At 41.2% G+C, this 66,671-nt stretch overlaps 2 protein-coding genes across 2 annotated transcripts; one reads left to right on the top strand and one right to left on the bottom strand.

The window, feature by feature from the left end:
- Positions 1–11,868: 11,868 nt before the first annotated feature.
- On the top strand, positions 11,869–14,567 carry ttc36 (tetratricopeptide repeat domain 36). Its single transcript, XM_058635024.1, has 3 exons — positions 11,869–12,058; positions 12,288–12,476; positions 14,241–14,567. The coding sequence occupies exons 1-3, from the start codon at positions 11,953–11,955 to the stop codon at positions 14,507–14,509; spliced, it is 564 nt and encodes a 187-aa protein (XP_058491007.1). The 5' UTR covers positions 11,869–11,952; the 3' UTR covers positions 14,510–14,567.
- Positions 14,568–14,652: 85 nt separating this feature from the next.
- On the bottom strand, positions 14,653–20,909 carry LOC131463232 (F-box only protein 40). Its single transcript, XM_058635023.1, has 4 exons — positions 19,726–20,909; positions 19,393–19,425; positions 17,439–19,283; positions 14,653–15,498 (listed from the first exon to the last, which is right to left on the bottom strand). The coding sequence occupies exons 2-4, from the start codon at positions 19,393–19,395 to the stop codon at positions 15,316–15,318; spliced, it is 2,031 nt and encodes a 676-aa protein (XP_058491006.1). The 5' UTR covers positions 19,396–19,425; positions 19,726–20,909; the 3' UTR covers positions 14,653–15,315.
- Between the last annotated feature and the right edge of the window lie 45,762 nt (positions 20,910–66,671).

Genomic DNA, 66,671 nt, shown 5'->3' with positions numbered 1-66,671 from the left:
AAAAGTTCTTTGTTAGCTCTGTTGTTAAAAGATAATATATCTGTAGTCGGATTCTGAGAATCTCAACTTTAATGAGTGCTTCATGTGTAAACAGTGTTTCCTGGAGGTACGTGAGAACCACAGAAGACTGTTTTTTTGTTTGTTTGTTTGTTTTTTAAATACAGCACAGACTGTCAAAGACATCCCATTACAAAATAGTGAATCCACTGATCTTCAGCTCTGTTTTTGAACTTGGCAGTGAACCACTCTCTCTTCTGCATACGATGGGTTGTGTTTTCTCTTTCTCTGGATCCCCAAACAGAATGCACATGACAACTGTGAAGCAGATGGCTATTTCTCCCAGAGATTCTCTGACCTTTAAAACTAGACTGGTGACTGGAGGGACTGTGTATTGAATTCAGAAGCAGATTGGAAAGTGGGTTCAAGAAAAAAAGCAAAAAAACAAAAAAGCCCAGGTGCTCACGAGAAAGACAATGAACTGCAAAACCACTGAGCCGCTCCTTCCTTCCATCATGTAGCACGGAAATACAGCAAGAATCACACCGTACTTGATGATAAATTTAAAACAAAACGTTGCCTCGCAGCAAAACACCACAACACTTTGATGGGGGACATTCGACGGAAGAGCTTCTGCTGATCTGGCAGCTTGCACAGCAGAACAAAGACGCCAAATGACTTGGTAAATGTTGGGAAAAGACGGTGGTAAAAGCCGAACAATTATGGTTAGGTAAATGGTTGATGATCTGGGGAAAATTTGTGGGCATGGTTGAAAGAAACCCCTGATGAGACAGGATATCCAAGCATCCACCGCAACCTTGTCTCTTAAGACCAATGAACTTCAAGGGATGAAGATGCCACACACAGCAAAGCCCGTCCCTCCATCCCATCACGCCTGTTTTCAATGTACTTTTGCAAAGTCGCTCTCCATAGGAAGTCACTCGAATCTCACAAATCTCTTACTTAGATAGAGGCCAGTTGGCAAAAGCAGTGTAATCTGACCACAACACTGGCTTCCTTGTTTACGTGCATAAATCAGTCCTGATATCCAAAGAATTAGTCCATACAATCAGGAGCTTTGTGTTAGCCTGAGCTATTTATGACGCTTTCACTCCTGTAAGGTTAATAATGTGGGACGTTGCACCACTCTGTTGATTAGCGCTGGACCGAGGTGAGCGCCTCCAACCTTCAATTGGAACTAAAGCCCATGACAAACAACTGTATTTACATGAGAGCTGTGAGTGGGCGACCGGCTCCAGAAAAGATCTGAGCCAGATGAGAACACTGCAGCCTCCAGATAGGAATGCAATGAGTCACCAAAGATAAAACAGTTAATTTTTCCTTAAATGTTGTTTCTATTAATAACCTCGCTGATCTATATTAACGGAAAATGCCTCGGAGCCGCCAGTTATACCACAACAAAACCCAGTAAGCCCCGAAAACAGTTGAAAATTAAATGGGGAAAAAAAATAAATCAAATGCAACTTTTTCCAGACAGTGATGAAATGAAGTCTTGATGTTGTTGTGTTGCTGTAGGCAAAAGAGAAGCATCATGTTTTATTCACTCTCCGAGCATGAACCTCCCTCACTGTCAGAATCCCTTGAAGTGACCTGCAGCAGGACGGAGACGCTCTGTCTTTGGGCTCCATCCTTTGGTCAACGCGCATAACTGCATCAACAAATCTGCTTGTTGTGGTTCAGTGTGTGTGTGTGTGTGTGTGTGTGTGTGGTATCCAGAAGCCTGGTGAACAGCAATGTAAATCACATTTCACAGTAGCTGCTTTTCCCTGATATTTTGTATTTCACGTTGTAATTTTTTTTTTTGGCATTTCCATATGAGATGGAGAATGAACAATATCTCCTTGAAATGAATAGTATCCTCATGCAAAACAAAATTCAGACTCTTATACAATCACATTTAGCCCTTCAGACAATCCAGTCGGACATATTCACCCGACTATTTTTGCACCCGCTGAACTGGCAGACAAGAAGTAATCTACAAACCATACAATATTGCGGCCGATTAGATCTTGCACATCACTCCAAGGGACTTTTCATTTTCCAAATGAGTTATTCCGCCTGCTCAAATGATGTAGCCGCATTACATCAAGTGTTAAATAAGCTTTGGACCAAGGCTATCCATTCTACTTTGTGGCTGCAGCGTAATGTCTACTCCACCATAAAAATCTTATTTTCCATCCACTGCAGGTAAACGATCTCCTGGGATATTCATGTGCTCATTTAACTTTTAAATAGATGACTTTAAAGACATGCAGATGGCTTCTCACAAAGACCAGATAGGCCCTCTCAAGTGCATCCTGGCATGAGAATAGTTGACTCTAAAAAATGCATGAGAAATGTGATGGTGGGTGGATTTGTGCTTTCCGGAGAGAGAGAGAAAAAAAAATGCATTTCATATTTGTTGCCTTTTCTACCTCTGGACGGTGTTTTATTGTAATACGTTAGAGACAAATCGTATTAATTATCCGTTAATGGCCGCTGATACCATCTGTCGGGTAGAAGACACGATTGAGCACAGTTGATTTCAAACTAAATCAGAAAATAAAATGAAAAGACTATTGAATGTTGCCGTTTAAAAACTGACACCACATGTTTATGTGTTGATTCTTGCACCATGCGGCACAAATTCTCCTCTTGCCACCACGGAGGCCCTCAGAACTCTCCAAAAACATCAACTGGTGCTCAGAGCACAGCGAAAGGAGTCTTACTCATGCTTTGCAGTAAACCCAGACAGAGCTGTCAGATGAGCTGAGGAGTAACTGGTACGCAGTGACAGTGTGGCAGCACGACAATAATACCTACATTATACCCGAATAGATTAGTTTCCCCACATAAGTCGAATGCAGTGCGTGGGAATAACAAAAAAAACAACAACCAACAACTGCAACTACAGAAATTCCAGCACAGTGATAAAACAACATACCAGAAATAAACATGAACCATCTTGCTGCCAAATTTTAAGAGGGTTTTATTATTTATTTTCTATTTTTTCCCACACACAATATGAGATTCCTCTTTGAGAACTCTGCTTCAAAGTTTATAATCCCCTGCAGGTTGCACACACTGGTGCATCGTCACGGGATCAATTTCACCAACTCAAAACTGAAGTGTAGCCAAAAAAAGTATAGCAACTGAGCTCACACACACACACACACACACATGTTCGACATTCATGACTTGAGGGGACATTGCATTGACTTACATTCATTTCTTGGAGACTTACTCTAACCTTAACCACAATTACTACTGGCCTAATCCTAATCCTAATCCTAACCCTAACCCTAACCCTAACCTAACCTTAAAACATATCTTCACCTTAAAATGTAGTAATTTACGTTATGGGGACTTGCTTTTTGTCCCCACAAGGAGGACAAGTCCCCATAATGTGACCGTGTAAACAGGTTTTGGTCCCCACAACATGAGTAAAACCTGGAACACACATACACACACACGCTCGCTCTCTCTTTCTGTCTTGTATCTGAAAGCCGGGGTGTTGACCAGAGTTAATATTCCGGCGGTGGCTTCAGATAAATCAATGTATGGGAACCACACACACACACACACTCACAGTTCACCGTTAAACTGCAATGAGTCAGAGGACGTCAGCCGAGGAGGTGGTCTTTAAGGGAATAGTTGAGGTGTTTTTGAAGTGTGGCACTGACGCATACAAACGCATAGGAACTGTGCTGCGAGCACTCTGTCACACCAGTGCAGAGAACCAGACTTAGACACGGAGGCTCACTCTCAGTAAAAACATGGCAAGGGAATAAAGAAATTGTGGATTTTATCCCCTTATCACCTAATCCTCAAAATGTCCATCTGGACTTTTGCTTAATTTAACCATAAAAGTGCCAGAAAATGTCCTGTGAGTAAGTGCTTTTGTCCATTTTTCCAGAATAACTTTCAATATCTGGCAGTTATTTACAATTGAAACAGTATAAAACATATTTAAAATAACATTTGTTTGAGTCTTTGTCTCAGTTTCCATTTTTTGGCCTGTTTTTGGACATTATATATAGATAGCAATTTACCAACCCTTTTCCCTTTCCTCTCTGGTGACAAAGACGCTGATTCTCGGGCTTCCTGAAACTGCACGAGTGAAATTACCGCAATAATAACAACCACATGCTTTGACGTGCAACTTCTCAGCTTTCAGAAACCGTTGGAATTTATCCGATAGCACCAAACACCGTGTGAGTACGGTAATGTAAATGTGTGATACACTCTGTGTTTTTCCGGCTGGAAAGTGAAGCTAGTACAAGAGCAAAAATTGTGGTTTAGCTCATGGACACTGCAGGAGCTGCCTTATTTGGTAAATTTGTGTCACAAATCTGAATGAAGGATTTGATGCATATTTGAACTTACGGATGGAAGCGATGGTGGATCATTAACTCTAGCACGCTGAAAGTTGCCAAACCGCTTATTTTCTCCATATGAACTTCATTGAGGGGAGTAGACGGGTTTAAGAAGTGAAACAGTACAGATCAGTGTGTGAACTGGGGGGGAAAATAAATCCCAGTCCTCCCATGAGTCTGTCGCTATTATTAAATAATTAAAACACTCAATTATGAAAATCTTTCCAGATATTAGTGACGTTCACAACACTTATTCAAATACATAAGTCTGTATTAAAATAACTTAAAACAGGACTTTGTTTCACATTTTGCCATCTTGTATATTTAGATTATCGTTAACATTTCCAACACCGATTTAAATGTCAGGCACACAGATTATTTTATTTGGTATCCTGTTATTATGCTGTTCCTCCAGGACAAGAAATCAGTGAATAATAACTGTGAACATTTTTAAAATACTTCCGGCTTCGCCAAAGCAGATCATCTTAGACTTTAGACTTTCAGATTAACATTGTTGCACTGCTCATCACAACTAAATTTGGTTTCTCAGGCTAAAACATAGCAGCAGGTGTTTTTTTTAAAAGACAAAATAAAATGGTACAACAGATAAGATCGACCTGAGAGATATTGTTCTTGTTTTACAACAAATACAAAAACACTGGACACTAGAAATAAACATTTCTGGAAACGTCTCCGTCCTTTAGCTTAACATAGAATTGTACTATAAGTTCGGGTCTTAAAAACTCAGATTGCACCTTTAAAATAGTGCATGTCTACAGTATTGCAGTGAGACCACCCTCATCCTCGCCTCCTGTACACACCCATAACGCTCACATTCACACAATCCCTCAAAACCCACAATCAAATTTTACTCACCATCTGCAAAACATTCCCAGCAGGCCTGAAATGAACATTAGCCTGGGGAAAACTCCTAAGATAGATCCTCACCTCACTAGTTTTAGTTTTGCCTCAGTTTCAGTGCGTTGTTGTTGTCGTTGTTGTTGTTTTTTATTAGCCTGTAAGAGGTGGCAGAGCCCTTCTAACAAAGCAGCTTGTTTCACTTTAAATCCCCCATGTAAACCATAAATCATCCACGGTTCACTGTCCGTGACAGTGCCAGCCCGGTCCACCACATTATTATTTGGGAAAACACTACACTTTACATGTCCAGATGACCCAAAAATCCCACAAAAAATCGGTATCAGGTTTGATTCTTTTTTATCTCTCCTCGGTGCCTCAGTTGATGCAATCATTGCATTAATCATGGTTGTTATAGGTGGAAGAGTGAGAGAGGATTTTGTTTGTGTGCGAGCCGAAGCCGATTCAAGCTGTTGTCATGTTCTTGAAAAAAACCGAGCGGCTCCTGAGACAGACACCATCTTGGCTCTGCTTGTTTTATGTCTTTTGTGTTGTCTGGTTGTTAACACGTATAACGTCATTCATTTTCAGGCTGCGGAAAATATTTCCCGGTGTCTATTTTTTGACTGAAATTAGGTGAAGCTTGTTTGACTGAACTCCTGTGAAGTTTGGAATCAAACGTGTGCCTTATATAAGAATTGCATTTGTGCCAACGCTCATGCAGCGCAAGCCCGGAGGGGGAAGCATTGTGGCGACAGCTTAAAAAAAAATATTATGTCACGTCTATTATGTCATATTAATCATATTGTTGTTGCATGGTCGTGCGACCTGATCCAGGTGTTCAAATCTGAATCTACGGAGCTCTTAAAAACGTTGTATAAATACCCACCTGCAGCACGGCATCTCACCATAACTATAAATTGTAACATAAATTCATGACAGCGAGCCAATAAATTTCGGATGAGCCGATCATAAAGAGTAAAGGCCACAGCTCTAAAAACGGCTTTGTCCATCTTTTGGGAAACCTGATGGATGGTTGCAAACGGCGGCGCTAACTGTCGAGGGTAGAGAGCTCGGATGTTTGTTCCCATTCATTTTCTTTTAGGGGTAACAAGAACTTCCCCCAGAGCGTGGTGAGATAACAGGCTGCGGCACAGCGGACTCATCAGTGAACCGTCATCTGGCAGGGATGGAAATTTGCTGCCTGATAGCCGCTCACACCGGGGATCAGTCGTGTTATTACAAATAAACGCTATCATGTTGATTTTCCTTTGGAATTAAAATGACATTCATATGTAGCCTAACAACAATGCGAGCTATAGGAAACTGCGATGAGATTGGTGTTGATTTATCTCACCACATGGGAGACATTTGTGGCGCCTGACGGCCTTGCCACATTCAGCCTTGCTTAACCGTCAGCCCGACCGAGCTTTTCCACATTCTTCCACGTGGGCTGCCATAAAAGTTGTTTACAACTTTGCAAAATTGTCAATAAATATGACATAAAGTACAAACTCGTGAGCTGTTGCAGCGCGAAGCCCGCGTTCTGTACTGTACATGTGCTGCTTTCCAATCGAGCGGTTTCTGCGATCCACCAATGAAAGTGAAAAAAGGAAAAAACATAATTAACTGAGACTTATGACAGACAGGGCGTTTAAAAACTAACCCTGGCAGGAAGTCGAACACCATGGAAACAGTCTCTGTGCATTCAGTGTGTGAAGGACGTTTTCCCGATGACGCTGGTTTATGGTAATGAGTGAGTGGAGCATCTCCTGAAGGGCATCGGCTTTGAGGGTTCGATGGAAGATGATGAGGCAATAACAGCTTTGAAATGCAATTTGTTTTGAATGCAAATGCACACGAGTGGACCTTTTATGAAAATGGACCTCATTGTGTGGAGGCCTCCGTCTTAGACACATCAGCAAGTGTTTGTTTTGTGATTTTAAAGCTGACATCCTTTCTGGTATTGAGATGTCACTAATTGTCACACGCTGGACCTTTACACTTTAAACCACTGGACTCCTCCGTCGCCTGTTTGCCTTTCCTTTATTTTCCTCGGGCTGAGTCATGGTGGATGTTACAAATGTGCCATAAACAACCAGCATGGACGACAGCGCAATCATTTTATATCACCGCTTGCACGTCGCACTTGAAAGGGCTGCAGACTCAGCGACTAGACTGTCAAAATAAAGCGTTTCAGAATGAATTAGCGCTCCCACCCAGGTGTCATGATTCTATCACTGCTAGTTGGAGCTGATAAAAAGTCTCTGTGTATCACAGAGTCCTCTGGCCTTAGGAGTGAATGCCGATTGTATCTATTCCCACCGCATGATGTTATATAAGGTTTTCAACCATCATTCTGCAACGGCCTCCTAATGTCTATGGCAACGGCAGATGTATGGAATTGAAATAGCTTGTGTGTTAAATGAAGATAAAACGCGTATACTGTTTATTTCCTTAACCCCTGGCACCTCTGCAGTCTCAGGGCAGATTAATCTGTCTTAATCCAGCTCAGAAGTCCCCTGCACTGCATGGGCGTAGTTCTTTGTCATCAGAACAGGTCAGGTATCGACACACGGACGTCTGTTTACCTCCACAGGGCGCCGGGATTATAGGGCACGAGCTTTGATGTCAGATTCACAGACAGTGGTTGATGAATTTTGATGATCTAAATCCATGTTATGAAGCAAAGGGACAGCCCGAGATAGAGGAAGAAAAGTCAAGCACTTCTATTGCAAAGTGTGTTCCTTTATATTTGTACTGAAGAGACTTGTTGGAGTTAGAAAATGATCTCTGGTGCGTTCATGAAGGTCCGCGAGGAGCTCAGACGTTAACAAACGTCCGTCCCGCTTTCTAAACAGCTCAGACTAATACCGCTGTCTCGTTCAGTTAATACAACAATGCTGCTGCAGTCAGATTTAATCTGTCTTTTGTCTTTATAATTGCTCAGAGGAAATACACAGGGTGTCTTCATTGCTTTATGTTGTTATTAGCTTTTACAGCAGCACCGCCACGGAAGGTCAGTGTTTTTTGATTATCTCTTTATTTCCCTTTTGGCCCGAGCAGACTCCATCCTCTCAGCCGCTTGCTTTTTGAAAGTCTATAAACACGGCCAGTGTGTTTCTCCCCATTGACATAATCAGGTTGAGTGGTGCTGATGCAGTGACATTTTCAGTAATAGGAGACTGATAATCCTCACACAATTGCTTCTCCACTTTTGCACTATAGCGGAGGCCTTGGGGGACACACACACTGTGCCGATGCCAGAAAATCTGTGGCTTTTTCGAGTGACCATGAACATGAGAGCCGGGCCCTCACTCTTTAACTCTTATTACCCTGTGGAAAATGGGAGTTCTGCAAGGATCAAACCGTCTGTTCTGACTTTGGTGAAGGGGGAGGGGGGGGAGTGTCGAGTCTGGCGGAAATAAAAGCAGCAAGAGCTCTCTCAAGTGGCAAAAGAGAAAACTTCTCTTCTCCCAGCAAATCAAGAAGCATTTCCTTCCCTTAATCCTCTTGGATATTTATCATTCAGGCAAATAAATGACTTCAAGGGTTTACAAAAAAAAAAAAAGCAATTAAAAACCTAAAGACAGTATACTTTTCCAGATCAGATTTTTTCCTCTGGCAGTTAAATTAGATGTCAGAATGGCCACAGAAGACAGCGCCGGAGCAGTGCAGCAGTAGATGGTAAAATTAGGTACTTAAAACCTGCAGCATCCGCAGCATTAGTCAAGCAGGTGTCGTTAAGGCTTAGAATTTTCCTCCTAAATGAGTCTCTTAAGTGTGGGTTTCGCAAATACTCACTCTGTGTAACAAATAAAGCATTTTTTTTCCTTTTTTTTTTTTAAATGGATTGAGGAAAGTGTGAAGTTATTCAGCATTTTTTTTTTTTAAATATAGTTTCGCTGTTTTAAAATGGATGAAGGGAAGTGTGAAGTTATTCAGCATTTTTACAGTATCTGACTGCATGTACGTCAGTCATGTAGCAACACATAGGCAAGTGCTGAGATTATTAATTAACAATTGTAATAACTAATGAATCATTTTGCCTCGCTTCACAAATGCCACAATGAGGGGTTTGGTCGCTTAGATACATATATTGCTTCAAGCTGTGGGACGTAACACAAATTATGTTCCCATTGATGGGAAACTAGATGATAAAGCTAGTGCACACCAGTGGGATGAGCCACTTTTAAAACATCCAAACGCTGATAGTCAGGCATCTACAATACTTGCAATGGATAGATGTCCTTAGTTTGTCTATGTACACCCTATTGGGCCCTATGATATACGGAGGCCCTTTTATCTTAGGGCCCAAACAATTGCCTGCTTTGTCCACCTTCTTCCAACGCCCCGGCTCTATAAAAAATGATCTAATGTTGAAAAAAAATCTAACTGGTAGATAATTAAAACATCTAAAGCTGCTTTTTCAGATTGAGTGATCATGTCTTTACCTCTCCGGTTTTTAGCCTGACATTTCCATCTCATTAGTTGTTTTATTTGAAGTTGGGGGATTATGAATTCCTTGTAATCAGTCCGCTTCATTGTGAAACTCCCAGTTTCACTGTATACCTAAGTATGCGAGACAGCTTTCATCATGAAAACATCTTTTACTTCAGACACAGGGAGTTTGCCGTGAGAAAAAGGGCTCCACTTCAAACGCCTTCCCTTTGCCTTACATCCTGTTCCAAATGAATATTTTAGCTCCCTCGCGAAGATAAATGCATTATCAGCATATAGGTGTTACATTAACACCATAATGTTCACTTAGTCATAAGGTACTACTTTAAAACATGTCATTCTCACTCACTTTCTGTCCTACTCATAATGAACAGCAATATCCCCCCAAAAATGGAATTAAAAACCGACCACAAATCCTACATTAATAACAACCCGGGGACAGCAACCTTTTCAACTTCACATGGACCTTGTCCTTTTAAAAAAAAAGTCCCATGAGTCTGCGCCACCACCATGAGCTCTCTGTTGTTCCAGATCACTGCTGTCAATAATTGGTAACAATTGAAAAAGGCTGTGAGCTGGAACATTTTCATTTCTGTGCCTCACTTACACACATTCGCTGGTGTGTCCATGTCCACCCGTACTGTCCTGATCGACCCCACTCTGTAGTCAAGTCACCTGCCCTTATTTGTCGTGATGCTATCTGTTGTTACCCACCTCTAATTGTTGGATGCAAGGAGGAGACACTTCTTTTTTTTCCCCCTTTCCGATTTACAACTTTGCAGGAAAACCAGGCACCGTATTCTAGCCGTAAATCATAATCTGATGTCTAATTCACGCACAAACAAAAGCAGGACTGGATTAATGCCAGATGGGAAACTAGGATGTGCACTTACAAGGAAAACACATGTTTGAGGTGGCATTTCATGAAATTGTAATGCAGAGAACACAATCACTGCAACATATACCACCGTATAAGATGAGAGCGTTTAGCCCAGATGGTTTCATTTAAACAATTTCTCAGGCCCAAAGAGATAAAGCCATCCAACATTTCACTTAAAGCAAAAGAGAAGGATCAGAGGAATAATTTACCATCTCTTTATGCAACGCTGTCTTCTAAGAACTGTCTCTACGACTAAGTTTTTTTTTTTTATTCTCAAATGTATAAAGTTTTATTTTACTCTTAAAAGCCTGAACTTTAATTCTCCCTGTACATGAAAGACACACTCATTTTGGACTGCAAGTGCAAAATGGCGGCAGAACAATGACCATTTAAGAATGTGTGGCGTCATTAAGGATTCCTAAGCATCGAGGTCTTACGATTATAAGCCCTCCTTGTCGAGCTGTCAACGCGCATCACTCTGTAATTCAGCAGATGCAGCTGAAGGCTATTTCAAATGATTCATTATGAAATGTCAATTGTCTACACCCCGTGCCGAGAATAAATCTTTGCATTTAACATCGGTGAAGACACACGTTTCCATGAATTTAAGAAAAACTGAGCAAATATGCAAGATGTACTGATAACACAGTGTAGTGACAGCAGTTTTAATGGAACCGGTGACAGTTAATCGCTTTCAGGCAGGTACAGGTGCACGTGTCAACAGGGACATAAAACTAAATCACGGGAGATGACATAATGACTGGGGAAGGGGGGACAGGTGTGCAAGTGATGAGCTGCAAGCCAGGTAAAGTCTGAGGACACCTGGTGGAGAGACAGAGAGTAGCAGGTGACAGGGACAGAAAGCAAGATAAAAAAAAGGGAAGTACTATACACATAATCATTGCTATGTTATAACTCTATTTATAAATATCTTGTCACACTATGTGCATCTGCTAAACACAGTATCTTATTTATTCTTTTCTTATTTTAACCTGTATTTATTATGTACTTGAGTGACTGAAACGTCCAAATTCCCCCATAGGGATCAATGTTTTTTATTTTATTGAACAACTAAAGGTTTTTGGCATCTAGTGATAACTGAGCTGAGGTTCCCAGATAGAATAATCCCTGACAAAACGTCCACTCCGTGTCTTCTCACATTACAGTTGCAGCAGAGCAGAATGTTTCGCTGCATTTCTGAGTTAACCAGAAACACATGGGCTCAAAGTCCAACGCTGCTTACGCCCCCCTCTTTGATTGGCTGCTGGACATGGCAGATTTTGGGGAGAAGAGGAATTCTCCACCCAGCTGTAATGCTGCTGTTTTGGATTTTTCCTCCTGCGTTTCCCTCCCGTCGCTTTCATTGCAGACGCTTTTGAGATGGCCTCAGAACATGACAGAGCTGTGCTCCGGGCAATATTCAGTCCCACCTCTCCCTTTGGAGATGTCCCTGGCCTAAACCAAGAGGAGGAATTAATTGATGATGGTGAGCATGAGCCTCTTACTTGATGTGTCTCCATGTATCATCTCGCAGCTTTGTATTTTTATCATTTCATAGCATATTGGGCTCATTTGAACCCATTCCATTCCTGGACTAAAAAGAAACGACATTTTAATCCAGGCTGAGTCCTGTGTGACATGTCTGTGTTTTCTTTGCCATGGTAGCTGTCAGTTGAGTTTGAGCAGTTTTCAACCTGTTTATCTCCCCCTGCCAGAGAGTGGCTTTGACGCAGAGTTGCTGAAGCAAGTGAAAGACTTGGAGTTGCAGGGAGTCTCTGCCGCCGAGGCTGGGGATTTGCAAGCCGCACTTCAACTGTTCAGCCAGGCAATCCAGATCCTGCCCCAGCGAGCCTCAGCCTATAACAACCGGGCACAGGCCCTGCGGCTGCTGGGGGACACAGCAGGTAAACATGCCTTAGATTCAAGCACAGCTCTTCTCATAGACAATACAGTGTTTGCTGTATAGCAGTGATTTGTCTGTCTGATGCATTTTTGTAAACGGCGTCACTCTAGCTTCAGTTTGACTCAAGACTGGCAGGGTTTCAAGCAACATTTTTTTGTCATCATTAACCAATGATTCCAACTTCAATCAAGTGACTTGTGTTTGACGAATCACAGGTCAGTTGAGAGGGACAGGGCACCTCCTATTGGTTGCTCCATTGATACTACACTACCTACGCTGCAAAACAACTTAAAGCCTGGGGAAATGGATCAAAAAGAGAATCAGATTGCGTCCTGTCAACTGCCGTGTATTTTAGGACTGCATGTGGTGGGAGGGGCTTAGGACAGACTGGCTCCTTCCCAAAAATGTTAGTATTGAATGGCCAGCGGATGAGAATCAACTGTTGCTATACACAGTTTGTTTTTTGTGACCCGATTTCTTCTATGTACGTACAAAAGTGTGGCTGCTGTGGTTGCTATACCTGCCATAAAATACAAGAAGATGACAAAAGACAGCTTAAAAAATGTTTATTTTACTTGAATAACTATACTAAAATGAAAGATAACATGAAAATGTGTGTTTATTTTTATAATAACAACCCCCAAAATGAAACTAATACATACATTTAGTAAGAATAACAACTGTACTGAACTCTGGTGTGTCCTCACATCCACATTCAACTATTTCTCGAACAATCCCGAGCGCTCTGTCAGTCGCGCCGTGATTTCAGTAACGCCGCGTCTCCTCATTCACGTGATCTGTTGCTAAATGTAGAGCTTCTAACTTTAGGTGGTATTTTTTGGAATTTGTCAGTAACCTGGCGCCAGACATTGTTCATCACGTTAACGCTGACACACAAATGACCTGAATGAACTGCCCACAGGTCCAAAACAACAAGGGGGGGAGGGGCGGGGAAGGTGGGCGGAACTGTGTTCATGTGATGACAGAAGAGGTGGTGAGATGAGGTCAAAGATCTGAGAAAAATTATCCGCCACTGTGTATTTAACGGCATTATTTTGCAATACATGCTCACGTCCTGAGTGATCTGTCCCTGAAGACACTTTTGGACTTTGCTTTTCAGTGCATTCAGTGTTTTTACCTCCTGTCGTCACATCACCTGCCCTGATTAGTTCCACCTGTGTCTTGTTAAATGAATCACGTCACCTGTGTATTTAGTCTCCCTCCTGCCACGTGTTCAGTGCCAGCTTGTTTCTTGTTTGTTTGTCTTTGCCACAGTCCTCTTCATTTATAATGTTCCTGTAGTTACTTTTAAATACACATTTTCCTTTTCACTACCACAACAGTCGTCTTCCAGTGTACCAACCAAGCCAGGAATCTTGATTTGTGGACTCAGATCTTAATTCTAACAGCTCATATTAATGTAGTGACTGAAGTCAGAGGGAATTTTTGCAAGGAGGGACTTGGAAACACTTGCAAACTGAGTCTATAGATCTCTCTGTTGCTGGAGTAAAAAAACTGCAGCTGTAGTGTTTAGGGCCAAAATGCATATACTGCCAATGCTCTAACATTTTTAAATCAGTGCTGGAGACTTTCCTTATTGATGTTATGGGTTAGATGTGAACATTCCAATAAAATGTTCCTCTTCTGCACCTTGACAGTGAGAGTTGCAGTACATTCATTTAACCCCCTACAGGACCACACTATCATTTAAAATCCTCTCTCTCCAGACATGCATGTGCCTCATAGATTTCTTTTCTCCTCCCAGGAGCGCTGCAGGACCTGGGCCAAGCTATCTCTCTGAGCGGCGGCACTGGGAAAACTGCCTGTCAGGCGCTGGTGCAGAGGGGCCTTTTACATAGATTGGCCCGTCAGGATGATGCAGCCAGAGCAGACTTTGAGAAAGCGGCTGCGCTTGGAAGCGAATTTGCTCGACAACAAGCTGTAATTCTTAACCCTTACGCGGCCCTGTGCAACAAAATGTTGTCACAGGTGATCAACCAGCTGCGCAACCCAGAAATGTCTGAGATGCAGTGATTTATCACGTGTATATCATTTTGTAAAGAATCATAGGTTAATAAAATATTTTTTTTTATTATTGTTTATCCTCCAATGCCCTTTCTATCCCACGGAGCAAATAAATCACACAGGCCAACTGAGAGTCATATTATACACAATATAATGTCAATGACACGCACTCACATCACAGAGTCTAAATCAGAAACAGAGCTGTTACAGTCTCACGCCGCTGTATTAAATCACCCACGACATGTGGGACATGTGACATGCTCAGCATCCAAATATCAGGCTTGTTTTATGGCGTGACGCCATTCCATACCGGTGAGTGAGACACTATAGCTTTTGTCCAGCAGATGGCAGTCTAACCACACTGGAAAACAGTCAACATGAACAACATCTGTTGTTCTTGAGTGATCTCTCACACAAGACTGAAATAAAGTGGAAATAACAACACATGACACACACACACAGCTCTAATTTTAAACTCCTTAAGGGAAAATCTAAATAGAATTGTCTTAATAAACTCCACATCAACACATCATTCTTGAAACATTCTTTCTCATTGCAGGGGGGAAAATAATTTGTGAAGATCTTACGGAGCAGTCGAGGACGTGAACATCACATAATATTATAATTGCATTTCATGCCACAATAAAAATCTGCACACATGCGTCATGTGCCTGCAGGGGCTTCAGTGCAAACACAGCTCTAAACTCTCATCTGTTTCCATCAGCAGCTGGATAACTGTATGTGGAGGCTTTACATCAACTTTCATACAGTATCACATCAGAGTGGTTGGTTTCTCGCCCACTGAGCTGTGTGCATTATCTCTTCTGCCTCACTGCTCCGTGTTTGTCTCTGACCTCTCCCAGGCAGGGTAACACCACCGGCTCAGTGCGCTCCTCCCTCTGGTAGAAGGAGCAGCATTTCAGGTGTTCTGACATGGAGGGAGTGTTGCCGAGGCTCCATCTGTCCACAGAGGAGAACAAAGAGCTGAACTCCCAAACCTGCAAAAAAAAAACATGAGACAAGAGTTGGAGTAGGTGTAGGAGGCTGCTGTCAGGGCATCAGTCAGTTGTGCTGCAGCTGTACGGCCATGAGGATGGATGTATTTTTAATATCCGTGGAATCTAGATCACGGAGTATTTTTATCACATGTCAGGGCATGTTGTTATTTCTAGTTTCATCCATTATAGATTTATTCAAATGATGCCCCCTCATCGGAGGGGGGCAGCAAATACCCAGCTGTCACCCACACAGCCTTTATCAATGCTGTGCTCCCATGAATGATCACACATCTGACTTGTTACTGCAGCGCTGTGTTTACTGGCAGCAAAAGCCTCAGGCCATTCTTCATTCCTGATATCGTCAGCATGCTCTGTGTCCTGTAATCACTGCACGACCGAAATAGCAAATGTAAGAATACACAACAACACATATTTATATATAGTGTATAGTGTTGTTGTTTTCCACCCCATGTTGTATTGTTTATTTGCGTGTCTGTGGAATATCTAAGATTAAAAAAAAAAAGTAACTTAAAGAATAAACAAAGACAATTATTGGAACTTAGTAAATTCCATTACATTTTATCCAGTTCTCAATTTGAACTCTTTTTACATTTAAAAACTAAAACCTCTTCAGTCTCTTCTTGTTACATTCTGAATCTGCAGTTGTGCACACGTGACATTTCATGTAGAGATGTGCTGCTACACCAGAATCATGAATTATAAATGGCCACGCAGCTTAAGTCGACAGTGCAGATCCCTTGAATTTTTTAACCTTAAACAAGTCTTGTAATCCCTGCAGACATGATTAAAGTCGCCTCCGAACGTTCAGGCAGCTGCTGCAGCTGCAGCGTCCATCTGCAACTGTGCAGGGGCTCAGACCGCAAGACCAGCAGGCGTCGCCGTGGCCTAATGGTCTGATCTGCAGGGTCTAAAGGTCTGACTTAGTGGTGTAATGAAGACAAAGCATATCTGCTTTAATTCCAGCTGCCGTGGGTGACCCCCCCCCACACCCATCCTCCATTTTTCTTCATCCTCTTTAAAGTCAGCTATAGATAATCCTGCCATCAATACCTCAGAGTATGACCAAGTTTTGTTTTTAATGTTGTTAGTTTTCTTCCCTGTTTTTAGGTTATTCAACTTCAATAGAAATGTCCCTTATCAATCCTTTAGCAAAACCCATTGCTCCCCAGGCGCAGATACTGTAAGTGCTGCCCCCAGCTTGTGTGTGTTCACTTCTAGTGTCTAATAATAAGGATGGGGTTAAATGCAGATAATTAGTGTGTGTGCAAAAATAACGTCTTATCTCTGTGTCACATCATGTTTGTTTGTTTTTTTAAATGAAAGTGAAGGGAAAACTCCAGCAGGAATCCAATCACTGTTGTCGACACGTCCGTGTTTCAGTCTGTAATATGTTTGGAGAGAAGTGCTGAGAGGAGGAGGCTGCAGAGTGTTTTCAGTGCGGCAGCTGCTGTCATGCTCCATGAATGACTGAAATGTTCCACTGACAGTGAACAGAAAGCTGCCAAATACTAAACAGAAACCAGTGTGGGAGCCTGGCCTGTTTTAACGCCGCCTTCACTGACATCAAAAATGAGATGGAATCATTCAATATAATTAAGTCCACAAGGAGGTTACACTTGTGGCTGTGTTTGTCTTCTTTATATGTATTCTTTCTATATGTAATATAGGACAAATGGATATTAAACTTAGATGGGAATGTAGGTTATGGCTAAAGTAAGAAATGATTAGATTTTGGTCGTGATATGAACTTGTTTTAAAAAACCTCAATCGATTCAAGATTGTGTTGTGAGAAACTGAGCAACTTTGACAGATGTTTGCAGATGAGTACTTTCCCTAGTAATTATATTACCAGGAATAGTTATAAAAAATATAAGTGGTTTGTGCAAAATAAAACCCTCAAGGATCTCAAGGATACTTGCTTTCTTTCGACATTTCCAGGAGCTTCCCCCGTGGGAGTACGTCTTCTTCTTCCACTTGAGAGACACCATCCCTCTCTCTTGCAACAGAGTGGCACACAGATCCCTCATCAGATGGGAGACCTGTGACAGCTGAGATAATGTGAAACTGTCCAGGTAAGCGGCAATATGCTGGAGAATCTCCACGGGCAGCGCGCCCAGTGGATCCAGATTACATGCACCTTTTCTCCGGGGGCTCGAGGCTTTCCCGCCTTCGCAGGTGGACGAGGGCACTTGTGGCTGGAGGACAAAGGTGCTGACATGTGGGCAGAACTTAATTGCCGCTGGGTGCCTCGCAGGCTGCAGCCTTGTCTGGGTGAAAGTACAGCCGAGGTATGCTAAGGGGCAGCGTTGTTGCAGCCAGCCGCTAAGCGAGGCCTGTATGTCAGAGTGCACATTCTTGAAATGAGAGCGGTACTCGTCGCGGCGAAAGAAGTGGCCACACATGTAGCTGAAGGCAGAGCTTGTCCTGTTGTGTCTTCTCGTGACAGATTCTGCTTCGATGTGCATGTAAAGACACGGGGGTTTGTCGGCAATGACGTCGGCGAGGGACGCGTCTGAGTCAAAGGGAGCCGAGCTAAAGTCGTACGTTTGTGTTCCTACGTCTACATAAATAGCGTCTACGCTCGTGCTCTCTGAGATTAAATGTCCTTTGAGTTCCTTCTCCAGGGAGCACAGGAGTGTGGCACTAACCTCGTCGCTCTTTGGGAGCACGGGAACTAATAAGTCCAAGTCTCCAGTGTCCACGCTCTTGTGTTCGGACTTGCCTTTGTTTGCTGGGTCTTTCAGGGAAATGCGCTTGGCTCTGTAGCTGGTCGGAACGTTGAACGTGCGGACGGTTCGAACCTCGATGGGCTCCAAACTCCCATAAACAAAATCCTTCTCTTTTGGGGTGCAGGCTGCAAGTTGGCCGAAGTTAATCAACATGGCTCCATGGTGCACCAGATACATGTTGTATTCTGCAATGTTTACTTCTCTGCCTAACCTCTCCAGAACCCCGTCTTGCCATGGCGCGAGGCCAGTTGCACCATCCGTGCTTGAAGCAGCAACAGAGCTCTCGTGATTCAGTTGTGAGTTTCTTCTCGCTTCCTGACAGTTTGCTGTTTCCTGATCCTCCCTCTTCTTTCCCCTTCCATCCTTCGTATTCATGTTCTTGACACTCTCCTTGCATCCTCCCATCTCTTTTGTAAATATTTTCTCCCAGGAAGCGTAGTCCTGAACGCTCATTGCAGAGGCCCTCTCCTCTTGGATGACTTCATTTTCTTCTGTCTCTGTGCTGCTCCTATCGGAAGAACAGGCTGTTTCCTCTGCAGCACGGTTAACCTCGGAAACCTTTTCCTGGAGGACGGGCTCCTGCTTCATCAGCTCGGGGAAAATATTCTTCATTTTTATGGATCGAAACAGCACATCTTGGTCCCTCAGAGCCGCAGCAACGTCAAGGTGCGGCGCAGTCTGACAGGTTTCGGAGACATTTCTGTAAAAGGTCAGATCCTTTTCAGAAACAGGCCAGCGGTTCCACTCCTGGGAGCAGCAGACTACACTGGCAGGACAGACCTCTAGGTGCTTCGCCCGTCTGTGGCGCAGCATCAAGAGTGGGCATCCGTAGATGACATTGAGGCAGGGGACTGTCTCATTAGGACAGAGAAGCTGATGCTCGTCTTGCTTGCACAGATGGAAGGTGAAGCCGCAGTTCTTGGGACATTTGACAACCAAGCATGAAACTGAACTCTGCATCGGGGCTCTACAGTGAGCATTGTAGCACTTGTCACAATGCTCGTGACGCCCCACTGGCATCTTTCTGTTCTTCACCTTCACAGATGAAAACCATAAAGCAAAGCAAAGCAGATGTTTTGTTACAAAATACAATTTCCGTTCAAGTTAAATGCAGATTCCAAAGAATGTAAATAAATGCACTCACCATTGTCGTTCACCGAGAGGAAAATGTGATCATCTGAAAAGTTTCATGTAACAAATAGTTAGAACAAAACAGTAAAGAATATTGTCATATGCTTTTTATTATTATTATTATTATAGTATTATTATTATTATTATTATTATTATTAGTAATAGTAATAATAATATATATAATAGTAATATTATTAATAATATTAATGATGATAATAATAATAATAATAATTAAATACACTCTACAAAGTCTTAAAAAGAAAATTAATTAAATGTTAGCCAAAAAGCTTGTTTAGTTTGATGAAATAAAGTCAACAACAGGGACAATAACAGTACAATTTCTCACCCTTTGTTCCTCTGTGCCTGTCACCTTGCATTTGCTGGCACCTCTGAATAACCTCTGCACTGTGTCTGGACATTATAAATAGCCACAGCAGCGGGGGCAGACAGGCCAGTGGGACGGGGGCACTATTGTCACACACACACACAGCCATTAAGAGCCAAGGTCAAGTTACAGCGTCACTTCACTGTGAGAGGGTGCTGATAATAGCAGGTGATTTAGGGTCTCAACAGTTTAACAGCAGCAACAGTGCGGCGTGACACGTCATCGTCTTCTTCACGTTCAACCACACTGTCTCCCTTGATGATCCCTTGACGTTTCTTTGAAATGTATATATATAATGAACAAATTCATTAGACCACGTGTCATAAAAACATTTAGAAATCTTTCAAAAACTTGTCTGAAACTTAAAATTTTCTTCTCAATTACTCAACATTTAACCACTAAAACCATTATTGCTGTTCATGAATGCAAATAAATAACGTATTCAATCAAGAAATAATAATGTGCTTGACTAAAGGTAAATTTCAATATTCATGGATAACAATAACAATTGTGTTCAAGCATTACAAATATAGCTTGTACATGTACTCGTTCATTAACCATTACAGAAACAACAAAAATGATTTTTATGATTATCAATGCTGTTACTTGCGGGCAGCTGTGACATAAACTTTACATTGGTGGTAGTCGAACACATTTGTTAAGCACTATATATGTATATAATGCAATATAACTTCAAGATGGTATCGCTTTAATTTCTTTTCATTGGTGACATTTATAAGCTTTATTATGACTGATCATTTACATGGTACAGTATTTTGGTTACACAGTGATAAAAGCCTTATCTGTTATTATCAGTGTCCTCCACTGGATGTCAGTCACACACTTTAGAAAAACTCAACCTTTTTCCAGCTCGAGCAGTTTGTGCCAAGAGAAATTTTAAAACATGGTTTATCCTTTTTTTCCCCCGCCCTGTCTTTGATATAGATTTTGGGTCAATTCAAAGTCACCGGATGTATGTGCGGTTGATTATGAACCAAAAAACGGAGACATTGCAGGACTCAGACGTATTTCTCTTAAGTTATAATCAGTTAAAAATAGAAACTGTTGTGAGGCAAATTTTGTGCATTCGAGGTGTTTGGTCACTGTCGCTGTGGCAAGACATTGTTTGGAACACGTTACTTTTCCCTCAGGAAAAAAAAAAAAGTGAAATAATCCATCCAGCCATCCATTTTCAACCGATTTATCCTCACGGTGGGTTCTGATTTACCTAATCCCCATATTGTTTTTGGACTTTGGGAGGAAGCCAGAGAACCTGGAGAAAGCCAGAGAACCTGGAGAAAAGCCACACACACACACACACACACACATAAGGAAACAACTCAAAACAACAGCATTTGACTTCCCTCCACTGTTTGATCTAATCTGACTAACTTTACAACTTCCCTGTAGCACAAACACCGTGTTTTTCATCTTATTGCCTCAAAACATCACAATTCCCTACACATTTGGCATCCAAACAAATAAACTTGTTGATCACAGCTATCATTGACTTTGACTGGTTTATTCAACTAAAAATGTGAAATGAACGAGTAAGGAAATTTAATGTTCATCTTTATTATGGAAAACATTCCCATGCATGCAGACACGGCATAACTATGAGCACATCCACTAAACTGAATGTAAGTTTGTGTTAAAAATATAAGAGCAGTAGCAACACATCTGTCAGATTAGACCTTTTCATTAGTGTCCCATGATTCCCTGCTACTCAGCAGCAAATTTTTGATTGCACACCAAAAATTGTCAAAATTGTGTCAGCTTTGAACGTTCATGTACAGAAACTCTGCACGGAGACATATTGCATTGATCCTGCCACCGTCTCTAACTGTTTACACTCATTCATGCTCAACCTTCCTCTTCCCTCCCCCACATCACCGTGCCGACTCGTCCTCACACCTATTTTCTGCTTTCAGAGCTATGTGCAGTAGCTTGAAGTCTTAATGCACCTATTTTCTTTTCTTTCTTTTTTTTGCACACCTGGTACATATTAAAATGAAGAGAGGCAACTTGCTTCGCCCCCCTATATGCTCTGCAATCAGCATACATTTCATCAAGGGAGAGACAGAGCAAGAGAGAGTGAGACTCCAATGCTGAAAAAGAATACTTTCTATTTCAGTGTCTTGTTGCTATACAACAGCATCACAAATGAGGCTGCATGGAAAGTTAAAGCTGGAGTTACATCAGTCAAATACACCTTTAGAGGCACTTTGAAGTCAGCATACAAATAATTCATGCTGTTTAATTTGCTTATATTTTTTAAAATCTGCAGAAACATGCTATGATCAAGCTGGATGTTTTGTTTTCTAAGAGATGTAGGATAATGTGTGCACGTAATGCAAAGTTTGAGCTTCACACTTGAACCTCGCCGTGCCCGATTCTGGCAGCGTGATTTGCTGACTCCGTCACACACTCCTCACAGTGTTCCTGCCCACTCACGAAACCTACACCGTGCCAGGACACAGGTTCAAGTGCAGAATGGGAATGGAAGAGGATCCGTTCTCCCCATTAAAAGTCAATGACCCATCAAAATGAATTTGAAGCTGTGAGTTTAATGCTAAAGTTGCATAATGTTGCTTTAATATTAGATCGTTAGCCGGTAAACTGGTACACCAGGATAAAGCCTTGAATGCTAATCAGCTGTTCTGATGTCCTCTGCTACATAAGCGTACCGGTTTTAAAGGAGCAGGTCAGCTTCTTTTTTTGTAAACAACATCACTCTTGTGTCTCTCCAAACGGCAACTTAGCTTAGCTTAGCATACAAACTGGAAACAAGTTGCGCTTTTCCACTATTTTACACTTTCCTCTACATGGTTTAGGTCATTTTCCATTACTATAGTACCGCCTCAATGTGGGCAGAGTCGTCATACCGCGGCTTGTGCAAAAATGCCGCGACGTCATTTTAACTGAATCATTAGAATCAGTTAATAAAGATTCATTCACAGAAACGTAAAGTACTTCCTGCAAGGCCCGAGAGCGGACTCCTGTGTTAAATATTAAGATTTTAGAAATGTCCTTGCTAAATGTTGGGGATTAACGCAAGATTTGGGGATTTCTTACGTCTTTTTAAATGATCGTCAGTTCCGCATTGTTCAGTTTGATTCCTGTGTCGGGCGTCGTGTTCATGACTCTTCCAGTGACAACACCCTCAGACCAATCAGTGGCCGGCAGACTGTTGACGTCACATTTTAGCATAGGCTCAACATTGAAACCTCGCCAGAGCAGGTACTAAAAAAGTAGCGGGTACTATTGCTAATGGAAAAGCAAAAAAAAAGTTGAGTTGAGCTGTGCTGTGCCGTGCCGAGTCGTGCTACATTGTGGAAAAGTGGAAAAGGTTAACCAAATCTACCAAACGGCAAAGCATGTGCTGTTGTCACCACAACAGTGTAAAGTAAATGAGAGGTTTGTCTGAGAACTCAACGTTATTCATTCCAACACTCAGCTTGATCTCTTACGTGACCTGGCAGCTTAGAAAGAGGATAATTGCAGCTTGTCGATTCTCTGTAGAACGGATTTGAACAAGTCTGAGGCTAAGGGTTAATGATTCATGCGAGCTACATATCATTTAAAACCAATTTAACATTCTGAAATGTGAGCGGACGGCATTAGGCGGCGGAGACAAAAGTCGAAATTGATTAATATTCAAGGCATTCAAAAGCTGTCAGCACACAGCGGGACTGATGAAAGCATCAATGACTTCTCTACAGTATAGTGAAGGGTGTAACTGTCTCCACCGACACCGACAACGCCGAGTATATGGTCCACAGATTCCCTCTAAAGCCCACCCACTGCTATCTGACACTTCCATCTTATTGCAATTCCTCTTGAAATCCAGGTGATATGGATTCCGGCCACACGGCTCACGTCCATCATCACATGTGACCAGCTTATAGATACTCACCATATTAGAACTGGAGCGCACACAGTCAGAGTTTTCACGTCGCATATGGATGTGAGTATGTGTGCAAAATACATTCACCACAGGTTCCAATCAAAGTAAATACCTTATCAAGGATAATTGGAGGCACCTCAGCTATAATTAAAATACAAAAGGTCTCACAGCGTATTTACTTTTTACATTTTTTTTTATATTTAGTGTAAGTTAAGCAGGAGGAAAATTAACTCAAACAAATTTAGCAGAAGAATAAAAAAAGTGGAAAAAGTAAGTCTGAATACTTTGTGGATGCACTGGTGTTAAAACCTTTGAGACAATATAAAGAGAAATATGCTAATGCCCAATTCCCAAAGCATCGGCATACTTTTTTTCTTTTCTTTTTTTTTTTTATCGCAGTGCTTTGCCCAGTAAAGGCCTTTAAATAAGATGCAGATAGCTTTGGGAATGATGAATGATGAGAATGAAGCTGAAAGCTGAACTCAAATGAGTTTGTACTTTCAAGCTTAGGGGAAAAAAAATCTATTGCATATTATGCTTCCCGCAAGTGGCTTATTTGCGCACATAAAAGCTAAGTGTTTTCAAATTTAACAGACTTATGAACTTTTGTGTGTAACCCATACGGTGTTAATCACATTGACATATTGAGAAATGTATGCAAAAATGCATTGAATATGCTGTTTATGTTCCGTTCACTCGGGGAGAAAGAAAGACGCCGTGGGCACACGGAGGAATCGTAAACTTTTAAGTAGCTATAGGGAACACTTGCCTGTTTACACATCCAGCATTTGTGGAACATTATCATTCATTTGAAGCTGTAAGTGTGTTTACCTGATGAATGCGAGTCCAATATTTTCTCTCTTAGCCCCCACTTTAAGTCTCGAGGGAAATATTTCGCTTTTTCAGCAACTCAGTGCTCCACTATGCCCCTTTAACTGTTTCTGTCTGGGCAGGTATTTTCCTGTGAAAATAGCTTAAGGCTGCAGACGAAACTAAAAGTCTGTGGCAGCGAGTGTGATACAAGACCTTACTGAGACACACACACAAAAAACACAACTATGACGAACCGTAAAACTGATGATAAAACTTTCAAAGCAGTATGATTCTGTTAATTGTGGTATCAAATTTCCTCACATCTCACAAATCGGAAGTAGAAGATGCAAACCAAGTAAAGGCTATGTGTAAAGTAACAATAATAGTGCAGAAGTCACAAATTGAGACCGTTTTACTTTTCTTTTCCTTCATAAAAAACGAACTGTGACATATTTCCAAATTTCACGAATTAAAGCCATTTTCTAAACATTTTGAGTACTTTCTGCTCAGGTGTGTTTATATAGTTGGTTAAATTTTTTTTTTTTTTCATCAGATTGTCTAGGTTGTGCTGAAAAAAAGGATATAAGACACTTTATGTTGCACATTCTTGTAGCCTCTGTATTTACTGTATACGTTGAAACATAATGGGAAAAAAAGCAGCCTCTGTGTTCTAAGGGTTAAATAAAACAATAAGATGGTGGACAGCAATTCTGAAGTATTTGAATATGCTAAACCTGCGTTTAAGCAATAACATCTTTATTAATATAATAATTAATCTTTTTATCTCTCTGTAGCCCCGACTCTGCAGGTTGTATTTTTCTTGTTTTTATTACGAGTGACCCCGCTCAAATTCACATATGGTTTTTATGGTTTTTTTAAGTGGGGCTTTTTTTAATTGTTTGAATCCATCAGTGTGAACGACTATTTCACGTGTGATTAAAAAAACAAAAAACAGAAGCAATCCATGTATTTATGATCATGTATTGTTTTTTTTTTGACCTCATTAAAACGAAAGCATGAACCATCATCTTAAGTCTGTTTGACCCTGACATATATACCTAGCACAACATATAGAGCAGGCGGCACCTCCTCACGTCCCACCTAATTAAGTGGGTTTCTTTTCAATCCCTCTGCAGCTCCACTCTGACTTGGCCGGGCACAAGAACAAGATGCTTTGCTAACCCTGGCCCATGAAGATGTTAATGTTTATGGGCATATCAATTTTCGCTTCCGGGCTTTTTGCACCCTACGTCCTACTTTTAATTACAAAGGCTAATTAAAAGTACCTTGTAATAAAGTCTGTGTTGGTTTCCCCCCCGAGGGCGGAGTACAGTACTTTGTGTCATTTTGAATCATTAATCGCGAATATGCTGAAGGATGACAAAAACCTGAGAAGCTGTAAATGAAACTTTTCACTCCACTTGTTTTCATCGTGTCAGGGGCTAATAAGTGCTAACAGAAGGTGGGTGGAGGGGGGCGTGATTTTCAGCATCAAGTCATTTCATGCCCCCGTAATAAATGACAGAGCATATAACATTTATGATCTTGTCGACACCTTGTTGTAGACAAGTTAAAGGATAAAACACGGTGGAGACTTTAATCAGTTCTGTCTCTGTCACAGCAGGGGACAAAGTCAGTTTTTGTGCTACATGTGAGTTTACATTTCATACTATGCAGAGATATGACAACAGGCTGTGAATCTTTACGCGCGATTCCTTCCTTCCTGCCTTCCTTCCTTTTCATCTTTTGTTTTGGTGTGTGTGTGTGTGTTTGATAAGGGTTGACAGTTTTCTGCTGTATGAATGTCAGAACAGCCCGAAGCTGCATTGGCTCACAGATAAAATGCATGGAAGATCCAAGTCTGTTCTATTTTCCCTCCACATACATTACGATATACACTGTGTACGTGCATGTATGCTATGTCACTGCATATTAGTGCAATATCTCTGTCACTGGGTGGAAGCGGCATGTTTTCATGTTTTATTGCGTAATAATAACTGCTTTTATGTTCACGTTGACCAGTTTTTTTCCTGCTCGTGTTTTCCTCGTCGATCATCTGACCACCGCTGAGCACTTTGGAGATTAAGCTTGAGCAGGACTAACAACCTCGAGGACAAAGAAAAAGGGCATGTGTTTTCATGTTTGTGTTTGTCACCCGTCAAGCCCAAATATGTATTATTAGGACAGAATTAGCGGCACAAAAATGTCAATACTGTATATGACAGCCAAACAAAGAGGGGGAGAAACTGAATAATATCCCAAGGGGAGACAACAACACTCCTGAGTGTTGGTGCTGTATATAACAGAATCTGCGCACATTCTGTATTTATAGTTTTGCATGTCGTGTAAAATGTATAGTTTTATCTGGGATCCAAAGCAAAAATAAAAACACAGCTGTATGCCAGACAACAATGCATGATAAAGATAATTTCTACTCAGGTGGTGCAGTTAAAATAGTGTGTGTGTGTGTGTGTATCTGCCGTTTCTGTGGGGCACAGTGATAAGGAGCAAACACAGATAACGGACCGCAGCGGAGCCGCAGGATGTCACTTCCACTGCTAACGCTGCACTTTCCCCAACAAGTTTAGCAATGCGCCTCAAAGGTGTGTGTGATAGTGTCTGTGTGTGTTCACACTGGTTTTGATTCGATCACACATGGGGGCACAACTGATATCAGTATTTGCAGAATTTAATATCACATGTCGTGCTTTGCTAACCCAAAATGAATTACTGCACAAGGTTGTTGTTATTTATATATATATATTAAAAAAAAGGACAACTTATGCGTCAGAATTACCGTGAAATTAGTTTATCTCTGTGAAATGGTTAGTTTATCGATGCCAGAATGTTATTGTATTTCCCTTTTGGAAAAAAGTGTAAAACACGTTGACATGCGATGTACCTTGGCTTTGCTCTTTCTGTGCTGAGTTACATGTTCTCCCCATGTGTGCATTGTAGCAGTGAGTCAAAATATCCTTTCGGTGATTTATCATCATCCCTCCTCCTGCAATACAGGAATCAGTACACCAGGGCAAATATCTATATTTTAATTAACAAATGAAGGTCCTCTAAAGTAAACAGTCCCTGACAGTTTCACCAGTTTGAGGAAGAGGGAGTATACAGCAGGATAATGGTGGAGAAAGCTATGCCCCATCCACATGCAATACATAGACTTTATACTCTATGTTGTGAATAAATAGAGAATATCCTTCAGTTAGAAATTCTTCAGTTAGACAGATATCGTGATGTATGATTGTCTCGCAATATATTGATAATCACAGAATTGTAGTATCGTGATATTACATGATACTACAGTCCAGAGACATGCAGATTATAGACAATTTCATTGTATACAAACATTCCAAGCCTAGTGAGAATGCATGCACAGTTTGGGGTCAGAAAAATAACACATACACATACGAAAAACTTAAAATGTGCGGAAAGATCCCCTCGCGGGTCCTCTCCCTGGCCGCTAGTGGACTGTGCGCCATGGAGGTGGGATCGCGGAGGGGCCGGGCACACCGCACTTCATTGTATCTTAAAAAATAGTCTTTGTATTACCAGCTTGTGCATTTGAAAATGTATTGTAGTTTGAGGATGCTCATGAATTTATTTCTCAATGGTTTGTTGTGGTTTGTTGTGTGCCGTGATTTCATAGCGCTGTCCATGGGTGATGAAATGATCCTCGGTGTCAGTGTCAGCAGCGTCGCTGGGCGACCTCATTTTATATTTCCAGATGTTGGCTTTGATGAGGTTTGCACTGAGTATGTTTATTTAATTTCAACTATGTAGCCAGTCTCCAGTTTTATGAAGTTAATGTTGAGAATGTATCTTGTTGCGGGGAATGTTATTGATGTTATGGTCTATTTGTTTACATCCTTGTCATTGTTAATTAAAGAACTGCAGTTGTTTAACGCTTTCAATTCATCGTACTGTTGCTTTTTTTCCACGATTATTTATTTTCTCGGCAATGGTAAAGGCCCAGCTGTAGTGCTCACGGTTCGCCACTGGATTAGAGTGATAGAACTTTTCAGACATGAACTTGAGGGAAAATCGGTACCCAAACATTTACCTAAGTTTGTTGTCCACACATGACAAACACATTAAGACTCTCTCTGCGTTCACAACAGTAGGAGAATATCAGTAACATTCAGGGCAACCGAAACCTGCCCACTCGCTTTCTGTGATTTATCCAGAGCTTTTCCTGGACATGAGCTCACTCCATTATTATTATTATTATTATTTGCTCCAACACTCCCTGCAAGCCTCAATGGATAATGGATGGATTGATCCATTCTGGTTCCTTCACAAGCTAACAGGGACAGAAAGAATTGACAAAAAAAAACAAAAAAAAAACAAGGAGCAGGGACAAATGAATAGAGTTCCTTAAACTTTAATGGATGATTAATGATATTGATTCAGTCTCGTTACAAATACAGGACTAATAGCTTGGCTTAAGTAGAGAAAGTGATGGACGGCAGCGTTAACAGCCAAAGCTAACTCCCATGTACAACCCTTGCATTAAGACTTACTCAGCATCTCAATCCATCATCAAGTCATGACCCACAAAATATATGCAGACTTTGCCTCGCGAGGATTTCAAGAAATTCTCTACCATGAAAGACCTTGAGCAAACAGACAATCCCTCCCTTTCAACTCAAAAAGTCCACAGTCAGGATATTCTTGACTGAGCCACATGGATCAGAAATGTATGAAATTCCCTGCTGTGCTGTTCTCCAATTACTGCCACTGATGTTTACCCCTGAATTGCCCCCACAGTCTCACAGCACGCACTCTTGGTCTCGATCCCACACAACTGCTGCCTATAGCTCTCCAAACGGGGGCGTGACTCAGCAACACAACTCCAGGGGAACTGCCACTCTCATGCTCCATTAGTCCTTGTGTCCCTAGTGGATGAAGAAAAATGTATTCACCGCTGGGACGGCGCTGCCACAGACGTCTAAACAGCATCCATCCATCCTTTCGGTCCCCGTTGATTCGAATGACCTCATGAGTGGAAGTGGTTAAAGTTGAAAGGAAGTTTATAATCACAGCGTTCGAAATGAAGGGGGTTGACGTATGTTTTGCACTGAAAGATGGAGCTCAGATCATTGCAGTGCAGAGATGAGTGGTTTGATAGGTTTGTATGTTCTTCTCTTGTGTGCATAGGTTTTCCCTGGATTCTCCTGAGTCCAAAAACATGCAGATTCGGGCAAATTGGACACTCCAAATTGACCGTGAGAGCGGATGGTTGTTTGTCTCCATCCTCCATGTGGCCCTGTGATGGACTGGCGAGCTGTAGATCACCCCCAACCCCCCCGCAACTCTCATGTGGAGAATAAAGCGGTAGAAAATGGACGGTTGGACACCCAGATAATGTGCGTTCCGTCGGTCTCAAGCTGAGTTAGCTCTGCATTAACCCCACAGTTGCCACCCCGGGCACTGACCTGGAAATAACAGAAGAAGTTAATACACGGGAGAAGAGAGCTGCGAGAAAACTCATGTGATTTTTTTTACACTGAAAAGGAGCTTGAGTTTATGCTTAATAATCAAATATCTGCCTCTAAACATGCTAAACTGGAAACCGCTACTAACAAGCTGAAAAGGGAGCATATCGCCACCTAGTGTAGTGGAGGCAGACACACTTCATTCAATAAATCAATTCCCTGCTGTAGTAGACGTCAATGGAAACATATAAAGTAACTTTCTGACAAAGTTTCAGATGATATACTGCAGGAGGTGCTATGGCTGCCATATGTAGAAAAAGCCACACAGAGCAGGTGCATTTGCCGTAAGTAAATCCAGAGGGAAATCAAGGATTTGTCTCTGTCAGACAGCCCGACCCCGTGGCTCTAAATGGGATGAATCACAGAGCAAATGCTCAGGTCACTGCTGCAGTATTGATTACCAATGGAATATGTCTGATTCTCTTTCACCGAGACACGCACACAGCTAAATTAGGTGCTCTTGGTTTGAACTCATTAGTTGTAAACGTTCATGCACAAGTTATAATAAGTACTGTACGTGGCGACTGCTTGAAGCCCCTTTTTTTTCCGCGTGTCTGTGGAAGTGTGTTTTGATGTGGGTGTTTGTTGAGCATACAGTATCATTCATTGCTGAGGCATTAAATCTGAGAGCTTCGTGGGGTATTTATTGAAGTCCTGACCCCGTCCTCCTCTCATTAACTTGATTCATGGATTCAATAAGTGGGGCACAGGCGGCAGGTGTGCATGTCGGCGGGAGCGCGGGGCTCACAGGCATCCATCACGCTGATCAGGTACAGTATCTTCAGCCGCCTTCCTCGTGCAGCAGCACTCACAAAAGACCACTGCAGATGTTCCTGGCTCACAGCCCAGCCTGACCTAAGGCTAGGCTGTACACGCACACACACACACAACACTGCAGACACGGACACTTTCATCCAGCCAAAGTTCCATAGGTTCAAATGAACGTTGGTCGTGGGTCAAATGTCAAATAAGGTTAAACTGTCTGCTGGAGAGCAATCATTCATGCCGTGCTGGACGTTACAAATCTGATGCAAGGGCCTAACAACTAAAATAGAATCTGCTGAGTGGGTTTTCACTCTCCGGTAAACTGATGCCAAAGGGTTTTTGGTGAGGCTATAAAAGGTTAGCGCACGCCTCGTATACAGCACACATGAGCAACTAGCAGTCAAAAGTTAAAAGCCAATCTGGGCCCTGATGAGGCAAGTTCGACATACCCAGGATATTTTTTTTATTACCAGGCTTTATTAAACCTAAGGCTTTCAGACATGAGGAGCAGCAACACAAATAAAGCGTGCAAAACTGCAAACGTTTGGAGGTGAACTTTAATGTGTCATAGTGAGCACAAATTGATTTAGTGGATAACTAATTAAAAAGAGATTGTGTCTAAAGCCTGTCCCACACAAGAGGATTTTCAAATCTAGAATAGATTTAAAAAACGTGGGAGACCACGGACGCAACAAACTTTGTAACTGATTTTCAGTGTTTTAATCCTGAGAAAGCAGCTGTTGTGTGTGTGTCTGTGCGGAGAAACGCACAAATCTGTGGATGAAACCAAGGCTGAATCCACTTGGCTTGTACAAGTTACGGTTCCAAACAAAAGTACGGAACATCCGTTTCCAGGTCAAGTCGCTGTCATTGGTTATTGCATGGTTCTATGATAAAACAGCGTCTGTTCCCTCACACTATACAGGATGATTTGGCCAGAAAATCAGCCTAAAATTGAAAGCGCTCCTGATTGTCGGAAGTGCCAGATTGAGACTGAAATCCGGCCACTTATCCTCTAGTGTGCATGGGGCAGGCTTTAAGGAAAAGAATAAATGATTACATGATTTGATGTTCCTTTTACTCAAATACTCAAACACTCCCAATAGGATGAAGAGAAAATTGCTTGGTTATACAACCAGTTGAGGATATTTATTTCAGTTTGAAGAACTGCTGCTCCTTCACATCTGTGTATTCCATGGAATCATTGTCTGATAGTTGTGTAATCTTCAGTTTTTCAGCTGCCAGCTTTGTAAAAACAAACTTTTAAGCATAAAACAGGCTCACTTTGATATTTTCTCAGTGCAACACACCACGGCTTTGGTGCTTTAGTCCTCTTCTATAGTGTAGGATGATTTTAGTAAACAAAAGCACAATGAAATGGCTTTGACATTGCTTGTAGCCGACAGGAGTAAAGTGCATTGCAGAAGACAGGAAGGGTTCCTCCTACACAGGAGTACACTCTCGCTGAGGCACTGGCCCTCTGCAATAATGAGGGTCAAATAAAAAATGTCGTATCAAAAATTGTACCAGAAAAATAGTCAGACAAAGCCAACAGGGTTTGAACACTCCGGCACTCAGAGAAGCAAACATTTGTTATGGCTGTGATGTGACGGATAAGAAAATTATTGAAATAAAGTATGTTCTGCCAGCAACTCGTACTATACAGATTAAAAAAAATTTAATTTTAAACTGCATCTGAAGAATTAAATGATGCATTCGTATCTGAACCTCTGATGTTTCCATGCACCGAATGAATGACTGAAAGCTGTTTTCTGGCTCATTAGCTTTTTCAAAATGAAACATCTTGCAGGTTCATAGTTCTAAATCGAATCAAATCCCAAGGTTGATACAAGATTAATGTTATGCAACAAAAAAAATAAGAAAGAATGAAAGAAATCACTAAATTCCCGTAAAGATGAGTCTCACTATTTCACCCAAGCAATTTTCCAACCTCAATATTATTTGAAGAAAGGATTTTAAGACAACTAAAGGATCACAGAAAGTGTGATAATCCACTCAGACAGCATTGTCAAAGAAGTGAAGAGGTGGTTTTGATGAAAATGCTTCTAAAATAGTGAATTTTGAGAGAAATGACTTTGCTGAAAAAGAAAAGATGACAAATGGCTGGTACTTATTATTCATTTTTAACTATTAGTAGTTGCTTTTATTTAAAAATAAAGCTACATTCGGGAGGAGGCCCACTCAAAAAAGTTTATGTATATGTGTCATGCAAGAAATTATGTAACAAGATGTGTAATACTGTATGTCTGCAAATATCTGAAAAAGAACAAAGAACTGATGTTACATAATTATTCAGTGGTGCACTTACTGTACATTAGCCATGTGTTTCCAACACTTTTTGAATTCATGGACGTACATATTTATTTTCAAGATAACGTCACTGCTTTAGCTTCAGAAATTGCATACTGTGCATTTAAAATGCTTCAAATACATACACAACAGTTGATTTTAGGCAATTTCTCCACCTTTGAAACTCACTGCTAATATCGACATGTGGTTTATTGTTAGACTCCCTTTATTATATATATATTATATTATATATTATATATATACAGTATGTACATATATACAGTATATATATATAAATATAGATTTATTTCTCTGTTTACAATATTTATTTTGCATCATAAATGTGTTTATATTGTGCAATACACATTGTTCCGTAGCAAAACACTGCTTTTACATCTGAGACATCTTTATGAATATCTTACTTGCGATATCATGATGGAATATTGTGTTATAATTTTAAGGTCATATTTCTCTCCCGCTGCTGAACAGTTGTTTTTTCTCACTTTTTTTCTCCTCTTGACCAGACTATAGACGCTCATTGGCCCCCCGGGTAATTTCAGTTTGACACCCCTGACCTAAATCAACAAAATCTAAGTTTCTATCTAAAACTGTTAGAACACCCTCTCTCTTTCTCCCCACACTGCTTTGTGATTGGTCAAATAACCTAAAGTAGTTGCAGAAGTGTCATTCTTGTTCTAACATCACTTAATAGACTTTATTCTAAAAGGTCGGGATCTTCTTAAGGTTATCTAAAAGTGAGAGATCCCAAAGCCCGACCAATTAATCTCATCTGCAACTTTTCATTATGAATGATCTCCTTCAGCTTACCGTCGCTGATCTCCTTGATGGCAGCAGTTTAATTTCAGCTGAGCTGTGTTTGCTGCTCCGGTTCGGCATGCTAGCCAGGTGGCCGGCGAGCTTTGCTGCTACAGCTCTATTGTGTTTACAGTGCAGCTTAATGGCTTACGCGGCCGCCCCCCCAAGAACTGCCGAGCATCAAATGTCAAACGCGAGGAGCAAAAGTTTCTCTGGATCCTCGTCTTTCGAGGCACGTTGAGTCCACTCTAAGGTCAAGTTTATTCACAGTGGAAGGAACAGTCACATCACAGCAGCAAACCGGTCTTACAAAGGAAAGTCTTTCTCCTTAGCCCTCTTACGGATGATGGAAACCCAGGTTGGTGAGGCTCATTTACCCTTGGACTGCTGCTGTCACTGCAGGTTATAGTCAGTTCTCTGCCACAGGCTCTCAGCGCTGCTTAGGAAGGGCTGCCGACAGGAAAACCCAGTGGTGTCTTCAGACACACACACACACCCCAAACACCTACTGGAACAGAAGCTTACGGCATAAAAACACAATTAAGGGAAGTGCACTTTCCCTAGTGTCCTCTGAGCATTCTTTCTCTCTCTCTCAGTCTCAGTCTCCCTGCTTGTCCATGCTAGTATTCCTTGTCCAAACACTAAGATATCTTTCTGCTCAAAGCTCTGTGCACTCAGCAGAGCCGGCTCTTTTTACTCCCAGTTAGAGGTTAGGAGCAAAGTCATGCTCTTAACTCTGAGCTGCACCAGCCACCCTCACAGCGGACTCTGTGCATGTTACAGTGAGGGCAGTGAGGCATCTGTCAAATATGTGTTATTATGCAGCTTAAATGTCACCGGCTAAAGGCCACAACCAGAGAGTCAATATTGGATTTAGTTTTCAAAAATCTGGAAAATGTAAGTATTTTAATAAGTTCTATCAGTAATGTAACCGTGTATTGCCAATTATTCCCGAACTTTAGAAATGTTGTAGCCCATTTCAAATTCAGCAAAGCCTTGAATTATGTATTATTTATTTAAAAAACAACAACAGAAAATATTGCATATATTAAGAATGTATTTCTGGGTGAGAAATGTGAAAAAATGACATCATGGCTTGTGGCATATCTTGATTTCCACGTGTGGCGTCAAAGTTACAGGGAAAATAAATGAATAATTCCTTAAATGATGAAGACAATCTTATTAAAATCTGAATTGGCAAGACCAGATGCCAAAAGGAGGAGGCAGAAAGTGAGTGAGTGAGTGAGTGAGTGTGTTGAAATGCTATTAAAAGCAATTCTCACTTTACCGCAGAGCGCTGTGTGTAGCTGAGAGAATTTGCTTTGCATTTTGGTGTGAACACACGGTAACAGTTTTTTTTTTATTATTGCATCCAATTAAGGAGCTTAATATTGTTCACAATTACACTATTGTTCCCACCCTAAAACATCCCGAGCTGCATCTGAACAAAACAGCAGAAAGTGAGGAAAACGGCTTAGTTGAGGCCCACGACAACTGGCAGCCGTGAGTTCGGGTGCGATTCTCTGCGGCACGTGTCTGTTCAGGCAGGGCTGCTGTTGTCACCTTATCTGGAAGAAGTAATGGCAATATCCACTGCAGCGGCACATACGTGACTGACAGCCTCATGGCTGAAATGCCAATATCTGCAAAAATATGAACTTTACTCCGTGCTTGGAGAGAAAAGACATATGAAAAGGAGGTTTGGGGGAAAGCATGCGGGCACAGCAGTAGATGCACTGCCAGCTCTGGCTCAGTGTCAGATTCTCAGCTTCAGTCACTGAGACACCGTAGCCACACCACAATCTGACAGACTGTACTTGCTGGGTTCTCTGTGACGTAAAACATTTTTTTACAACCCTCGGTTGGCAGCTCTATTGTTGGACGGGTGATAAATCCAATGGAAATCACTGCTTTTATCTCTTCAGTATCATTCAATGTCAGGTAACATTTTTAGTATTTGATTTTTTCTTTTCTTTATTTACATCTTGATCAGCTTGTCAAACCATCAAAGTGCAAAACAGGTCACGTCACCGTAGAAGGCCTAACATATGTTAACACTAATTGATCTGACTGTGTTTAAAATGGATGAAGTCTCTGCGTCTGGGAAGTGAAGACGTTTTCTTACCAATTGTCTTATTCACCAGGTTCAGGTCATCAGCACAGCATGCCATCCATTTTGTAAATTACGAGTCAAAACTGTTAAAAAAAACATTTAATCAGACATTTCTTTTGTTGTTAGGTGTTGGCAACTGGACATTAATGCAGAATTTTACAATTTTAAGATGCCATTGCAAGTGCTTTACAGATTTCAAGGCCCACCAACACAAAAGGTATAAAACATAAAATCAATAAAAATAGAAGTAAAACAGTGAGATTCCCAATAGAACAGTGAAATGGTAGAAGTGTCCAGGTTCACTGTTTTTATCCTGAGGTGAAGGCCAAGGAGAACAGGTGGGTCTTTAAAAGCGATTTTATAATGTTCAGTGGTGAGGGCAGATTTAAGTTCCAATTTTGGCACATCTAAAAGCAGACTGTGATTAGACCTCAGAGCTCGGGATGGAGCTTGAAGACAAAGAAGTTCCTGAGAGGTAAGATGGTGCCAAACCATTAAGAACTTTAAAAAACAACAATAAAATTGTGCCCTTCATTCCCCAGGGTCGGGCTGCCTTTGGCCCCAGGTCGCACTTTGGAGCCCCACCAGTGTGCAGTAGGTGCCATTTTAATTTTTTCACAGTTGGTGCCCTATGTCATTTTTCGCCCCTGCAATTTCAAATGTCTGTGCACGCCACTGCTGTGCTGGACTTTGACTTGAATTAAGTTTGGAGATGTTTCTCCTCTCATGAGGGGCTTCTAAATTTCTGACTAACTGGTGGAAAAGTGTTTTTGATGAAATGTTTGTTTTTTTAAATTTGATTTTTTTTTTCACCGGTGAGTAGAACTGAAGAAGCCCCATCTCGGATGAGAGGTGAAATGTTTTCTATCTTAACTCAAGCAATCTAAAGAGGTTCATTCTGTCTACTTTGTCTACTATCAACAGGACAGCAGGGGGCGTCGCAATCTCCTGCTGTCTGACAAATCTGTATAAAACAGGAAGCAAGACACGTCACATGTAACATCACATGACTCTTCTGGAGAAGACCACAGGAAGTGGTCGAAAGCATGCCAAGGTAATTGAAAACAAACTTATTTTTATGAACTTATGAATGAAACCTAAGCTCAACTCAACTCAAACAAGTCCAGTACAGCGCAGACATGTGAAGCCCACATAAATAAATACAGTATTTTAATTGTCTGCCATCATGATATATTATGTTTTGTAAAATCCTGCATACAAGTGCTGTTAATTAACCAGAAATATCACCAGCAACACACAAACAAATTCTATAAAGCTGAAAAGTATCAGACTGTAGTTAAACTACAGAGTTTTCTGCACAGACCGCTGTAATTCATTATGTCAGTGTTAATGTAACACAGCGGCAGTGAACATCGCGTACACGCAAACCTTGTAATCGCTCTTTACGTACCACTTCTTTCTCTGTGCTTCACATTAATTAAAAAAAGCAAATTACAAACAGATTTTCAAATGACGGTGATGAATATATATGTGACAAGTAATGCAACATTTAAGGCTCACATGAATATTACATGGAAATGATATTGGGCGGGGGTATAGCTTTTAGACATTCGTGAGAATGTATAAGATTCAAAAATTTCTACTCGCATGATCAAAGATGGTGAGTGTGATATAGGGATTAAAATTTGATGTATTCGTCTGAAAGGGAGTGAGGAGCTGAAAGTCAAGCCGACACACACACACACTGTTAAGACTGTTTTAGTGTCAGAATGATGACGTGACTAAAAAATAATCCTGGTGTTTTCATTGACTGAAATATTTTGAATCAGGTCAGGTTTGCATGTCCATGTGAGTCCTAAGTGGGTTTGTCTGTGTTTCCACCCGGGTTTGCCCACGTCAAGGCCATGCCCACTTAGCATGCTTTCCAGGCTACCTGGGTACTAAGTGGGCATGGCCGTGGGCCCATGTGTGCAAACATGAGTGGAGCCACCATGGAAACCATGGACAAACCCACTTGGGATCCATGTTCAAAAATAACCCTTATTGGGCCCACATGCACGGGCTGGCTGGGAAAGTCTGAAACATAATCAGAAAGTGATGCCAATACAAAAGTGAAGAATCTGACATGAAGTCAGTTTGTCTTCAAGTCTAACAGGAAATGAGTCTACTTCGCAATATATGACTCAATCACAGTCGGCTTACAGTAGTTACTTTTTCTACATTAAATCAATTAATCATTTTCCTTTTTTATGTATTCATTGCATTCATTTGTGACACAAAACACCAGAGACACAACAGACACACAACACAATGAACCATAATTAAATGAATGATGTTGGTTGGATGCCACTTGGTCACAGATCAGAGGAAGTGCAGCAAAAGATAATATCAGGGTGCAATATTTATTTATAGTTTTCCACTCTGAATTGCCTTTTTAAGTATTCCTTGTTATTTATAAATAAGCTGTTATCGTTTAAATAATTTAAATTGCATGGGACGAGTTCTTTTCTTTCTTTCTTTTTCTTTTTTTAATCAGTGTGTACAAAGGTTGCCCTCTGACTTAAAGGCTACATTCCTCATCTCCGTAACTGTAACATAAATGTCTGGGTAACCATTATGGTTATTGATGGCCTTGATGAGGGTCATTATACATGCTGTGGGCAGCATATGCTCTTTCCGCGCTGCAGAAAAGTCCTGCGGGGTTTGAAGAACTCTTGGAAGGACACGTGTGGACCCCCTCCGCGCTCAGACCGAACCAATTACATGCCCCCGTTTTCGCAGCAATTGCAAGCGTGTGCAAACTCGGTCAATAAATCTGAATGCTGCTTAGGACCTTACATTGGTGTTAAAATCATTCAGCTGCAGTAGCCATGTTGTGGCTATAAATCGCCTGTATAATTACTGGGGTTAAGTTAAATTGAATCAAATCATGTGTTTTGCAGAGTGGAAGAACAGCAGAATGGATATGGATCGAACAGAGTTGCAGCTATATTGTATCTTGTGTGAGTTCTTTAAATCTGAACAAAGCAATTCAAATGTCTCTTAAAAGTAATTGATTATTGATTCCATTTCAGGGATAGTGCCACCAGAATATTAATTGAACCGACTGATCTATTCCAAATTTAATTTGATGTGATTTTCTTAGATTGATTACAGATTTTAAGAAGGAACAAGCCACTCTCCAGAATCATTTGTTGCACATAAACATTTCTGCTGTTTATGTGCAGCAGAAATCACACATACTGTACACTTGACCTCACACTGAACTGAACCGAAGTATTCACACATCTACAGACTAACAAATCATTGTGATCATGTTTTGACTGCTGCTTGTGATTTTGGCAGAAATTGGAAAGTAAGGTTGATGATAACCATTTTCTGGCAAATAATGTGATTACTCTCAAAAGACAGCATGTCCCCATGGTAGCCCAATAACAGTCAGTGTACAGTACATGCATGTTAAAAGTCCGATTTTAGTCAGACTAAGACAATAATTTGGTTTTCTTAATGTCATGTAAACAAGTTAATCCAACTGAAGCTAGTCTTAATTGGATTAACATGCGATTCATAGTCTGACTACTCCTGCATGTATACACTTAGTCGGACTGGAGTTGGACCACCTACGGAGGCGGAGTCAGACATACACGGCCAATAAATAGTTTTTCTCCTCCGCATGTATACTCTGAGCCGGCAAGTCGTCCGGACTTAGTCGGACGTGCATGTATGTTGCTTGAAAAGTCGCCTACATGCTCATATACAACCTGATAATATCGACAGAGATGTTTTTCCCAATATCAATTTTTTTTTTAGTGCCCTTGAAATTGCTTTGAGATTTGTGATGCCTCATCTCTCGCTGCTGAGAGTATACGAATTTCCGTCCAATCAAGCACTGCATCGAGTCTGTGTTTCCGAGGTCTCGCCCTCATCAGCAGCTCCTCGCCGTCATGTATTGGTTCAAACATAGGGAACATTCTCAGGAACATTAGCCTCAGTTTCCTTTTAATAAGGCAGCTGTACTGTAGGAGCCAGTGGTGGTGAGAAGTCCTCCACAACATTGGGCTGTTTTTTAGCATTTAGCCCAATGTTTAGCGATGTTGTCATGTAGCTGCAGTGCTACAGTGCTAAGACCCTCCCTCACAGCTCCTTTTAAATGGAAATAAGTAAAGTGACTTGTGTTTTTGCGAGTCATGTCATGAGGGCTTTAAAAATGCCAGAAATGAAAACAATGAAATGAACAATGGTGACAACCTCTTGGCCATTGTGACAAAAAAGGGGAGACCACACATAATCTGAACATAATTTAACGTATTTTAATTAAATTATAGTAATCAAGGGCCACACAGATGTATAGTGGTTAGCACTCTTGCCTTGCAGCGAGAAGACCCGGGTTCGAGCCCCGGTTGGAACAAGGGCCTTTCTGCATGGAGTTTGCATGTTCTCCCCGTGTGTGCGTGGGTTCTCTCCGGGTTCTCCTGCTTCCTCCCACAGTCCAAAAACATGCAATGTGGGGATTAGGTAAATTGGACACCCTAAAATTGACCATAGGTCTGAGTGTGTGAGTAATTGGTTGTTTGCCTCCATGTGTGTGTGGCCCTGCGATGGACTGGCGAACTGTCCAGGGTGTACCCCGCCTATCGCCCGATGTAGCTGAGATTGGCACAGCACCCCCCGCGACCCTCTGGTGGAGGATAAAGCGGTAGATGATGATGATGATGATGATGATGATGATGATAGTAATCAAATATTTAAACCAAAACAGGAACCAAAATGTCAGTCGGCAGGCCAGAGGAAGAGAGAGAGCATCTGTGGCAGGTCTGCTTAAATAGCCTCTTGAGCTGTTTGCAGGTGTACTGCATCACTCACTCAGCCACAGCTCCACCCACCTGAAAGACAAGGCAGAAACAGCCCACAAGGGCAGCAAACATGACCAGCCCTGAATCCGTCACACCATGAATTCAGCTTGTATAAAGAGAATTGTCATTTTAAATCCCGCAACAAATCAAGGGCTGGGATCGCCTCTGAGCAAGGCACACATTCCCATTGCTCCCTGGCTTGTGTGTGTTCACTACTGGTGTGTAAACATGGATGGGTTTTGGATGGCTATTCTAATATCCTACACCTACAGGTGAAAGTTAAGACTAAGAAATAAGTCTCTTGTTTGAAAATAGTTTGAAACTATTCGGCAGTGTCACATTCAGAGTTTATTTTCCCCTGCCCAAATGCAGTTTTTATATGGTTTGCAGTAAAGTAAATTAGCAAAGTCTTTCTGGGAGACCAGAAACTAGAAAGTGTTAAAAATAAATCTATCAGAATACGTATTGACCCCACGGACCATTTTTTAATTAAATCTTGATTTGTATTTTTTATAACATTACATTTAAAAATGTGCTTGGCAAAATGTCATTATGCACACGCAGAGTATTTCATATGACATGCCACAAACCACAAGAAGTCATGAAGGCTGTCAGTCTCAGAGATAATGTGTCTATACTTTCACAGTTGTTGCTTTCCAAACACTTGTTATACTGAGCAAGGAAAGAGACACGGCAATTTCAAGCTACATTTATCACCGACTTTAGAAAAAAGAAAAAGCATGGAAAAAAAAAGCTGTAATGTTGTTAGAAGTGATCACAGTTTTAAGCAGGGATCCGCTGACGTGCCCCGAGCATATGTTGACTCATCGTTCGGAGCAATGCCTGCTGCCCTTGTGACTCAGTCGTCAGAGGGGAGCAATGCACTGCAGCCTAATGGAGAGTGCTAGACTGAGGATTCAAATAGGTACTGCGTTCGGAAGTCCAATAGGAAAGAGGAAAATGCAAAAGTGGTCCAAAGGCTTTGGGATAACATACTTTTCCACTGCCGGCAGCTGTTGTTTGAGTATACATTTATTCATAGGCCTCCTCGCAGTGGCATAGGCTTCATGAAAAAAACATTTTAAGGGGATTTAGTTCTCCTTTGTCTTAAATTTAAGTCCAGCAGCTTTTTTTTTTGCAACATAAAATCTGTCGGAACATGAGTTTATATCAAAAGAACAGAGACTGAATGTAGTGCTATTTAAAATCTATGATGAGGTGAAGGAAGTGTCTTTGGGGTTGTAAAGGCTGACAACAATGGGACGTTTTCACGGCACAGACCTGGCACGGCTCGATTTGGCACGGCACAACTCTGCAGGTTTTCTTTTTGCATTTCCATTAGCGATAGTTCCTGGTACCTGGTCCTTTTGTTTTGAACCTGCTCTGGAGAGATTCCAAGCGAGCAGAGCTGTTAATATACGTGACAACAACAGACTGCTGACTGCACTGATTGGCCAGAGAGTGTCGTCACTGGAAGATTCATGAGTGCGACGTCCGACACAGGAATCAAACCGCACAATGCCGAACATGCATTAATCGCATTAACCGCTCGTAACTAGAAAGTTGTTGATTCAATCCCAGGGCAAGCCAGAGGCTGGGGTACCCGTGGGCAAGTCACCCAATTCCTCAGGTGCAGAGAAGTGCTGCCCTGTGGTCCTGTGCCTGGCTCTAGTGTATGACAAGGATGGGTTAAATGCAGACAATAAAATGAACTCACTGGTGTCGATGTATTTTGGAAGTCCTACAATGTTATTTTTGCAAATCGAGTCTCAAAATGCCACACAACCTTAGGAAAACAATTTTTTCAACAAGTTTTGTCCACACCTATTTTTTGAAAACACCTCCCAGAGTAGGAAAATCCCAAAACGGCAGCCTTGCGTCTCCATGTATATAGCGAATACACTACTTTCTTTCCTCTGACCTCGGTTTATTCTTTCTCTCCGGCTTGATATTATATCTGTAACGTGTACAACATCCTCTCTTTTTTTTGGTGTAATGTTAAAGTGCAACTTACAGTCCTGGACTACAGTGTTTGGAGTCGTTTCAGGGGATTCCGTGTGGAGAGATTTCCCAAAATGATGCCACGTTCACGGGGGAACTTTTTGAAAACGTTTCCGTCTGAACTGGGCCTTAGTATCTAGGAGAACAGGAGACACACAGTGCCAAGGTGTCAAAACTAACACCCACACTGGCTTCCTGGCTGCTGAACCGGTCAATCAACACCACAGCTGCATCTGCAGCATCCAGCTACAGGTGGTGACATGTAAAGGTGTGAGAGCCTTGAGGTTGACACGGCATGCTCAATGTCTAAACTATAGAAACTATTCTACTTTTGTATTCCGTTCCCCTCAGGATCATTTTAAACATTTAAATACACTTTAATCTGTGAAATTGTTTGGTTTATTATTAAACGCCTGCGAAATAATTACATTCCTATCTGCGTTTCTCTTTTATGAATGAATGACATGTGTTTTATTTTTTCCCTGTAATTTCCTTTTATTCGCCTCTCAGTTTTACAGCCTTTGCTTTATTTCTTTCTATTTAGTATTTTCTAACTTAGTCAGCAGCATTTATTATAATACCATTGTTATTGTTATACGTTGTATCATTTTAGCATGATGACCTAAAATTATTTGTTTTATGTGGCACAGTCTAAGGTGAAAAGAAAGAATCTTCTAGAAGTAGTTTGTCAGCAGCTATTGTCAATTAAACTAAGCAAACAAAGAGAAAAATGGCATAGATACCTCGCTTTCTTATTGACTTTGATGCAATTAATGTTGCCCGTTGTTGGTTTATACACAAGCATTTTGTTTCCTTAATTGCAATATTGAGATATCAGAAATATTCAGTATTTTCCTGGGGAAAAAAGGACCTTCAACATCGAGGATTGTGCATAGTTTACACTTTAATTAAAGCTTTGAGTTGCCAAAATATGTATAAAAAGAGTATAAATATAAGTAATCATAATGGCATGTGTTCGCAGTCTGCATAATTTGTCAACACATCAGTGAAAACTGTTAGTGAAAGGAAAATATTTTTTTCATTTCAGAGCTGTTTATCAGCCTTCACCCAATAACACTTCTGAATACTTGACAAATTCTTCAAGGTGTTTCATATTTGAGTTACGTTTTTATCTGTTTCTTTTCATCCAATTTGATCCAAAAAAAAAGCTTCTTCTTTCTCTGTCCTAAGTTCATTCAAACCATAAATATCATATCAATCAGCTTAATTATGACCCTAAAACTGTCATGGAAATAAGAAACTGTATCTAAAATACATTTAAAGCCAGCGATAGTGTAATTTGACTAATGAATGTATCATATAATTTATTTAAACTTTATTTGTTATGCTCTCTCATTATATTGTATTATATTATATTATATTATATTATTTTATATTATATTAATGCAAAGAATGAACAAAGCAGAAAAAAAACACATTTTTGATTTAGTTATATTTAACTGCAGCCTTCTTGCACTTTTTTCCAACATGATAGTTAATTATGTTTTCACTGACGCTGCTTAGCAACGAAAAAATGTGAGCGCAGGACGTGAAAGATAAAGATAAGAAATGAAAGGGTAGAAGTTTATTTCTGAGAAGGTTATTTGTTTAAAAAGTGACATCAGAGTTTTCTATTCCTATCTGTAATAATTAATGTGTCAGTGACATTAACGACAGTAGGAAAACAAAAAAAAACATGTGACACGTGACAGAGAGACATGAATGAAGAGGTACAAGTTCAAAGTTTACTTGTGATTATCGAAACAAAACGGGTTAATTCGGGTCACTGCAGCTGTTGTCAATATCAGCCATCTCATGCTTTTAATGTTATGTTTGCTGTAGAAGCTTTTTACACTTTTATTTCCTTTAGTCTCTCTTTTCCCACCAATATAGGTGCTAATAACATCTTTTTGTATTAACAGTAATTAGCAACAGTACTGAAAAAGGGTCAAATACACCAGATTAAGTAGTGTGAGTGTAAGTTTAAGGTTTTCTGAGGAAGTTATTTATTATTTAAAAAAAACACACATGAGTGACAGTGTAGTTAATAATGGTCACCACAGCTGCTAATGTTTAGGGTTATACTCTTTAGGATCCCCAAGGGATAGCAATATTTGAGGTTATTAACGTTGTTGAAAACGGAGGGAAATTGGCACACAAATGAGCAAAAAAGTTATAACATAAGGTAAATACGTAAAAGTGGTGCAAAAATGGCTCAGTAGCGCTCCCCAAAGGTGAAACCCAGTTGGACAAAGCGGAAACTGAGTTGTACCAAACTTCACGAAACTTGGTGAAATCATGTAACAGCCCAAAACGAACCAAAAAATCTATTGAGACCATGGCCTCAATTCAACAGGAAGTCAGCTATTTTGAAAATGGCATCCATTTTGGTGATTTGCACATTTTGTGAATAAATGAAGTCGTCCTAGCACGTACCAATTAATATATTAATAATAATTTAATATATAATAAATAAATAGTAATAATTAATCGTACCAACATAAAAAAATGCATCAATTGTACCAGACACATCAAATATGAAAAGTGATTAAAAGGTCTTGCAGTTTCAAAAGGGTGTGGCCATGGTAACCATTGGAATTTTGGTGAATTTCCACCATTCGACAAGAAACTTTGCCGTACATTGACCGATTTGCTCGAAACGTCATTTGTGACACAAGAGACAGGACCTGAACATGTCTACGAAAAATAAACTTGACTCGACAGAATTTAGCCGCTATTTTGCTACCAAACAGGAAGTGGCCTGTAATGAGAGACCAGCAGCCAGAAAGCATCAGCACATAAAAACAGAGTCAAGGGCAGAGCGCCACCTGCTGGCAGGGGGGGCGGTGGCTGTGAGGGCTCGCGCACTGCTGCTTGCAGCTTTAATTCATGTTAAATTTTTGTCTAGAAATCTGAGTAACGTAATGCTGTAAGCGTACAACCCATACCAAAACATCAAATACTCTCATTGTTAAGGACAAATACAGTATCTAGTTTGAATTTTTCTCACTGACACTAAGCAATGGAAATGAAAAAGAAAAAAAAAACTTGTGAAATATGTCTTATAAAGAAATATAGAATAAAAATACATTGACAGTTAATTCAGGTCACCACACTTGTTTAGAAGATCCTACTTTATGTTTTCTATTGTCCAATTGTTGTAGGCACACAGTGTTATACGCTCTCAGTCAAACAGTACGGCTCTCTGAGGCTCCTTCTCACTCTCTTCTTTATACGTCTTCCTCTGCCTCCATGATAGTTTATGACTTTACTCTAAAATAAATGATTACTTTTAGCTGGGACTGGGATTTTATCTATATGACCTCCTGTTTGAGCAATGCTTTATAGACGACTTAACATATGCCATATAACATGGATGCTTTGGATAGGGCCGTAGTGACGTATTACTCTTGTTTTGACAACTCAATTTTGGCCGACCGTCAGTAGAACAGAGCTTCTCTTTGCTCCACTGTGGCATGTGTGTCCGTGAGCATAAGGCAGATTTTTATGACAGTTGTTCTCGCAGCAAACAGCTCCTTCCAAGTACTTCTTAATCATAAAATGCTCCTTGGGTAAGTGGTATCATTTGCAGTCCAGTTTAGGTGTGATGGTTTCCAAGGCATGGCAGATTTATCCTCCGCTGCCAACATAGCTGAGGCCCCATTTTCTCGTTCATTGAAGTGGAAGTGGGTGGTTCACAGCCCTGTTTGCCAATGTAATACCAAACAGATCTTATACAAACACAATTAGAACAGTGCTTGGCTCTTTTGTGCATAAAAACTGATTGAAAATTGGGGAGCAGCATTAGTGTGACGCATTGTACTCTGAGTTATGGCTTTACTCCAGCGAGAAAGACGAGCAAAGTCTCCTGTGAAGTAGGTCTGATAGGAGTGATTTGGGGTATAATTTTAAGTCAAGCTCCACTTTGTTATTGACTGGGTGATATATTTATCATATGAGTTGATTCCAACTTTTTTTTTCAAATTGGCACAGGACATAGACCAATCAAAAAATTAACCACAGGCTGTGATTGGATTAAATAAAGTAATAATTAGTAATCATTCCAGCAAGAGAATCATAATACATAAGGTCACTCACTATATAATTTGAGTGGCATACAAGGAGGGTGCCATGAATTTGTAAAACCACTTAAGGCCCTGGGGGTCACACGTGTCCTTAATCGAAGCCCTTTTTTTTTTCTTCCTAGCAGCAATTTTCTAAACTGTGTTGTTTTAAATTGACATTTTGATTTGGGAAAATTAGTAATCATTCAGTCCCACAGCAAAAGTGACGACTCTATTCTTAGAGCCGTGGGGTTACCGGAGAGCAAACTGTGAAAAAAACAACAACTAAATCCTAATTTTACAGTAAATCAGTGTAATTGTTTTAAAACAGAAAGCTTTAAAAAATGACAAACATTATCTATTAATCAACAGCATGTTATTTTAAGGCGTATGCCAATAATGACATATTATCTGTATTGCTTGTTTTTTTAAAACGGTAGATTTACCAGGTCAATTATACATTACATTGTCTTAATATGCGAACAAATGTGTGTAACATTGCTCTACAAGTATTATCCATAATAAAAACTGCATCTCATTATATAAAGGAGTTTCTTATTTTTTTAAGAGAAATCTCATTAATTTGAAAGGTACATGTCATTATACATTAAACTCTAATTAAATGTGTAATTCTATATATTTCTCCATACTTACACGTTTTTTTCCCTGCAATTTTAAATAGTATCTAAGTTTGAAAGGTTCACATATTTTTAATTAAAACAATTAATGATGTACTTCTAAAGTAAAGTCTTATTTTATATTAATGTATACATATATTAGTAACTATTAATATACCATTAAATTTGGCCATGCTGCATTCATCACAGGCCATAGTAGTCTTGCCCTCAGCATGATCATTCTGAGCCTGCTGACATCCTTTGAAACTAAATGTTTTTCAGCTTGCAATAAATGATAGAGCAGCGAAACAGTCCATCGCAGAGCGAAAACTCAAAGACCTCACGATGGATTTGAGTCCGGCAATTTTGTGCAGGCAAGCAAAACCCAGTCCAGAGTTGATGAAGATGAATCCAGATGCAATTTCCACGTGCAAAAATTGTTGCTGAAACAGTCAGTCAGCAAGGCCAACAAGGGTTCAGAGCTCTGGGTCAAAAAAAAAGTACATCTCAAACAGCAAAGCAGCTAAATTAATAGAACATAAAGGAACCACACAAAGGCAAGGCATGTTTATTCGTGTAGCGCTATTCATACACAGGGCAACTCAAAGCGCTTTACAAAGGCATAGCAATACAAAGAGAAAATCACAGACTAAAAGCAAGACTTTAAAATGACATTAATCAATGGCCTTTGCACAAAAGCGTCTTGAGCTGCACTTAAAAAAATTCCACAGTGTCCACAGATCTGAGGTCAAAAGAAGGACTGTTCCAAAGTTGTGGAGCTTTGACCTCAAACGCACACTTCCCACAAACTTTTAGTGCTAAGCCGAGATCGAGGGACCGATAGTAAACCGTGATCCGTGGACTGTAGACGTCTGCTGGTGAGATAGGGCTGCAGTGCGTTTTATTCAGGAAATAATCTGTCATCACCAGAGGCTATTTTACAGATTTACAGAAACAATGGGGACAAACGAAGACATTCCACCTTTCCCCTCGACTCCCACTCGTCATCGTACTCGAAATATACAGCACCAAAAATGAGGTAATGGTAAATTCACTTTCACGGAGACAAATAAATTCATGTGGACCTGACATTCAGCAGCTTTCTTTAGAACAGTGCTCTCTGTTTCTCACACGCCTCGCTTCATCGCCAGCGCTCCTCGCTGCGTAATCTGCATTGCGTGAGATGAGAATCCCCATGCAGCCGGTCTCTTTGATGTCGGTCAGCAGTTCGAAGTAGCCCACTGATAAAGTCTATTGATCGCTGTGAACCACAAGTATACCTCCTACTGTTCCGCGTCTCTCTTCCAAACCTAATCTCAGTATTGATATCTCAGATAAAGCAGCACAAGCTACAAATAGCACTGACATGTCTTTAGCAGTCGAATGAAAATCCATTTCTGAGAGGAAATTTTGTTTCCTTATAGGTTTTTCATGGAGCTCCCTTCCCTTACAAATGGACAGTATATTTAATGTGATGGGGGAGAGGGTTTTGGGAGTTATTATTCATGTCAAATCCAAATGAATCAGTTATTAAACCTCATTAGAAAGGGAACTTTTCATCCCTGAACCACCTTGGGCTTCATTAACATTTTCTACCTTGGATATGTTTGCTTCCCGCTTCATCGATTCTCTCCTCCGGTGCCATGTCAAACTTTTATTTTTGTCCCTGTTTAGCTTCAGCGAGAAAACCATCCACTGAGATTTGAACTGAAGTTGAGAATGTGGCATTTCACATAGTGACAAAAAAAACCCAAAAAATCCTGCTTGGATGATCTGATTTGGATTATTGACGCATCAAGCGTAATTCGGAGGAACAATTAGAGAAGATGTCGTGCGTTATTAACATATCAGTTACACATCATGCCACGCGGTGTTATACACTCGGCATGCGATATAAAAGGAACACCAGAGTAATACTGGGTAGGGCGAGAGACAAACCGCCTACATCATTCTGAATTAAAAAAAGTCTGTACGGAGCCAAAGATGGGGGAGGATGTCACATAGCCCTCTTCTTCCTCAGAAAAACTACCATCTGTGTCTTAACAGCTGAACCTTTAAAATACATCTAGCAAACTTCTTGATGTTTGATTTGCAAACAATGGAGTGTGAATAAGCGTGAAACGGGTACAATATCAAGGTAAAAGCCACGATTAGGTTAGTCTAAGTGGAGACAATCAACAGAAATTGAGTTGTAAAACACTTTAAAAACCTCATTGTGTATAAATGCTTTTTTTTTTTAAATCAAGATTTGACTTGTGATTCCATTCATTAAGCTTTTATGCCGCAGCCACCGTTAAAAGTAAAGTCGTGGCTCTTTCCGGCGATGGTAGACTGCTCTTGTTGGTGTGAAAGAGCTGCTGTAAGTCATTACCACAATGGCTGCCATGTGGCAAGACTTTCCTTGAGGGACTGTGATTGGGGTTACGTTTGCTTTGACAAGACCATAGATTCTGGGCCGCAAGTGTCATGGAAGGCTGACAAAGCACGCGCGCGCAGAACAAATAGAAAAGAAACTCGGAAAGCTTGAGGAAACTATATGTGGTATAGTATTGGTCTGTGAGTTGAAAATGCTGACCACACACACACACACACACACACACACACAGTACACAGTACACAGTACATACTGTATAGTTACCCTCAGGCCAGAGATACAGATCATTCAGGACCACAGCAGGTAGTAGAGCAGGTTGTCTGCTAACCAGAATGCCAGTGGTTCAATCTCCAGCTCCTCTAGTGTATGTGCTGAAGTGCCCTTGGGTGAGACATTCAACCCCATATCACGGATCATGGCTGTGTGCAGCTTTACATCGTGTAGTGTAAAGTGCTTTGAGTCATGAAGACTAGGAAGGCCGTTGAGGTCTGGCAACACTGCACTGTATGTCATTTGTTGTAATTTCTTTACACAAAATAAGACACTCATGGATTAATTAAGGTTGTTTATATATTTATGTATATATATATATATTTATTTACATGAAGGTGATTCCACCTTAAGATTTTCTTTGACGATGGCAATATTGAGTTTCAGAAGATTTCCTGCTTGACGTTCTGAGATGCAATGCTGCATGACCACGATGGACTTGGAGCCATTTCAAGATGGTCGAATGCATTGTTCATGGTCAGCAGCAATGCAAAGAAGAGCTGTGGCACACTAACCAGGATTGATTGGAATTAAGGGACTCAAGGGACGAAGGAAACCACCACCGCTGCCTCCAGCAGCAGCAGCAGCAGCTTCTCAGACTGTTGACACGAGGTAGATTGTGTTCATGGATTCATGCTTTGGAATTCATAGATTGACCTTGTGATCTCTGCAGTGTCTCGAGAGAAATCCAGATCCATCTGACGAGCAAGCGTGTGTTTTTTTTTTTCTTTTTTCTTCCAATCTTCAGCAGTTAAAGGTTGGTGAGTCTGTTCCTTGCGTGGCGTCCAGTGCCTGACAGGAGCGAACCCGACACGGTGTTCTCCTGCTGCAGCACATTCCCCTTCGCCATGTTGCGTTTCATGGGTTGCAACAATGAATAGACTAATAATTGCAGACTATTTTGATCATTAAATGTAAATATTCGCTGTTCAGGTGGGAGCTTGTTGCAATATTCATGATGACGTTCACAGAATTTCAAAGAAATGTTGGTTATAAAATGGAATGACACATAGTTCACATGAATAAATAAAAAGAAATTATGATTAAAAATTAAATGGAACCATAAATTAACTGAATAATATATGGACAGCTGTAAGTAAAACACCAAACAAGCTCATGTAAATAATTCTACGTGAAATGAAATACATTTACAGTCACTCGTGTGTGTGTGTGTGTGTGGGGTGGGTTGGGGGGTACCCAATTTTGGTCCTATTCCTTCAGCTCAGAATCGTGGATCAAAACACGACATAAATGTCATCAGTAAAGTCGCACACCAGCTTGTGGTAATCACTCGGCCAGTGACGCTGCAGATGTCACGGCTCAATTTCAGCTCCCAAATCGAGACGCTGGCCGTGGCCATATTTGCCGACCGACTCGACCCGCTGGTAATGTGAAACTTATCTCAAGTCAAATATTTGCTCACAGATGCTGTCAAGGAGAGTACAGCGCCAGGGAATGATGAGAGACGGCTCTCTGCAGGTCACTCTGTTTGTCGATACTCGTGGGAAGTCTTGATACACGAAAGTCAATAATGGAGGACGCGCCGAGGCAGATGTCTGCTCTGTGGCTCTTCTCCGAGGCAGTGCGGCGGCATATGTCTCGAGGATGTGGGGATCATATGTGGGGATCGCTGTTTCCTTGAGTCCAGCTGTGACATTTATGGAGAAAAATGTTGTCGTAATGAGACAAAACTGCACTCATTGAAATTCATTAGGTGTTAAATAAATTGTAACGGATACCACTGCTCTTGAGTGTTTGGTCTGTCAGTCTCAGGAGTCTGGTATTAGACAGTGGAGATACGTATTGAGTGTCCTCATACACTTTATCCTAAAAGGTGTTCTGGTTTGTCCACGTGACGTAATGAGGATGAAGGGGGTGGACTGCTAATGGCGACAACGAATACGTTTGGTAGCTTAGGTAGCGTGATGTTTTAACGGTAACTGGTTTTGTATGAGTATAGACTGCGGGCGTGGGAGTGGCGCTTTTCTGTCGCCCAATCAGCTGACTGTCCTGGGTCTAGCTCCACCCATATCGTACCATGGAAACGCAAAGAAAATACGTACCAAACGGTTCCACTCAGTGAAAACATGCGTTCATAGTACAAAACACTTATTTTCTGTTTCAACAAGGTCACCAGAGAAGCTCAGGGCTTTGTTTATCAGTCACGCTTACATGATGGTTTGATTAATTCATCAAAAAGTTATCTCCTGAATATGTGTGTGGTTTACCTATTCAAAGTAATATTCCAAATGAGTCTGTAACTGCAAATGACAGGTGGTATAATAACATTTCTGTAACTTACGGAAGTGAAAAACAGTCCGAAAATGTATTTTACACAAATCTGCACTGTCAGAGTTTGTATAGGATTTGGGCTGATGGTTTGACAAGTAATAACACTACTACTAATAATAATAATAATAATAAGGATAATAATGATAATGCATGTTATTTCTGGGTACCTTTCACCTAATTTTATGGAAAAAAAAGTCTAACTTGTGGCCACGAAATGGGTTTAGCATGTGCACAAAATGCTAATTAATAATATTAATATCATTCCCATGAATTACCTTGAGAGCTGCATAAGTAAAAGGCTTTTATTTTAGGTTGGGAGTGAGTTACAAAGATATTCTGGAATTGCCGGGAATCGCTATTCCCGAATTATTACATAAAGTAATATTTCATGCGCACCTCATACTTGTTTCGTGGCCACAAATTAGAGTTTCTCCCCCCCCCATGTCATGTCTGGGGCGCTGTAATGTACTTAATCTAAGTAGATACACAGGTGTGACATGTCCTGCTGGTGATACACAGTCACAGGATGTCTGCAAATTTACTTCACCGTACATTACGCACAAAAACATCACGTTTTGACATCCTCCCACTTTCTGTTTTCTACCTTTCAAGAAAAAAAAAATACAGTTTTCATCCATGATTAGGTATGACAAAAAAAAAAAAAAACAAGACATGTCCTTCCTTTATGATCTTCCCACTCGGTCTGTTATTTTTCTGTCAGGTTGCCAGCGGAAAAGATGGGAATGAATCGCCGAAGGCTATCCCTCTTTAAAAGCCGACCCCCGTGGGTCACATGTGAAAGTCATTTATTACGATCCACAATCCAGTTTTACTGTCAGGTGATTGCCAATAAACGGGACAAATAGAGGAAGTCGGCTGACGTACAGTAGCACAGAGATGGAGTAGGTCGCTGTGAATGGGTGGACAACACACGGACAACAACGGCTGCACACGGGAAGGGAAACTGCTACGTCTTAAAAGCGTCTCTTTTTTTTCCCTTCATAAATGCCCCACATCCTTGACATCAAGTTTATTAGCGTAACCATGACAACAGAGGACCTACAATAACCATAACCACGCACCTATTTTGAACCTAATAAACCTTTTCATTACAAAATGTAATCACCCCATGACCTTCGCCATATGTTTAGTCGACTAACCCTCAGAGTTTTCTTTTTTCTTGAAAAAACAGCATAAGAGTGTCCTCAACTCATGCGAGTCAAAGAAGGAGGTCACGTTTTGATCGCTTACGTCTTGGTGGGTGCACATTTGTCTCACTTTAAATTGTTAGATTGTACATTTATGTGCAGCATTTTAACGAAAGGGAATGACATTACGTTCACCTGTGCTGCATTTTGGGGCAGAGCATAACATACATCATAGTAAAATATAAGCCGATGTGAAGGAGAAGTTATTTTAAGGTCATTTGCCTGAATCAATATATTAACTCTCCAGTAAAAATGCTTTTATTATACCATTAAATCTTTACAATACCCAGCCAGTATAATAAAGATTTCCTTAAGTTAGTCACTTGTACATTATGTTGTAAGAATAATGGCAGTCACGAAAGGTGTGTCCTACAGCGTATTTATTCAGGAACACTGAGTGAGATGGGATTAATGCTCTGAAGTGTTGGCTCAGGAGCCCCTGCTTGAAAATGAGCTACAAAACCATTTGATAAATCATTCATGGAGTCCGACCAATGCATTTAGCGGCAGAGCACTCGCTCCTATAAACCCCCCTCCGAGGGTGACTTCATTTGTTTAGTTTGCCTTTTGCTGAAAAGTGATGATATTCGACACAAAGGGGACTGTTTGTGACGCTGAGTGGCTAACAGCTGCCCAGAGGTTAGGTTCAGGGATATCGCTGTGTTAGTTCAGGGTGTTCCTCCATCATCTTAAAATAAGACGAGACAAGAAGATGTGTATGGGAGTATCCACCTTAAAAGAGAGGAGGTAAGGGGAGATATTGATTTATGGCCTCCTGCAGCTTTCCTCCCTCATTTATCATGCTGCCCCTGTGCACACTGCCGTCACTCCCCAGTAGGGAGCCTCTCTTCTTCTCCGTGCAGCCAGCCGCTCTTCCTCATGTCTGAGTAACAAGCTGTATATGCCCCCCCCCCCCCCTCCACTTACTCCTCTGCTATACTGTCACACTGCTGCACACGGGGATGCGCCATGACAGAATCGCTCACAACACAACATCCCGGAAATATGGCAGCACCAGATACGTGCAGACAAATACGTCTTGTCACAGCACGTCAGCGGCTTTTTCGTTTACCAATTCGTGAACATAATTCTCCGTTTGTCAGCTAATTAGTTTTACTTAATGTCTGTCCTTGAAAAGAGTAATGCAATTATTGTTTTTGTGCAGGTCTGGAAAGATTACACTTTTAAAGTGTTGGTTTTTTTTTCCCGCGCGCACGAGCGACTTCAGAGAGCGTTTCCGAGTTTTCCCTCGCGCACGGATCTCTCCGTACGAGAGGTAGAAAGCCCTCGATGAGCTTCATTATTTAACACGACAAAAGTGACACTCGCACCATGTGTGATACTGGCCCGTCTCGTCGTGCTGAGCTTGTCTGATGACATTTAGCGACATTAGCTGGAGGACTGAACTGTTTCATTTGCAAACCGTAACGCCGACGTTCGAAAATGCAATTTCTATAAAAGGATTTAATTACCTGGAAAAAAAACCCCCATCACACTCTTTTAGTGCAGTTCAACTGTTTCAAAGGTGCACATAAAGAGTTGTTGATGAATATTCAAATCAAGCTTTGCCCTTAAAAAAAGAGCAACCTTTAGTGATATATAGTCGAGGGAAAAGCCGGGAGATTTCTCCAGGAACGCGGTAACGCGAGGGTACATGCTATTTTTGACTTCCCTCCATTGTCAAGCTTCTGTTCTGCACCCTGAAAAAACAACACGAGGACATAAAGCAAGGTCTCACATTGTTACGTGTGCGCCCTCTCTCTCTCTCTCTCTCTTTCTCTCATGTGTCGCCTACAGTTTGACTTTGCCGTGTGAATAAGATCCTCCTCTCCTTTCTCGGCTGACGCCAGTGGCAAGGGTCAGCTTCCCTTCACCCCCACAAAGGTTTTTCTCGTGAAGCTCCGCCGCCTCTCTCTCACCTAACATTACCATCGCCTCTCATCCCCGCTATGAATATGAGACTGCAGCATAGCAACAGCACATTCTCATTCCATTCCCTCTCCCTTCCTTCAAGGCCCTCACAAAGTCAACCCCAATTTATTCGCGAGGGACAGACTCATCATCGCTCTGGCCGGCCTCTCTCTCAGGCCGAGTGTGCACAGGGATAACAGAGCTGCCGCCGCCGCCGCTGCTCATTCACACGCCGCGGTTCCTAATGTATTTCATCTCGACTCTGAGTCACACGGATCTCTGGTCATTCAGAGTAAATTAAAAACAGCAACTGCATTCAGATGAGCCAGCAATTAATAATTTAAAAGGTACCGAAATATTAAATGCCACTGATTCGGGGGAAGCGTTTCATCTCGTTGTTTTATTCTATACGTGAATTATATTTTTTGCAATTACGGCCGCGACTAATGATTATGTTCATTACTGATTATTCTGTCACTAGTTTGTTTTCTTCTAGTTAAAGTACATTTATTTAAGTGTTTGTCTGTGAACGGTGAGAAAATTATGTGGGGGGGGGGGAAACTCAGCCATATTCATATTTAACTTTTTTTATTTAGATAAAATGATTGTCAAAAGTTATTGATTTAGATGATTAACTGTAATCGTTTAATGGATGCAGCCTTATATGCAGCGTGTGTTCTTTTTGCATTCACTTTTCCCTAAAAGATTTTCAAACACATCAGACACATTATGAACAACGTGAAATTTATTGAGGGAAAACAAATGTAATTTCAACAATATTTTGCCTAAATGTACCATTTACACATGTGCATTACAACTTATGAAAAGAGCTGAAACAATTACTCGATTCATCGATTACTAAATTAATCGTCTTAAATGTGCATATTTTCTTCATTTCTTTGGTTCTTTGGTTTGTTGACCAAACGATTACTCGATTAATTAACGGACAGATTAATTGATTATGAAAATAATCGTTAGTTGCAGCTCTATTACAGACCACAGTGGATCTAGAAAGACACAAAACATTTATCACACAGGTTTCTGGAACTGAAAAATATAGTATGTTTTTCACAAATTCATTGCGTGGGCCGGATTATACCGTCTGGTGGGCCGGTTCTGGCCCGCAGGCCCTACGTTTGACACCCCTGTGTTAGAATATCAACAGAACATCTGGGAAACAGGAGGGGGAAAATGACCTATATAGTAGTGGATTAATGAACTGTTGCTATTCATTAATTAGCATAGCATACCTAAAGATACACTTTGTAAACTGATTTTCTGTCCGCAGCTGCAGTAGACTGAACCCTCTGAGATTAACACCATGTTTGACACAAAATTGGCTGTGAATAAAGTCAAACACTGTGCGTCCAACAACAACAGCAGTGGTAGTAGCACCGAAAATAGCCCGACTTTATTCCACTTGACTATTCGGAGCGATGACAAATGAATGTCAAACAACTGCCAAACTGAGACCCCATCATCCTTTATTTACTGCCGACGACGAGATGGAGTTGTCTTTACCTGCTTTGCGGGGAGACGAGGCAAATGGAAAGGGAGGGTTTCCAATTTCTCCCAAGGATCATCCCCCACGGTTGGCATAAGAAATGTTATTTTGTTCTTTCCTCTCGTTGAACCAAATCACCACATGATTCCCCGGCCAATCTCTGCCCAAACATAATCAAAGGACGGGAAATCAACATGTCAAAGGAGTCGTTTCAAAGTGGGGGAATTGACTTTGTATTTTGAATTCCCCTTTTTGATACCTTCACAGTGTCAGTTCTTGATATTACTCTCTGAATGGTATCAACCAGGGCCAACCGCTTATATCTGAATCCAGGATAGGAATGAAGAAACATCCACAAGCTATAGAGACAGCCTATTATTTTGAACAAAACAAGATCCATAACACCAGTGTGCAATTCAGGTTCGCAGCAGTTTGACGTGACCAATGGACAGACTTTGAAAAAGCATGGAAGACGAGGAAGTTAAGACAGAATTACATAAATCCATTTAAATCGGGAGAGAGACGTGAATTAAGAGAATTATTTATTACGGGAATTACAAAGACATGTGATGATTAAGTCATTATAGTGTCGATAGGGCTTGGACACAGCGGGATTGAAGAAATCTTCTGAAACGGCAAAGACTGACATGACGAGGAGGTGAAGGGTGCATGTAACGGCAGCGTGAATGACATTTAAAGAGACAGCAGCAAGAGGATATAGGTTAAGAGTGGAGATGGTGAACGGTCTGTCGGTTTACCTGTTGTCTCTTAGTCGACAGCTCAGAAAAACATGTCAATCTGAGAAATGTGCAACCCTGTTATATTTTACTTATTGATATATCTATATATTCACTACTTATTGCATCCTGTAGCAGTGTCCTTGGTAGGTGCTTTACAATAAAGCATGATATTCCACTCACTCACTCACTCATCTTCTACCACTTTATCCTCCACATGATGGTTGCTGAGGGGGTTGTCACCAGTCCATCACAGGGCCGCATGAAGACTAACAACCGTCCAATCTCACACTCACACCCTACTGTCAATGTAGAGTGTCATATAGGGGCTACATATAGAGACGAACAAACATTCACTTTCACACTCATGGTCAATTTAGTGTGGAGAGTAAAGTGTCCGATTTACCTCATCCCCATATTGCATGTTTATGGACTGTGGGAGAAAACCGGATGGGAGAACACGGAGAAAACCCATGCACACATGGGGAGAACATGCAAAGTCCATGCAGAAAGGCACTCATCTGTTCCATTCTATTTTAGAATTGAGAGTTCACATCCGTGACAACAGTGAAAGACAGGGTGAAGGACAAGCACATGGCAACCGAAGCACTTGACTTACCTTGCATGCCAGAGCCTTGTTTGTTCGAATGCTGTCGTGGAATGAGCCAAAGCAGAGGAGAGGCCAGAGTTGAAGTATTCGTGTCTCTGGATTGAGCCATGAAAGAGATTAGTGTCTGGAAACCGTGTGTTTGGGAAGACTAAACAGGTTTTTTTGTGTGTGTGTGTTTAATCATATTTGACTGCTGATTCCATATCAGTAGTTTTTATGCTGTAGTGATAATTTAAAATAAAGCTTTTATTATTAGTATTAGTTATTACTCCTATAGGAGTCTGGGCTAGTAACTTCTTACTAGTATTGCTCTAGACTACCGTAAAGACTTAAGAAGGAGGTTGACTGTATTCAAATCCTCCCATTTCATTCATATCCGTCAAGAATAATTGTAGTCAGACTAGTGAAGTCAAGCAGATTCTGAACAAATTGAGCACAGTATTCTTCTTTTTTTATTCTGTCTTCTTCCAGGAAGAATGTTTGTGTCAGATTTTCCTTTGTTCACTAATCCTTGAATAGATCCTGTGCTTTGACAGGCTCCAAAAACCCAAGTGAATATGTTTGCATTTATTAAAAAAACCACAACGGAAAGTCCTGATTTCAGAAGGATAAATTACATCGCCCCATTTGTGGTTTTGAAATCTGAGCGGCACCGCGGAGCGAAGTGGACCTTGTTGTGACTAGACCCATTTCAGAGGTGTGGTTCATCCTGTCCTCGCTGCACTTGTCTCCGGGTGATGGAGAGCATGTGTCTCTGGCCACGCGTGCCGTACAACCCTCCAGATCACCAGCTGCAGGCGCGACCTTCCCTCTCTCGCTGCTTAACCTAATCAATTACGGTTCAGAACAGAAGCCAAGAGAGAGGGAAGAGAGAAAGCCCGTGACCTTGTCAGAGCCCTGAGGAGACTGTGAATAATTCCCTTTGAGCCCCATAAAGAAGGTTTCCATGGCAGGAGAAGAGTAAAGGTGGCTTGTTGAGGAGAGGAGAAAGAATCATCCACAATAGCATGTGAGGTGCTAAGGTAATGGGGGTAGGAGCACAAATCTTAATCCAGCCGCCTACTGTATGTCAATTACCTGAAGGCTTTCTCTAAAGCCGTCATCAACCTGCATCAAGAAGGTCAAAAGGAGAAAAGAGGAGAACAAAGAGAAAAGGAAAACATGGGGGAATAGTCGGCATAATTCTGATCATTTTATAATAAATAATCTTCACACATGGCATTATATTAATTTACATTATGTTACATTACATGACTCGTGATGTACTGTTAATGGGATTTAGCAAAGCAAGTGTAAATCTGCCTGAATCTGACGGCTAGCTCCTCTCCCTCGTGTAGTTCTAGTAAAGGAGTAAAAATCCCATTTTTTTGGAATAGGGAGTCAGTCAGTCAGTCATCATCTACCGCTTTATCCTCCAGCAGAGGGTCGCGGGGGGTGCTGTGCCAATCTCAGCTACATCGGGCGATAGGCGGGGTACACCCTGGACAGTTCGCCAGTCCATCGCAGGGCCACACACAGATAGAGACAAACAACCGTTCACTCTCACACTCACTCCTATGGTCAATTTGGAGTGTCCAATTTACCTATCCCCACATTGCATGTTTTTGGACTGTGGGAGGAAGCCGGAGAACCCGGAGAGAACCCACGCACACACGGGGAGAACATGCAAACTCCATGCAGAAAGGCCCTTGTTCCAACCGGGGCTCGAACCCGGGTCTTCTCGCTGCAAGGCGAGAGTGCTAACCACTACACCACCGTGTGGCCCTGGAATAGGGAGTTTATTATAATAATAATAATAATAATAATAATAATAGTGTAGCGAGATCGTGTAATAATGTAATATGCTAATATGCTCCCTGAGAAATTTACAAGCTTCAATGATATCAACTGCATTTTAAGGGAAAAAACGTGTTTGTTAATGGTCATGTCGAGGAAAAATGTGTAACCGCAGTCCTCAAGTGTAATAGCATCACCTCTAGCTCGCGCTAAGGTTAACCACAACCACCAGAAATCGCTGCAAATTAAACTGATACATTTGCATTTTTATTGCACTTATCTCTACTCTCGACGACCACTTTAACACACAAATTCAGTCAACGCATCTGCTGCGTATACGGTGCCTTTTCCATCACATATCATTCACACAGTGCAGCACCGGGGTTCCTCGCCCTTTCATTAGCAGTAGCAGTATTAAGCTATGATTAAAACTGATATTTTTATCAACAATCTCTGCTACTGTGTGTGTATAATGACATTGTAATACTATAACAAATTCAGAAATGTCCTGTCTAAACCTATAACTCAATACAACTGTCTCTACGTCGCCTCAATCTTTCCCTTTCCCTCCCCCACCTCTCCTGTGTTCCCCATTTTTCCCCCTTTCACCCCAACCTGTCGAGGCAGATGGCCGCACATCGCAAAGTCTCGATGCCTAGTGTTTGCTCATTGTGTGAGTTGGTGGGTTTGTCTTATCTCTATAATATTACATTACCTTTTCCACAAATCACTTTTTCCCTTTATGTCACACTCTGAACACTATTTACACAGGATAAAAAAAGACAGTAGAAATAATCTGAAAGAGATAATTTGAGGTATGGTATGTGTAGCTCTTACAGTCTGACTGTCTCATCCCATAGCTGGTCAGCCCATTTCCTGTCTTAAAACTCTGAGAAAAAGTACTTTCTCACCAGAGCGGGTGGTCACCTCTATGCCCCATTACTCCCATCTATTCAGAAACTCTTACTGTCTTATTTGGAGCAATTAGAGGCTTTGAATGTCCCTGAGATCTGCACTGGGGAAACTGCCTGGCTCCATGCGTAATGCATGTGTAAAATAATTAGTGAAATGATAAACACCTATTTAGAGAGAGAGAGAGTGAGAGAGAGAGAATCTCCTACCCTCAAGTAATGACAGAATCTCCTGCAGTAAAGTGTTTTTTGATGTATTAATACAGTGAAGTGTTGATGGGGATGCAGCTTAAAGCTCAGCCCCTGCGGCTCTTAAGTCTACTGTCTCGCCACAGAGGCCTAAAGTCACCCTGGACGTCTGCTGCGCTGCAGAGACATGACTTTGGCCAAGATCGGTAATTAAACCATGCACGGTGAGTTGAGTCAAACTCAAGGCAAGGCAAAAGAAAATCATGTTTCATTTGTGAAGCTATTTGAAAACACCACATACGTAGAATAAACACACACACAGAGTAATTATACCAGTCGCTTTAAGACATGCGTACCAGCAGGAATATGCACGTGATGGTCCAGTACGGGCGTGTGATGCAGAAACCGAAACCTCTAATCCAGTGATAGTGAAGTGAACCCTTTTTTATCTATAAAGCCATGTTCACACTAACCCAAGTTGATCTTGAACCAGGAGCATCTCAGAACTCTGTGGAACATACATAATATATAACAGGAACTCTACTCTAGCCTCTCGTCTATGTCTTGTTATCAAACTACATTTGACATGGGCCATGACCATGAAACTTGATTTAATTTTAACTTCTGCAGGAAAGCTAGTATGATTAAGCAACAAATACGCAACATGTCGCAGACACCCGCTTATTGCACATTTTCGAAATATCTAAGAAATATACTGTATGTGCACTAGACTTAAAGTGCCATTACATTTATTTGTCATTCTTTAAGGGATAAAGTCATGGCACGCACTAAATGATATCAAAACCCTACCTAATGTCTGATCATAAGACACCTAATCAGTTTCAGCGATTTCTACTACTGTACAAATGAAACGGCACAAAAAGGAGGCGTTTGATACGTGTGTAGTTTTCGTCACGGGTCAGCCACAGGTGTTCCACAAATATACAACATAGTGTACTACTAGATAAACAGGACCATAGTGTTTTGTTTTTTTTAATTCAGCCGTTCGCTTGCACACCAAAAACGACCTGTCTGTCCTTAACGCCGCCAAAATGTGCTTTAGTGAGTGACGCTCTCTGGACAAGCACATAAGGGCGCCGCTTTTATCCAAGACCATTTGCCCTTGCAAATCATCCAATTTGGCCGCATTTTTGAGTTGACATGACTCTTTATATTGTTTTTATATGCATAGTAATCTGCCACTTCAAAATATATATACATTTAAAATTCAGACCAAATGAAAATCAGTGAAGTGGACCTCTTTTGATTTCTGACCTCCCTTTTAGTATTTCCTTTTAGGTTAAACTGAATACATACAGCCAGGGTGCACTTAGTCTTAGATTCTGTGTGAAAAAAAAACACACATCACAGGTATATACACTTAAAAAAAAAAAACATCTTTTCAAACACCTTGAACTATCTTTAAAGCCAATGTCAATGATGTCATTTTGCGACATAAATGTCACTGACATTTATGTCGCACCGTATGCTCCGTATTTTCAAGAGGCTGGAAATCAGCAGCTGGAAATGCTCGAGTTTAGCTGAAGATGTTTCACCTCTCATTGAAGAGGCTCCTTCACTTCTGACCGGCTGGTATTTAGCATCTGTATGCTGGTTACCTGTCAAGTCGGTCAGTCAGAGATGAAGCAGCCAGAAAGGACTTATGATTCTTAATTTGAAGTGGCAGCTTACTATGCAAGCAACGGCTTCACTCACAGAGAGCTGATGCATGGACACAACAAAGAAAAACATGGCGATGACGGCGGAGGGAGTTGTGGAAGAGAGTGTACATGGTTTCTAATTATGTGAAGGCAACTGTAGTTGCCTGACTTGCTTGGAGTCTTTTGTCATTTGTTTGTTGCAGGCTCACCGTTACGCCGTGTCCCTAATTTCTACTCTTACCCCTTTACAAAGGTGTAAGTAAACCTTTACTCAGTGAAAGTGTTTTCTCGATGACTTCTACGATACCCATTTCACACTCAACCACCTCCACACACGGTTACAACCACATATTTGAGATTTTGCATTCAGGGCACAAAGACACCATTTCTATAGGACACATTGTGTTTTGTGTTAAAGTACTTTATTTTGTGTGGTATTATCAAGAAGCAACCTTTTGAAGTCATTCTGTTTAGCCTTCATCACCAAGGTTTAACATAATAATCTGTAACAAGCGGTGGTACTCTCCACAAGTATTCTGCATTCACCTCATATAGCGCTTTGGAATGATGTGAGTCTATGTTTACACTGCTGTTATTCATCTGAAATTGTTTTGCCAAAAGGTTGGGTGGTAATGCAACTTAGAGCTATTTCAACAGCTTGTCTCTGCATGACTTCTGTCATGTTCAGAGCACCGTATTACCTTTCGCTGTGGTACTGTAGCTCGCGGACATCACAATGGTGAGTTTGCTTTCCTCTAACACACATTTCTGGAAGGTTTTGGAACAGTCTAGAGCGCTAATTTAAATCAATTTAAACCAGTGTCTCTTTGGAATAGATAAGCACAATAGCAAATCATGTACCATGATACTGAAAATAAATCTTCTCATGGATTGTGTATTTGTACTGTATATATGTGCAGAGAAATGTACACAATCTATGGATTCAAAGAGGGAAGCCAATGCTGAAGCAACTGAAACATGCAATGTCTTCAATGGCCAACAGGGGGCAGTTCCACTGGTTGCAAAAAGAAGCAGTTTATATGTAAGTCCATGAAAATGATTTTACTGTTATGTTATGTTGTTATGTTAGTTTGCGGTGTTTTGAACTGTTGCATTATGCTAATTATATACAGTACGTTTGTAAAACATAAAGAAAAAGCAGGGTGTGGCTGGTGTGCTTGTAGATAATCCGTCCGAGGTCCAGGTGGTGCTAGCCAAACTGCAAAACATGAGGCCCTGATGTGACTCTGATTGCTAGTTCAGTAAGCCCCATGGCAAATTGTGATTTGATCTGGATTCAAATTCTAAACTTAACAAGGTTGGCGATAAAGTATGCATATTACTCTACCACCCTTACCTGCAGAGCTGCAAACCACAGCCAGATTCTTTCATTAGTACAAGTTTTGCGGAAAATCTGATAACTTGAAGGATGTCTGATGTTACCAAAAATAAAGAAACGCAAAGGGAAACCCTTCCAAGAAACTCTTGGGACAACTGAACCAGCGGGACAATTATGCTGAGCAAAAAGGAATTGAAAGATTTGAAAAATATTGACTCTGTGGACTCCTGTAAATAATCTGAGCTAATTATAAAATCTGCTCCAGTCCAAATGTCTTTGGAAAGTCTTTGAGAATATATCAACTTTGGAAGATTTGCATATAAGCAGTTTTAAAGAGCAAACCACATATGAATAGCCTGCTATCGAGGAGACAATGCAGATATGGGGTAATGAATGAATGAATGAATGCGCCGTCTGCCTGATTCTGCAGTTAGTTCACCTGCAGTTTGTCTGGCCTCCACAGTGATCCTGGCATCGGTCGATGGTAGCTTGTTTGTTTCTCAAGCATCAATCATGGTGACCTCCTAATGACTTATTCATTTACTCCTCCAAAACACACATCTTGATGATGAGACTGGAAGGAGCATGTTTCAAGACACACATTTGCCGAGTCTGCAGTCAGCATTCTGTGGAATTAAAGCCACTATTAATCAATTTTAGCCTAGCTGGAACCGATCCCAGACACATGATTCTGGAGCAAAAGACTGACAAATGTGCTCCGGTTGGTGTGTGGGTGTGTGCGATTATGTGTGTATCGGCGTGGTGTCAGTGTGTGAAAAGGAGGAGGTGGAGAGAAGGCAAATTCAAATTACTAATGATGTCTTGTGGACCAGGAACAAAACCATGATAACAGCGGATGGGTCGATACACACCGTGGATCTATCACAGATAGAAAATTGGCCTTAGGTTTTACTTGAATTATTCCCTGATGGTCACACTCCTTCACATTATATAGATCCTCATACAGATCATAACAAAAAGTGTGATCCATCCACGGGAAGTTACCCAGAAACTGTTTGCCTAAACTGTTTAGCTAAAATATGAAGCGACTGGCACTGCAGGACGTGTCGTGCCTCACAGTTTATGTTTTTTCCAAAGGTATTACTGTGATCAAGGATGAATTCAGAGTGTAGCTGTAGGACACGGGGAACCAAGGCTTCCTGCGGGGAGAGGAGGACTACATGTGTCCAGCTGTCAGGCACAGCTGCCGGGCTCTGAAGTGATACCTTGGATGGGTGCAACCTGCAGTGGGAAGATGGAACATAATTCCTGAGGTGGCAGGCCCCCATCAGTACAGCTACTGTATCACTGGGCTGCAACCCTTTAAGTACCAGTGTGTCTTTGTGTTTGTGCCGTGGCTTATCGATTGAACATAATACACACACAATAGCTGCAGATATGCTATTTGGTGTAAAAGAGAGGGAATACATTTGGCGGAAGAGAGAAAAGGAACCTCTTTTTGGACACCAAGAAGTGATTTCGAAATAGTACTTTTTGTACTCTCTTCCTCCGGGGAGGAATTAGTCTGTTTTTCTTCTGTATCGCCCTCAGCGCTCAAATACTTGAATGTTATACTCACCTCTGAAACTATCCTGTGACTTCCACAAAGGCTGTAACACATATTCTTTGCTGTGCGCTTGGCTTATCATCCGAGGTTCGGAATGGAGTCACAGGTGGGGTGAGCGGTGCGACATTCACTCATTAAAGCGGCTCTCAGCTGTGCTGTGACACCTGGATAATCCAGCCAGGAATCAATCATTAAGTAGTTATTGAGGTAACAGGTGAGCAAATATGTTTCCTGGTGGCTGTCCTTATTATTCTGGGGCTAGCAGACCCCCCCAGGAGACAGCAGAGCCAGATGGAATTGAGGTGTTGTCACTACTGAGTGAACAGGTAATGAATTACTCTAGGACAAATGGGCTGCCTCATGGGAGATGAGGAATCCTTCTGTAAAGAGTCGAGACAGAGGGTGGATGGTAGCATCCCCCCAACACTCCTTTCTCTCAGTCTAATCCCTATTTGTACAGTGTATATTCCTTTTCAAAATTGGCAAAAAATCAGAACATGGCAGGAGGTGTGAAGGGGAGGGTTAATGACTGAGGTAAGAAGCCTCGGAGATGAGTCAAAGACACAAAGAGTTTGTGACACTGCTTTTTACGTGGTAGTGAATCTTTCCAATTCTCTCCGTCCAAATTGTGCCTTGCTCATCTTCCTTCCAGTTCTTGAAAACCGGCTGATTTGTGATGACATTAGAGTAATGGTGTTTCTCTGGTGACAGTCATTGTTGAGGGATATGATTACACTGTGGTAATTATGACTGCTATTTCCAATCACAGCCGATTGGAGTCAGGAGTGTGTTTTTTCAGAAGCCCAGACAGCACCAGAGTGACTATCTATG

This window comes from Solea solea, chromosome 7 (assembly GCF_958295425.1).
Source record: "Solea solea chromosome 7, fSolSol10.1, whole genome shotgun sequence".
NCBI classification, from domain to species: domain Eukaryota; kingdom Metazoa; phylum Chordata; class Actinopteri; order Pleuronectiformes; family Soleidae; genus Solea; species Solea solea.
Note: the sequence above shows the minus strand (reverse complement) of the source record. Positions and strands in the feature narration are given on the sequence as shown.

Bases quoted from the DNA above. Each gene is read 5' to 3' on its own strand.
- ttc36 (XM_058635024.1), top strand. From the start codon at position 11,953: ATGGCCTCAGAACATGACAGAGCTGTGCTCCGGGCAATATTCAGTCCC. The intron at 12,059-12,287 runs GTGAGCATGAGC...TCCCCCTGCCAG, and splicing joins GGAGGAATTAATTGATGATG to AGAGTGGCTTTGACGCAGAG. The intron at 12,477-14,240 runs GTAAACATGCCT...TTCTCCTCCCAG, and splicing joins GCTGCTGGGGGACACAGCAG to GAGCGCTGCAGGACCTGGGC.
- LOC131463232 (XM_058635023.1), bottom strand. The intron at 15,499-17,438 runs GCAAGTATCCTT...TTTTTTTTGCAG, and splicing joins CCTGGAAATGTCGAAAGAAA to GTTTGGGAGTTCAGCTCTTT.